General features: G+C 41.2%; 2 protein-coding genes across 10 annotated transcripts; both read left to right on the forward strand.

Annotated features, from left to right (window-relative positions):
* Nucleotides 1-14,772: 14,772 nt before the first annotated feature.
* lsr (lipolysis stimulated lipoprotein receptor) lies at nt 14,773-25,024 on the forward strand. Of its 2 annotated transcripts, XM_018726862.2 has the most exons (11): nt 14,773-14,930; nt 16,814-17,143; nt 19,844-19,963; nt 20,384-20,440; nt 21,372-21,518; nt 21,713-21,910; nt 22,269-22,325; nt 22,879-23,007; nt 23,172-23,481; nt 23,628-24,066; nt 24,352-25,024. In XM_018726862.2, the coding sequence occupies exons 1-11, from the start codon at nt 14,882-14,884 to the stop codon at nt 24,385-24,387; spliced, it is 1,872 nt and encodes a 623-aa protein (XP_018582378.2). In that variant the 5' UTR covers nt 14,773-14,881; the 3' UTR covers nt 24,388-25,024. The 2 variants fall into 2 exon arrangements, with proteins under 2 accessions (XP_018582378.2, XP_018582379.2); XM_018726863.2 differs by lacking the exon at nt 20,384-20,440.
* Nucleotides 25,025-26,330: 1,306 nt separating this feature from the next.
* Nucleotides 26,331-48,740, forward strand: mag (myelin associated glycoprotein). Of its 8 annotated transcripts, none has more exons than XM_018727005.2 (12): nt 26,331-26,422; nt 36,355-36,453; nt 38,013-38,081; nt 38,507-38,875; nt 40,480-40,776; nt 41,519-41,776; nt 42,377-42,637; nt 43,494-43,802; nt 44,231-44,330; nt 46,475-46,577; nt 46,947-47,003; nt 47,371-48,740. In XM_018727005.2, exons 3-12 carry the CDS (start codon nt 38,036-38,038, stop codon nt 47,527-47,529), a joined length of 1,959 nt encoding a protein of 652 aa, XP_018582521.1. In that variant the 5' UTR covers nt 26,331-26,422; nt 36,355-36,453; nt 38,013-38,035; the 3' UTR covers nt 47,530-48,740. The 8 variants fall into 8 exon arrangements, with proteins under 8 accessions (XP_018582521.1, XP_018582524.1, XP_018582528.1 ...); XM_018727008.2 differs by having other exon boundaries at nt 36,355-36,446; XM_018727007.2 differs by lacking the exon at nt 26,331-26,422 and adding an exon at nt 29,845-30,237.
* The last annotated feature ends 12,208 nt before the right edge of the window (nt 48,741-60,948 follow it).

The raw sequence follows: 60,948 nt of genomic DNA on the forward strand, positions 1-60,948 counted from the left end.
CAGAGTAGGGGGCTGGCCTGGGGATCTCTCCAGTATTTAGGGACTGCATTGTACCGACTGTGGCGTCTTTGTCAAGATTGTTATCGAAAGACATGTATGAAGTCAGTAAAGAGCATTTTCCTGAAACCCTGACTCCTGAGCCTGTCTCTAGTAGCTCCATGGGGGGTGCTACAATATATACGCACATCTCTAATGCTACACCTGCCTTCCTTTATGTGAGTGCTTCAGGAACAGTAATACCTGGCTTAAGAAGGTCTGTGCCAGATGTTTGGGGACCAGGACACCGGTGAAAAGTGGGCTACTGGAACAAACCACTCATGGATGAGAGCCTAGAATCTGGAACTAATGGAGTGCTACTACAACAGCAGGCCCAATGAGAGAGGCTACATGAAGGGCATGTGGGAATTGTGGATGGCTAAAAGAGTTGAATTGGCACTAACCTCAAAACAACTGGTAACGGCTTTTTCAAGAGGAAGTTACTATCACAACTGGAGGTGAATAGGTTGTAAGAAACATACCACAATGAAAAGAGCCCGACATGACCTACATTTACATTGAGTCATTTAGCAGATGCTTTTCTCCAAAGCGATGTACATCTTAGAGAAATACAATTTGTGCATTACCTTAGGAGAAAGAGAGACATAGTTGCCAACATGATTTAAGTAAACTTAGTGCACAACTAGGTGCATGAAACTCAGAATAGACGATTCCTGATCACCTTTCTAGAATTTATTTTTTTTTAAAGGTACACAAACACACATTTTCTGAAGCGCTTGTATAATACAGGGGTACTAAATGTATAAAGGCTTATCTGGACATGATCATAAAGTGCATGAAAATTTACACCATACATGAGCTTGAGAGATCCCAGGCGAAGGGAGTCTGGAAGAGGTGAGTTTTCAGACCCTTCTTAAATGTGGACAGTTTCAGCAGTTCTGAGTAAAACAGTGAGGTCATTCTACCACAACGAAGCCAGAACTGAGAATCTCCGTACTCTACCTTTAATGCACAGGACCAACAAGCGGACAGAAGTAGATGAACAAAGCAGTCTGGTTGGGGTGTAGCAGTTGATCAAGTCTTATAAATAGCTAGGAGCAGTTCCGTTAATGCCTTTGTAGGCAAGTTGGGGGCGCAGTAGTGCAGCAGGCTTGGCCGGGTCCTACTCTCTGGTGGGTCTGGGGTTGGAGTCCCACTTGGGGTGCCTTGTGACGGACTGGCATCCTGTCCTGGGTGCGTCCCCTCCCTTCCAGCCTTGTGCCCTGTGTTGCCGGGTTAGGCTCCGGCTTGCCGCAACTCCACTTGGGACAAGCGGCTTCAGCAAATTTGTGTTTGTGTGTGTGTGTGTGTGTGTGTGTGTGTGTGTGTGTGTGCATTTGTAGGCAATAACCAGGGTCTTAAATTTCATCTGGTTAGCTATAGGAAGCCAGTGCAGAGAAACAAGTAGAGGAGATACATAGGAACGCTTTGGCAAGTCAAACTCAACTCGAGCAGCAGCATTCTGTATCAGCTGTAGAGGTTTGATGGCAGTAGCAGGAATGCTACACAAGACAGAGTTGCAGTTGTCCAGATGGGATGTCATCATGGCTTGGACAAGTAGTTGGGCAGAGTCAGTTGGGAGATAAGAATGGATCCTGCGGATATTATGCAGAATGTGTCTGCAGGTCCGAGTAGGAGGTAGGCAAAATGAGTGAGTTGTCCAGTTTGATCGACAGATCATGACAGGAGACAGGCCAGCTGGGAAGTGAAGAATCTCTGTTTTGGAGAGATTGAGTTGGAGGTGGTGATCATACATCCATGAAGAGATGTCCAACAGGCAGGCAGCAATGCGTGCGGAGATGTCTGATGCACCAGGTGGAAAGGAGAGGAAGAGCTGGATATCATCAGCGTAGCAGTGGTATTTGAATCCATGGGAGGATATGACCAGACCGAGGGAGGAGGTGTAGATGGATAAAAGAAGGGGACCCAATACCGAGCCCTGCGGAACACCGGTTGAGAGAGGCAGAGGAGAAAAACAAGAGCTCTGCCAGACCACTTGATAGGATCTGTCGGAGAGGTAGGACTCAAACCATCTTAGTGCTGCACCTTTGATCCCAAGCTGGTTAAGAAAGGAGAGGAGATTCCGGTGGTTGACTGTGTCGAATGCTGCAGACAGATCGAGGAGGATGAGGACCGAGGAGACAGAGGCAGCTCTAGCAGTTTGAGGAGCGTCAGATACCGCCAGCAGGGCAGTCTCAGTGGAGTGACCAACTTTGAAACCAGAGTAATAACCAACAAGGAGATGTTCCGGGTGAGGAAATCGTACAGTTAATCACAAGCTGCCCGCTCAAGGGTTTTGGACAGGAAGGAGAGGAGAGAGACCGGTCTGTAATTTTCAACCAGATAGGGGTCCAGGGAGGATTTTTTTAACAGAAGTGAAATTAGAGCAGTTTTGAAGTCAGCTGGGAAGCAGCCAGAGGAGAGTGAGGAGTTGATGATAGAAGAGATGAAGGAGGAAATTTGCGGGTAAATGTTTTGAAGGAGTGATAATGAGATCGGGTCAAGCGAGCAGGTGGTGGCTCTGCGCAATATCATATTACACATCTTCTTTTTCCTCCTCTCATTCTTGTTCTTATTCTTTGTCTTTTTTCTTTTCCCCTTTTATAATTGTAGGAATTGTGTTAACTGTGTAATCAATTAGAGGGGGGTGCGGTGGCGCAGTGGGTTGGACCGGGTCCTGCTCTCCAGTGGGTCTGGGGTTCGAGTCCCGCTTGGGGTGCCTTGCAACGGACCGGCGTCCCGTCCTGGGTGTGTCCCCTCCCCCTCCGGCCTTACGCCCCGTGTTGCCGGGTAGGCTCCGGTTCCCCGCGACCCCGTATGGGAGAAGTGGTTCCGAAAATGTGTGTGTGTGTAATCAATTAGGAAATTTGCATTTCCTGTGTTGTGTGTATTACTAAATCAGCAGATATCAATTTGGGGCTCATTGAGAACATACCATGTGTAACTGAGCATTGAACAAATGACAGAGTTTTGCTTTTTGTGTTTAGCAAAATGGTACATAAATGTTTGTGATAAACCAATGAAAGACATGCAATAGCTTTTTTCCTAATACATTACAGTTCTGGTTGGCTGTATGAACTATTGTGCAAACATTGCAGAATTTTGTGCACAGTTTTTTGTATGCACGTCATTTGTAAGTACTGTGAGATAGACAAGAACTTTTTATTCTATTACAAAGTGTTCAGATGGCTGTGTTCATAGTTTTGAGAGCAGTGACCTGAGTTTGAAGAAATGTGTCAAATCGATCCAAAAAACTGTAACACAAATCAGAAACATTTATGTACCAGTTTGCTAAACACAAAAAGCAAAACTCTATTGTTTGTTCAGTGTGATTGGACCATCGTGCCACAGGCAATGTCCCTGGACAACGGGGAGGCAACATCACCATGTCTGCTGCAATTTCAACTACTGGTGTTGTGGGACACATTGCTGTCTTAGGGCCATACAACAGTGAAAGGATGCAAAATTTTTTAAACTCCCTCAATGAAATCCTCTTTCTGCAGGTTGACCAGAAGCAAATGGAGCGAAATTTTGTAGTTGTTTGGGACAATGTGCCATTCCACCATTTGGCGCTGGTGCGGGAATGGTTTGAGCATCACCCACGTTTCAGGATGGTGTTCCTTCCACCATATTCTCTTTTCCTAAATCCAGTTGAGGAGTTCTTCTCCTGTTGGAGATGGAAGGTGTATGATCGCAACACTTACAGCCAAGTAAGTCTTCTTCAAGCAATGGAAGAGACCTGTAGAGATGCTGAGGCAATAGCTTGTCAAGCATGGATTCAATATTCACAGCGTTTTTTCCCGTGATGCATGACTCGCGAGAATATATGCTGTGATGCAGATGAAATTTCTGGCCAGATGTGAATGAGAGGCATGATCAATAAGGTTCAGTGATTGCAGTGCATATCTTTTTTTTCTTTCAGACAACTCGTTGTTATACAACAGAAGTCCTCAGTAGAGAACTTCATGATAAATGTGTATTTGCATTCATGTATTTGTGTGCGTACATCAGACTGCGTTATACAATCAACAGAGCACACACTTGTACTTAGTATGTTAGTATTTATTTTTAGTAAATGCATTAGTAGAAGGGGGGTGCGGTGGCGCAGTGGGTTGGACCACAGTCCTGCTTTCCAGTGGGTCTGGGGTTCAAATCCCACTTGGGGTGCCTTGCGGTGGACTGGCGTCCCGTCCTGGGTGTGTCCCCTTCCCCCTCTGGCCTTATGCCCTGTGTTGCCGGGTAGGCTCTGGTTCCCCGTGACCCCGTCTGGGACAAGCGGTTCTGAAAATGTGTGTGTGTGTGTGCATTAGTAGAATAAAAGGCAATATTTCATTATGCAGTGGAATTAACTGTTTGGTCAAGGTAAGAGTGTGTTTATATGGCTGTTAATTGTTTTGAGAGCAGTTACATTCATTTGGAGAAATGTGTCAAAACGATTGAGAAAAGCTGTATTCTTTGCTGAATTTCTTTGAGGGAGATCGTGTTGTTCTGGACCACCATATCAACAATGGCGTGCTCTTGTTCAATTGAAAAGAGTCTTGTTTGTCCTCCTGGATGTTTTTGTACTTCCACTCTGAAAAATGTTTGAACAAGTAAGAACATTTACAGTAGAGAACTAGAATAAACCTGTCTATACCCTATCCTGCTGCCTCCCCCCACCTCCTCTTTCACCCTGCTGTCCCCTTCCTCTCTGCTCATGTCTTGTTACATTTTCTTCTCTTGCTCTTTCTACCACACCATTGCCCCCCACTCCACCCACTCTTCTCCCTCTACTCCTCCCCATTCTCCTCTTCCTACACCCTCTCCTCCTCTCCCCTCATCTCTTTCTACCATTCCACTCCTCCTCTCATTAATACCCTTCCTCTTTGCTCTCCACCACCTCTCACTCTTACACCTCTTCCTTTTCCCCTTCTCATTCTTATTCTTAGTCTTTTTTTTCTTTTCCCCTTTGATAGTTGTAATTATGATAGCTGTGTAAATGATTAGGAACTTTGCATTTCCTGTGTTGTGTGTATTACTAACTCAGCAGATACCAGTTTGGGGCTCATTGAGAACATACCATCTGTAACTGAGAATTTAACAAATGACAGAATTTTGTTTGTGTTTGGAAAAATGGTACATAAATGTTTGATTTGTGTTATACCAGTAAAAAAAGCTGCAGTTACGTTTTTCCTGATATATTAAAATTCTGGTTGCCTATTTACATTTACATTACATTTACATTTATTCATTTAGCAGACGCTTTTGTCCAAAGCGACGTACATCTCAGCAAAAGTACAATTTATGCATTACATTAAGAGAAGGAGACATCGCTGCAGACATGAAAGTCTCAGGCAAACCTAGCTCGTTACCTACCACTTGCTGCACCGAGGTTCCTCGATCGAGTAGGTGCATAAAACACAGGATAGACAAATCCCGATACCCTCCCACCAATTTCTTTTATTTATTTATTTTTAATATTATATGATACACAAATAAGCAAATACAATGCCAGAGTAGTGGCTGAATAAAGGTTGTATCTGGGGATACTTATGGAATTACAATGCGTGAACAGTTACACCGTAAATGAGCTGGAGAGTTGGGTGAAGTGGATCTGGAAAAGGTGAGTTTTCAGACCCTTCTGAAAGTAGGCAGAGTTTCCGCAGTTCTGAGTGACGGGGGGGGGGGAGGTCATTCCACCACAATGGACCCAGAACCGAGAACCTTCAAGCTTTACCTTTCGTGCGCGGGACCAACAAGCGAGCAGAAGTAGACGAGCAAAGGGGCCTGGGTGGGGTGTAGTGGTTGATTAAGTCTTGTAAATAGCTGGGAGCAGTTCTACTGATGCATTTTTACACAGTAACCAGGGTTTTGAATTTGATTGGGGCAGCTATAGGAAGCTAGTGCAGAGAAATGAGTAGAAGAGATATATGCGAGTGCTTTGGCAAATCAAACAGAACTCATGCAGCAGCATTCTGAAGCTGCAGAGGTTTGATGGCATTAGCAGGAAGGCCACACAGGAGAGAGTTGCAGTAGTCCAGACGGGAAGTCACCATGGCCTGGACAAGTAGTTGGGTGGAGTCAGCAGTGAGGTAGGGATGGATCCTTCGAATGTTATGCAGGATGTATCTGCAGAACCGGGTTGTGGCTTCAATATGTTGAGAGAATGACAGACTCGCATCAATCGTTACTCCCAGACTCTTAGCAAAGGAACTAGGTGAAATGAATGAGTTGTCCAGTTTGAGCAACAGGTCGTGACAGTTTGGAGTAATGTGTCAAATCAAGAAAGATAAATGGTAAGCAGGCACTGTCGATTGTCAGATCAAGAAAGTAAAAAGGTAACTACTTATATGGCATGAGCAAGATGGACCTTGCTGAAATTGAACTGTATAGCATTAAGTTTTCAAAGTATTGTATTTATTTTATTTTTTCTTATTTTCATTCTATAGCTAACTCCAGAAAAAGCCTGTCACACATGTTTACTGCCAGTAAATTTCCTTATGATAAATTTCTAATGATGGAAGAAAGTAAGGGATATGGTGAACAATTTGACTAGTCTAAATTTCTGTATGGCCTTAAAGCCAAGATCTGATCAGTGTCAAGATGCCTTTCGAAAAGGACAGTTTTTCTTGTGTGTTTTCAGTGTCTATCCAGGAGAAGTTGTTCTATTAAAGAATAATCAGCACAAAACATTTTGATGTTTTTTAATCTTTTAATTATGTATTTTCTACTAGATTTTTCACCAGTGCACTTATGTGTAAATTAAACAAGAAGGCATCAAGAGGGGAGAAAGTATCCTTGGAGAAGACACCTCTGCAATAACTAATAAGTAATTGGTAGAGAGTACATACAACTGAATGTACATACCATTCTGAACAACCTCACATTCTGAACAAAAAACATATTTTTTCACCATTCAATTGAGAGTGTTTTAAAGAGCCATGTACATGCCATAGAAACCTTGGTTCATGGCCTCATCGTCAGCAGACTGAGAAATGCGCCACAGCGAAAAGAAAGGTGGGGCACCATATAAATTATTTGAAATTTATAGAAATCTTTTTTTCTGTAATGAAATACATATCACACGCGATTCAGACTTTGCGTAATATTATATGTGGAATTACCACACGACAATCCCACCTCCTATACCCACGCGATTTCGAACTGGCTTTTACTGCAAATACTGTATATAATTCCACTTTTTTATAACCAGTTTTTTTTTCCACGTGTATTCCACGTGCTGTGCCCACTTGGGGTTGTTATATATTTATAGCAAAGTGCTCTGGAAATACTAAGGCGTTTTACATACATGTTTCATCGCATCCCACGGTGTCTCTGGTTCCGCACACTCAGTGTCCAACCTGACGGGTAAAAAAAATCTCCATTTCATAATTTCCGATGATCAAAATCTTTATTCAATACATAAAAGCTAAAAACTGTCAAGCCAATAATAAAACCTAAAATAAAACAATAAAAATCAATAAGACCAACAACTAATATAAAGACTGACGGGGGCGCGGTGGCGCAGTGGGTTAGACCGGACTCCCTGGTGGGTCTGGGGTTCGAGTCCCGCTTGGGGTGCCTTGCGGCGGACTGGCGTCCCGTCCTGGGTGTGTCCCCCTCCCCCTCTGGCCTTACGCCCTGTGCTGCCGCGTAGGCTCCGGTTCCCCGCGACCCCGTATGGGACAAGCGGTTCAGAAAATGTGTGTGTGTGCGTGTGTTGTAATGATGACGTATTATGGTGGAGACTAAGGGGTTGCTCCTCCCCTCGGTCCTCTCTCCCGTGCGCGCGCAGGCTGATATACTTGGCCGTGTACACATTTTGTGCCTCGCACGTTTTGGAGTTTACTTTAATGTTGTTTATTTTATCGTAAAGACAGCTGTGTGAAATATGTCATCCATAGTTGCCTACAAGATATTAAAAAGAAGAGCTTCCTTTTTTCCGTGTCCGTCTGGGTTTATATAATTATACGCCTTTCTGGAATCCACGTGAGGATCTGGGCTAACTCATAGCCAGATCGTTACAGTGTGTAATATAAAGACTGCATGACAGGAGCTTAATAAAGAATTTAAAGGAATTTACTCGGTAACTCCAGTAGCGCTCAGGAGGGGCGGTCCCCTGGCCTGTTCCATACACACACGTCTCCTGTATTGACATTTTTAGTAAAACGCGTGAATTGTACAAATACATATACACAATAAGAAAATTGATAAACACCCACACAATAAACTAACCTACACTACACTACTAAACAATAAATAAAGTAAATAAATAAGTAACAATGACAATAAATAAATGAATACAAACACACCACACGAAGCCACGTAAAAGTGGTGCAGGAAATTATAAAAATGTGCAATTAAATAAAGTGTGCTAAAGGGATATAAGAACCGTACACCTAACGTAAAACACATAACAAACCACAAGCACAACACTTACACTCACCAGGGGTTGCGGTATTTTGTAAGTGGGAAAAGACGTGTTATTCACCCCAAGGATGGAGGATCTGCCACAAGCCTGTGGGGTTGCAGCCAAAACAGGACCTCCACCCTTTATGTTTATGTATATCTCAGAAAAAATACTAGGAAGGTGATCAGGAATAATAACAAATAAATGTTTATACAGCCACCCGTTTTATGAACATTGCTTCATTATGGTGAAAAGTAACAAATTAACTGTGTTTTAGAGTCTAAGTGTCTCTTCTTGCTAATCGTAAAATGTACACGTTGTATTTTCTATGAGATGTATGTCGCTTTTTGAGAAAAGCCTCTCTGCTAAATGAATAAATGAATAAATGTAAAGTTTAAATTCGGGAAAATATTTTCGAAATCGTAGAAAAATTATTACATTACTTACTTCATTGGTAAGCCAGGGCCAAATTTACACCATTTTAATTTAAAACAGTATTATATACATTTATTTACTTAGCTAACGTTCTACATAGCAACTAACAACGTTAAGATGATTTATTATTTACTTTTTTTTTCACAGCTGGAAGGGTTGCTTAGGTTCCTTTAATCATATTCCTCTTGACTTTCTTATTTGACCGTTAAAATGATCTCACCAAAAATGCAATACATTTAAAAAAATGCAATTCTGGCAACTTGGGATCTTTTTTAAGCATCAAGTTTATCAAAAAATGTGAGAAACAGAAACTTCCCACGAAATGAAAATACGATTTGTCGCAGTTAATGACAGCGAGTGAAGCCTATTCAGCTCTACCGACATAACTGAAGTAAATCCAAATATATTATATATATATATATATATATATATATATATATATATATATATACACATATAGATTATATAAACAGCCTGACATCGATAGCATGTAAAACCGAAAGTCGCGTGAAGGGCAAACTTTAAGTAATTTCCTCCAGTTAAAAATATAAATAATATATAGGCTATCAATCCCTGCAATATCAGCAGAAATCAGTGATGTAGATCAGAAGGTTAAATACAAATTATTGACAATAATAAATCTCACTTTAAGTCTCTTCATATCACGTAGACCTTAGAAAATTTTATTTTTTTTGACATGACGTGGTTAAATTCAGATTATGAAAACATGAATAAAATTTCACACACACACACACACACACACACACACACTTTCTGAACCGCTTGTCTCATACGGGGTCGCGGGGAACCAGAGCCTAACCCGGCAACTCAGGGCGTAAGGCCGGAGGGGACACACCCCGGACGGGACGCCGTCGCAAGGCACCCCAAGTGGGACTTGAACCCCAGACCCACTAGAGAGCAGGACCCAGTCCAACCCACTGCGCCCTCTGAATAAAATTTCAATTTAAGTTATGGTGTTATAATTATACACTGAATTATGCGTGAAGTAAAACGGATAATGACGTTATCAACTTATTCTTTTATGCGAATCTGCTTTTATCGGCAGGATTAGACACAGCCTAATTCTGACAGTACACAAAACATCCTCACACAAAATCCATTAATTTGCAGAATCTTTTTAATAGTTTTGTTATGTTATGTTATTAATATTCTACTTGAAGGTAAATTCGGTACAGAGAGTCGCAATGGAACCGCACCTCCAACGTAACACAGTGTCGACTGATGCGCTACAGTTATTACCGCGAACGGCCTGTTCCTGTCAGGGTCGCGGCAGTCCAGCGCCTATCCCGGAATCACCGAGCCTTTGGCTAAGAAGTGCACAGCCTGGACTGGACCCCAGCCCGTCCTAGAGTTACCGATCCCCCTGAAACACAGCTTTGTACTGTGGGAGGAAACCCACACAGAGGGGAGAACCCCACACATACTGAATCAGTTTGTAATCCACGACCAGAACAGCCCAGGAGTTGTGAGACAGCAGCACTACGGGCTGCACTTCCATGTCCTCGTGGATCACTCTGGCTTTATAGGTAAAACGTTTTCATAGGTAAAACGAAGAAACAATGCCATGCAGAAAGTTTGCTCCTCAAAAGTGACCTGCTACACATTGGTTCCCAGACAGATCGCAAGTTGTTTCTGACCATGTCCCCCTAAAACACATCCTTACTCTGCAGATACATGATATTAATGAACCACACAAATCACAGCCACAATCCAAAATTCTTCTTTTCATGATGCTGTAGTGTATAGGCTAACTACTCTTACACAGCTCAAAGGCTGCTGGTAGTGGTAGTCTAGTGCATGTGTGGAAAATGTGTGGTGATCACACCTGTGAAATTTTACATTTTGACCTTGAGCCCTGGCTCTATGTGGACAATTACTCTGTGTATTGTCTCTACCTGTATGTTGTTGTGACCCTGTGCTGCTGAAAAATAAAAAAAGCTTTTTAGCTTTTAAAAAAAATTGTAAATGGAGATGGATGTACAGTATCAGTAAATATATGATAGTTTCATACTGTATATATTTTCTACAAGAGCTAGTGATTGAAAAGATTAGTTTGTCTCTTTCTACGACAGTATTTCACTCTGTCTTTGGTTTGTGTTGAACACATGTGTTGCTAGTGTCTTACCTTGTAGTATTTTTTTTTTTTTACACAGCACGACCCAGCCTTTTTCTGTTTCCTTTCTTTACTCATCTAAAAGATCCTATGAAAGATGTAACAAAATCTAAAGTGCCTCCTGACAAAGAACAGGAAAAGGTGAAATGGTCTTAAATTGTCACATTGGATTATATTACCAAAATTTTCATTTATTTCTTACGGTGAAAATTATTTACATTTTGTTCTAAGACATACTTTTTAGCCCATCTCAGAGCAACTGTTGTTATAGTATGAGCAAGACTGATTATTGTTGCCAGAGAAGTACAGAAATTACTTTCATCCAGTGGCTTAGCGTGTCAGCAGAATGAAAATATGCACACACTTAGACCACAAAGAGGACAGAAAAGGATTAGAATTTAATGTACAAGAACACTGGTTTAAGGGGGGTGTGGTGGCGCAGCAGGTTTGACTGGGTCCTGCTCTCCAGTGGGTCTGGGGTTCAAGTCCTGCTTGGGGTGCCTTGTGATGGACTGGTGTCCCCTTCTGGGTGTGTCCCCTCCCCCTCCAGCCTTGTGCCCTGTATTGCTGGATTAGGCTCTGGCTCGCCACGACCCTGCTTGAACAAGCAGTTTCAGACAAGGTGTGTATGAACAGCGGTTTAATTAAAACATGGAAACATATGTATACTTCTAACAATCATTTATATTTAACATCAGTATATAGGATGCTTGATTCTCAGACAAAAAGATTTTATATGCACCAGTTCCTTTCTGCACTTGCAGACATCCTCTGATTGGAAGATGGGAAAAATTTAGACCATTGTTTATTGATTTAGTGGACATGTTTCTCCAGGGTCTTTTAAATTTATTCATTTAGCAGACACTTTTCTCCAAAGCGACATAGATCTCAGAGAAAATACAATTTGGGCATTACATTAGGAGAAAGAGAGACATAGTTGCAGACATGTAATTCTTAAGTAAACATAGTTTGTTTCTTTCCACTTTATGTGCTGATGTTCATCGCATGAGTAGTTGCACAAAACTTAGGACAGACTAATCCTGATCACCTTCCTATACTTTTAAAGTTTTAAAGTACATGTGAGGGTATGAACAACGGATGGAAGCAACAGTGGAGAACCAAAGTAGCTGGACCAAAAATATTTATTTTTCTTTACTTAAAAAGATGATTTTCAAAAATAATAAAACCCTTTAACCCAAGCCAGATACAAAAACGAACACTGAGTTACAAAAGAATAAGCCCTATGAGCCATGGACTTAAACCCCTTGCACCAACAGCAATACCCACCTCTCCCATTCTGTGTGTGAGAGCCTCTCCTCCCAACTAGTGCTCTAATACAAGCTTTACAGCAGTGACTCCGCCCTTCTGGCTACACCATAACAGCCTCAACAACTAATTCAAAAATACATATTCCCCGAAAATAACACCAAACAACCTAAAAACATACAAACCATGCAAAGCATTTGTCTGTTATAAATATCCCTATCTTACAATGTATAAAAACATTTATCTCATTACACAGTAAAACACCCTTGTCAAGTTGGTTGTGCCCAAGGACTCCCACCTAGAAATACCCCGAGTAGTCCACTCCTCCTAGTTTGCAATACAAGCTCCCCAGCACAACAAAATGCCAAATAGCTGAATGGTAAGCAAAAAAGATTACAGCAATGATTTTTGAAAACTGCAATAAATGTTTACTTTTAACAACCAACTGCATGTACTTGTCATACTTCAGTAAAGGAAATGTTAATAGTTCATGACAAACGGATACCGGTAGGCCTTTCCTAGCACCCAACCTGGTTCAAACAGAAAATGTTAAGTGAAATACACACACACATTTTCTGAACCACTTGTCCCATATAGGGTCGCGGGGAACCGGAGCCTACCTGGCAACACATGGGGCGTAAGGCCGGAGGGGGAAGGGACACACCCAGGACGGGACGCCAGTCCGCCGCAAGGCACCCCAAGCGGGACTCGAACCCCAGACTCACTGGAGAGCAGGACCCGGTCCAACCCACTGCGCCACCGCGCCCCCCTGTTAAGTGAAATAATGGATCAAAATGAACAGTGTAACAGTACAAAGTGAAATGCATGTGGACAGAGAGTAGCAGCAACAAGATTCAGTATTTTGATGGTATTTTTGCCGGCATCTTGTTGAGTCTTTGCTACTAGCATGCCTGTCACACTCAGTATGCGACAGTACACAAACATTTACATAAATACAGGAGTAGCAGCTGTGTAAAGGCTTATCTGGGGATGATCATATTTTTTTTTCATTCTTTTTCATTTTCACTTTTTTCATTCTGTTACAACATATCTTTCTTTAGCTTCATGTGACTGAATTATACAGCTACAGTTTCAATACAGAGTCTGTTAGAGGAATTAAGATTTTTCACCCATACTTAAAAACCAAACTCGAGTCACATCACTTAAAAAGGAAGACCTGGGTTAAAGACGTTGCAATGAGGCTCAACGTTTGTTACCATGTTTTAGGTACCATGCGCATACTGTATTCACTGACTGCTTCATGGCCAGAGGTACATAAAGAAAAATTCATCAGTGTAAGGCAGAAGGGAGTAAGGATATATGAATCTGTCACAGAACCAGTCATTTCACCGAGAATTTTGAGCCAGAAAGTTGGAAATGAAACCTCAGTCATAAAAATCCCCGGAAAAGTAAGAGTTCTGTTAGAGCTGTTGCTGTCACAGTACTAAAAATTTACATTACATGTATAACTTAGCAGATAGTTCTCTCCAGACGTACATCTCATAGAGTACAGTGTGTGCATATCAGCTGAAAGAGAGGTTTAGATTCAGAATCGTGATTCTAAAGTCAAGGTCTGTCACGAAGACAATACTGATGATTACATTTTCAAGGTCTAAAGTTTATAACAATGAATGAATCAATGAGTATCTATTGACTCCGGGGCGAAGACAGTTTTCATTCATCGCGAACGTTTTAAACAGAAACTCCAGCACACAGCGAGAGGTATCGGCGCAAAAAATCAACAGTGAAATGTATGATTCATAGCTTTCTACGTCAGACGAAGCTGAACAGGTGAAATATATGATTTTATCACTAGTTTCCGGACTAATATCGAACAGTACCATTCGGACCTTTCTGTACACACGCCCCGCGTGACGCCACTACCACGCCCACGCACACTCTTCTTACAGAAACCAAAACATTTTCAACAAGCAACTCCTGTGTGAACGGCAAAAATAAACCAGTAGCCTTTACATGTAAAGCTTATTGTCAGGTAAAGTGTGTATGGAAATATGATAGGGACGATACAGATTATGAGCCACCAGTTCCATCTATGTATGAAGGAGGGTATCGACTACGGTAACCGATACCAAGTGTTACCTGACGAGAGCAGTTTCAGGCCGTCTCCTTTTCCTGGTTGAATATTTAAGATCTATTAATGTCTCCTGCAGGGGGGTCTACAGGTGTGTTCCCTTCAAAACGTAATGGAGAAACGTGGTTTGAAAAACACAGTGATATTTTATGAAGTAGTTGAGAGAGACTGTAAGGTTTTCTCCGGACGAACAGCAATAGTCACGGTCCCTTCAGGCAGCACTTTGCTTTGCGGAGGTCTCTTTCCCCCCGCCGGGAGCAGTGGGCTCTCCCAGGTGCTCCATCAGCTCACCTTTCGCTCTCCCTCCGCATACCTGCGCTGAGTGGCGCAACATGGCGGAGTTATTTGCGTGACCGCGGAACGGAACGGAACTGTAAATGCTTCTGTCTGTGCATTCGTTTCCCTCGTGTTGTATTTTTTTTTAATTAAAATATTAAAAATCTGTTACGTACCATTCCACTGTGAACTAGGAGCGGTGACATTTCTGATTTCACGCGACTTGCTTGAGCGCACTTGACTTGTAAAAATCATGATCATGTCTACAACAACTTTTACTTTCGCCGCCTTCTTGTTAATAGGTAAGCGACTTAATTTTTCTATTACGGCGCGATGCACTTTGTCGGAAACGTGGCTTTCTGAAGCTAATGGGAGGTGTTTTACTCATGTACTTTGTATTTTGACAGACGTACTAGGCCTCAGCTCACGAGCGCGGTCGGCCCGACACAGGCGGTGGTGGTGTGTGGTGCACAACGCGGTAGTACAGGAAATACTTGGGGCCTAGTACATAAATGGTCCAATAAGCATTTCCTTTCTTTTATACAAGCTCTGTTTCTGTGTAACATGCTTTCAATAGGTAGAGCAGGGCAGTGTGCCCCCAGGTTTCAGTCAGGACGTGCACCCCCCACAGCTGTTTGTGTACAACAACTCCAGTGAGTGAGCTGAGCTCACTGTTCTATCGCATTTGCTCCCCGCATGTCTGAGAGGTTGTTGCTACCCCGCTGTTACTGTACGTTTCATTTTCATTCCAACGTTGTGAAGTCGCTGCAGCTGCGCAGGCCTTGTTTTGAAGAGGAACACTTTGCATGCGTTCAGATAATAAAACTCTTGGTCTTCCTACTGCATGTATGAACAGGTCCTCTGCATGAGTCACGTGTGTTCTCATACTTATGTTTTTTTTCCTTTAGCTGATGCTTCTCTCCAGAACAACTTTGAATGTTGAGTTTGAAACTGTTTTTTCCCCTTTATATTTATAGCCTCAGCTTTACAGCTAGGTGATTTTTACTTGAGCAGTTTAGCACAACTACCTTGCTTTAGGGTATTTCAGCTGGGGTGGGATTCAACCCTGTGACCTTTTGGGTCCAAAGGCAGAGTAGCTCTTATGACAACGCTACCACCTGACCCTGCTTTCCTTCATCCGTCCTGCGTTTGCAAAACACCATAGAGAAAAATTGCTAGGATGTTACATGAGGATTTACTACTGTGTGAAGCGATCAAGTTAGTGAAGCACCCAGGACATGTATGCATTTTTTGCTAGTAAATTTGGAAGTAACTTTTCTGCTACCTGTAATGTTACCAGGTTGATAACCAAGCTTTAATGAAAGTAAAAGGCAGTGGAGCTTTTTAAAATACTTCTTTACCATTCCTGCCGTATTTATGCTTTACACACACACACTGGCTGAAGCCACTTATCCCAGATGGGGTTGCGGCAAATTGGAGCCACACGGGGACGGGACACACCTAGGATGGGACACCAGTCCATTGCAAGGCATCCCAAGCAGGACTCAAACCCCAGCCTTGCCGGAGAGCTGGACCTGGCCAAACCCACCGTGCCGCCTCCCTTTACTTTTCTGACTGTTAAATTGCTGATAGGTATGAAGAGTAGAAACTAAACATCTAAAGTCTTAACATTTGATCATGTTGCTTCACGAAAGTGATTACAAACTTGTAGTAATTTGAATTTTAGGAATGTTTTAGAATTCCAGTATCGAACAGGCTGTGAATACACTGAAAGTATCAGAAGTGTGGCATTTCTTTAAAATAATAAATTATGGGGTGCAATTTAGGCAGGTGAACTGGAGTAAAACCCAGCATGCAAAAACTAGCACTCCTGTTTGAGATTTAACTATTTAAATACTAAGTATTTCACAGGCTTTTTACAGCATTTGTAATGATTTTTATATTTTTCCTGTGTTTCTGGAAAGGCTTGGAGTTTTTCACATATTGAATGTAACAGTTTTGTTTTTGATTTGATGCGGTGGACTGTAGCAAGATGATTGATTGAGGTTTGGTAACTAATGGAGGTATGCAGTGGGGGGAATAAAATTGGCTAAACTTTACCATTTTCATTTTTTCCTTCTCAGTTCCTTCTTTCTTTAGGAAAGTCCCAGAAAATTGTGTTTTATCAAACATGAAAATAAAATTAAGAATAACTCAAGAACATTATATGCTTCCTCTTCCTCAGGGTCCACAATGGCAATTTCGGTCCAGTGCCCCTCAAAGAGATACGTTGTCATACTATTCCAACCAGTCACCCTGACTTGCAACTACCAGACATCCTCTACCCAGCCACCAGTGGTGACCTGGAAGTACAAGTCTTTCTGTCGGGACCCTATCCAGGCAGCCCTCAACCCGAGCAGTGCTGAAAATGCCATATCACAGGTTAACCCAAACTATAACCCCAATATTGAGTGCTCAGACAGCGCGCGGACCATTCGCATTGTGGCTTCCAAGCAGGGAAGTAGTGTCACCCTTGGGAACGAGTACCAGGCTCGCAAGATCAGCATCATCAATGGTAAGTACGGAGACTATGCCATATGGATTGGGGAGAGGGTGGTGGCTTTAGTCCAGGTATGTCTGACATTTTTGCTCAACGGTGACAGTGATTATCGTGAACTGGTTTGAGGGCCCTATGTTTAAAAATCACACCAACTGATGTACTGAATTTAAAATGTCTAATTTGAAAACTTTTATTGTATAATGCGGAAGTATTATTTTGAGATGTATCGTTATACAAAAATCAGTTATGATGTATAGGAGTATAGGCAAGAAAAGTCCAATATGTAGATATTAGAACAATAACAGAAATTTCTTTGTTTCTAGCTTTCATTTTAAGGTGTTCTCAGTACTGGTGGTGAGCTATATTCTGTGGTATTTAGCTTGTTTAAGCAAGATGCATTTTTCCCTCTAGACAGTTTTTGAATAACTTGCTGAAAACAGAATTTTAACAAATTTACCATAGAGAAAAAGTTTCTATTTCTTTGTAATTTCATCTGTTGCACAGCTTGCTTTTACTAGTCATTCTGACTATGAGAACATACTCTTAAAATGCGATTGTTGTCCCTAAAGTTTACTTTTTAGTTTTGGGTCCCTACTTGAAATTTGTGAAATGTATATCCATTTTTGAGTGATAGTCTTCAAGCAGTTTTATTCCTTAACAACTAAGCTAGCATCACTGCATGTCAAACAAATGGGTTCATTCTTCACTTTACTAAAGTGTGGGTTTTTCCATCTTGTTTGACATTTCAAACTTTTCCTTCTTGATTCGGAAGCCGAATGAACACTCATTGATCAGTATTTGGATTCAAGTCTTAAAACAATGTATGAAAATCAAGTGTACAAGACAGAAGTAAAGTACTGTCACTGAGGATGGTTGAGCTTCAGCTGGGGACAGCAGGTCTTCTGCATGTTGTTCTCTCCCTTGCTGTTACTGGCCAAGGGGTGCTGTATGTCTCCAACTGTGTTGTCGTGAGATTCTATGGAATTTATAGTAGGCATGGTAAAGTACGTATACGTTGATAACTTAGAAATGTTTTCATAGGCCAAATTATGTAGAATAGATACACAGCCATGAAATTATGTGTTGGACACCCCCGTTTGAGTCCTCCTTAAGTGTGCCACAATTCACTATTAGCTCATTTTTTCAGACAATTATGTGGAAAAATTCTAGTTTTCCCCTGCAGGCACAGGTCAGGCAATAATTTAAACACTTATAGAAACCTTCTGATTTTGGCTTTAAAGACTGTTTGCTATTCCCTGGTTTTTGGGGTACATTTACTTTGTCTTTACATTTTCTGAATGCAATAGCTTGTCAAGTCACAAGCAGTGAAGTTGCGTGTTTCTGAAGAATCAGATTTGGTTCTGTGTATTTTTCAATTTGTGCAATTTTGCATAGTTTAAAGTTTAATGAAGCTATAACGGTCAAAGTATGGGGGGGAAAAAATGAAAAGGTATTTATCGTATCTAGGGTTTATGTGGAATCTCCAGAGAGTAAAGGGACGTTACTGTTAAACTTTTTTTTGTGGGTTAGGTGCAGAAGTGACTTTGATGTTACAAGCAGACTGTCGGTCCCATGTTATTTGTTTTTCTTGCCTTATGCCTGTGTTAAAGCGCTCTGTGTCACTGTGTGAGAAGAGCGCTCTATAAATTGAATTGAATAATTTAACAAGCCAGTGTGTTACATTTGTTCCTAGTTATCCTCCAATTCCATAGTTTCTGACAATGTCTTCAGATGGTTGGTCATTTTAAGACAGTCTTTTTATGTCTTTTGCATACCAGGATTGAACTTTTTTTAAACATAGTGGTTTGATTTACTTCTTGTGGGAAGTTTAAGTGCTAATTGTGAAATAGGCACAACTCTCAACACTAATGTGCACGAGTTTGGCCAGTCACAGAAACTGTTTTTTGAACAGTAAATGCTAAATTTTTCTCTCCCCTTTGATTAAACCATGTTTCTTCACCTGAGAAGGTTCTATAGATGACTGAACCCTGTGAGAATTCATATCTTTGCTCCTTGTTACGGGTACCTCAGACCATTTTTCTGTCACTTTTAATTATGTAGCAAATTTTACAAACAATGGTAATTTAAAAAATTAAGAAATGCACTAAATTTACTGGAATTACCATACCATTAATCGGGAATCCTTCCGTATATGTCCTCATTAGTTGTTTCATACTTGATGGAAGCCGGACGAAATATTGACTTCTACTAGTGACCTTAAAGACAGAATGTAAAGAACTGGTTCAGGTATTCAGGTAGCTGGCAGGGTATGCGATAACTGAACAATTTAGCTTCTCTCTCTCAAATTAGGTGCACTGTATGTGGCTCTAACAAATACCACAGTGAGATCAGTTTGTGGGTATTTTATGTATTTATTCTTGGTAAGGAAGTAGGTATAAAAATGGTCTGATTCTTGTCAGTGCAAGTTTTGAAAAGCTCATTTGTTTAAAAAAAAAGAGGGTGTGTTCAACTTCCCTTTTAAATCTGATAATGTGCTGATAAGTACCTATGTGGTCTCTGATAAAAGCAGTTGCACAAAAGTAAATTGCATAAAGTGTTTTAGGTTGTAATGAATCCAGCTGGAATGACATCTGACAGCTGTTCAGAATTTAAAATTATTTGCCTCTGCTGAATATTGCAACCCCCCATTAAAAAAAGTTTTTTAAAATAAAAATTTAACAGCTCATTGATCTCATTTCTTCCTCCTCCCCTTAGATGCTGACCTAAACATAGCGCAGACGGCCTGGGGTGATAGTGGAGTCTATGTCTGCTCTGTAATTTCTTCCCTGGACCTCACGGGAAACAGTGAGGACTATACCGAGCTCATAGTTTTGGGTGAGTTGTACTTCAAACCTATTTGATCCAAACTGGTGTGTGTGTTTTGGGGGGGGGGCATGCAGGCACGTGTACCTTTTGAAGCTGTTGACTCACTATGGCTATGACTGTTTGCTCACTATGACTGAAAGATATGCCCCTCCTTTACCATGAAGGGACACTTTGCAGCTTCTTCTGACATCTCTTGTTTATGATTTTTTCTGAAATTAATGCAGTAGTCTTGTCACTGTCTGCTTTCTTTTCAGAAATTGTCTGGTTGCTTGTCAGTTTCTCTGTGAAGGATTCCAAGTTATAGGAGCTTTCTCTCAAATGGTTGGTCAGCTGGAGAACAAATAGTTGATATGAAAAGTATTTGTCTAAGAACAATGTCAAAAAGCACACAAGAGGTCTATTAAGTAATTGTATGTCTGTCTTTCGCAGAGAGAAAGTCTAATACTACAGACCTCCTGCCTGGCATTGACTTACTGGTCATGGAAGGTACTTTATTTGTCCCTTCTAAGAATTGTACTATTATCAGTTCTCATAATAGCCCCCTTGTAACAGAGTGCGGTTAGGAATTTTTTTCTCCCACTTTACTCTGTGGAATCCTTCACAAGAGAAACATCATTATCCCTCCCCCACCTTTTTGTGTTGTGGTAAAGGAGACATGTGTCATAAGATGTAATTATTCTGATTTGCTGCACTTTGATACCAGCAGGGGTTTATATATAGAACCAAAGAGTACTATTTTCATTCTCCACTGTCATTTTGTGGGATAGATTTTCATTGCAATAAATCTATGATTACTGTGGTTAAAGAAAATTGTGTGACAAAATAAGTGTCAGTAAAACATGTTCCAGGTATCCTTCCACTTAAGAATATTTTTTGCTTTCAAGCTTTTCTGGGTCACTAACAAAAAAAAAAATGCACGCTCAGTTTAGTACTCGGTTCAACATCTTAATTTTGACAGTTGAAAAGTAACTGTAGTACTGTTTTGTGAGGCAGCATTTCTCTGAATTTTATGCTCATCAATCTAGTCTTTCAGTCATTTTCTTAAACCTTTCAGCCAACACTTTCTGTGGATGGTTTGCAAAATTTAAGTCTTGTTGGGGGGTTCCAAAAATTAGAAATACAGCTAATTATTTGAAGGCTATCTCCCAGTTGTATTGTTAATCTCCCACTGCATTTTGAGATTTGTTAATCTGCTGTCTTTGATTTATTGACCATAGTGCATGATCATGTCTTGCATGAGGCCTTTCTTCAGTTTTTACTTGGTCGGGTTCTGCGATAAAGTAAAATCAATCTGCATGCTCTTTGCATGTTGTATTCCAGAAAAGCTTCTGCTAAATATAATTTAGCTGTGCTTCACTGATCTGAAGAAAAGTTAGAGAAGTCTTACAGATTTACACTTCCTCTGTACATTCCTCAGATTGGTTGCTGGTGGTGTTAGTGGTGCTTGGCTTTCTACTCCTCCTGCTCTTCATCGCCATTTGCTGGTGCCAGTGCTGCCCACACACGTGCTGCTGCTACGTGAGCTGCCCCTGCTGCCCTGAGCGGTGTTGCTGTCCTAGGGCATGTGAGTATTGACACTGGTATTTCGTCAACTGCACACAGGATAGTTACTGTTGTTATGGTACATCTCTGAGGATGTGTCACTTTTAGTCCGCTTTGTGGCCTAAATGCACTGAGCTCCTAACTAGCGGATGCAAAATTAAATCTGCTCACTTAAAGCAACGAAGGTCAGTTACACTTCCCCATTTATTCCAACAGTGTATGAAGCTGGAAAGGCCGTAAAATCTGGTGTGCCGAGCCACTACGCCCCGACCCTCTATGCACCCAGCATGTATGCCCAACCACCCTATGGTGGTGCTGTGCAGAACCCCATAGCCATTCCCTTGCTGCCCCAGCCCATCAACCCCGTTTCCCAACCCAATGGCTATGGTCGTGACTATGATGGTGCCAGCTCCGGTAAGAAACAAGCTTTTGAACTGAAAACAAGAAGAGCAGACAGATAACACTGAAATTATAATTATCAATAACATTTTTTATAGATTGTATATTACTTAGTTCAAACTTTTACATCTTATCTGTTTTTCCTCCTTATGTGATTGAGTTCTTTTTCAACTTAATTTTCTGTAATTATCCTTTTTATTTACTTTTAAGCTTCAAAATGACACATTTTCTTTTCTCTGCTTCAGTTATGTGCTTCTGATCTGTCATTAAAATGACCAACTTTTTCAGTTTTGTCTCTTAAACAGGAAGTTCTTCCCTTGGTTGCCTTTTTAGCCTGAACCTTTGTTTGCTTAGCACATTTTTGTTTCCACAGTTGGGCAGGGCTCCCAGGTTCCATTGCTCAATGATCAGGACAGTGGGGGCAACACAAGTGAGTGCTAAAAACACAGAACTTCTTGACAATGGTGTGTTTTACCTCACTTTCTTAGTGTTCAGTTTTAGAATTGAATGTTGCCGTTAGTTTATTACCTTGGTGATAGCACATCGGGATGGAGAAACTTCTGTTCTTTTTGTGAGGTTTTCAGGGTTTGTAAGGCTAGTCAATTTCACAGTGAATGAGTCACTGTTATTTCCTGTCTTCCAGCTTCCCTTTTTTTCCTTTTTGTATGCCAGAAAGAAGCTGTGATGTTGGCAAGCTGTAAAGAGCAGTTTTCTTCCTTGCAGAAAGCACAAAGAAAATATTAAGACTGCAGTTTACTAGTTCAGTTGTGTTTTAGTTTTCACCTACAGTCTGCATCACCAAGTATCTGAAATAGAGGCGTTCTTCAGGAGGCTGAGACGCACAATAAAGATGTCTTGTAAAACCAGTTCTCAGTGAAAACTGCTTACTTTGCTGCATATCATCAGTGGTTTATAACTTTTTTTAATGAATTTTGCACTGTCAAACTCCTGTTCTTTGACATGTTCCGCGGCCTGCACACTAGCACGCAGTGGCTATCGCATCCAGGCTAACCCAGATGGAAATGCCACACGAGTACTCTACTACATGGAGAGGGAGCTGGCTAACCTCGATCCCACCAGGCCTGTCAACAGCTCCGGCAATTACCACCGCTGTCAGTCTTCTACTTGTGTTTATTCTATTGTTTATTTGCTTTTTGTATTTATTGTACTATTTGTATTTTATTTCCGATAACTTGTTAATTTACGTTGCTATTATATTCTTGACAACTTTACTGAGACATTTTGTGTTCCCTTTCCTGTCATCTGTGTTTTTTAGTGGATGGGATGAGCGAGGTCAGCTCTTTACATGAGGATCTGGATCCCCGCACTCGAGGGCGGTCACAGCCTCCTCCTCTGGCTACAGTTTTTGATCAGGATGAGAACATGAGCACCATCAGCAGTGTTTCTCAGCAGGGTCGGCGTGATGACTATGCCAGACGAGGAGGTGTGCCTTCAAGGGGCTATATGGCTACCCGAGGACGTGCACGCTCAGTGGACAACCTGGATGATGTTGGCCGTGGTTACCGCGACCGTGATGACTACCCTCTCAATCGGCGTGAGGGAGGAGCCAGAGGAGGCCGGAGAGGGTATGTACTTCATTTTGTAGATTGAATGTACTGTTGCCTTACATGAAAACTGAGTGTTGTAACTAGAACCAAAAAAAATATGGCAAGCTGTCAATAGTTTGCATATTGCTACCAGTTTACCTTAGAGACTTCTTTCTGTTTCACAGTTCTGATGACGAATGGAGCAGCAGTGGCCGTAGCGACTATAACCGCTATGATCGCAATAGACGTGACTATTTACCTGATGACCGCTGTCCTGGTGGGGGTTACCAGGGCAGACGTAGCCGCAGCCGTGATGATCTGATGGAGCTGGAACGGGATCATGGGAGAGGAGGGCATCAGCCCTATGATGACAGCTTCCTGAAGGAGGCACTGCAGAGGAAGAAGATGGGCGAGCAGCATCGGACCCGCAGTCGGGATAGGCTGGACAGCGAGAGCGATCGCTCAGAGCGCAGCCGGGGAGGACGAGGCCCACCGCCTCTGCCTCTCACCCCGCCCTCCTCCTACCCTGATCGTAGGCCTCACAACGACATGTTCCCACCCCCTCCTCCACCCTACAGTGAAGATGAGAGTGTGGCGTCCTCCAAGAAGAGCAACTTGCGCAAGGTGAGAGATGTCCTGCTGCAGTGTGTCACTTGAGTGTCTCAATACAAATGCTGGAGGGCATTGTGGTTTGGTGTTGCGCTTGGAAAGATTTGTTTCTGAGAGAGAATGTTAAATCATTTTCAATATACAGAGACTGTGTGTCAAAAATGTCTCATACTTAATTTCCAAGTAGCATCTTTCTAATTATGCTTTTTAATTAAGGTAGATAAAGGCAACATGACATGGTTATTCACTAATAGCATGGATCTTTACTAATACTGTTTATCCACACTTTTTTCTTTTCAGAATGGAGCGGTGAGTCGGGAGAGTTTGGTCGTGTAATGGAAAGTTTGACTGCGCATCTTTTTTCGATATGACAAACCGACCTTTTTGCTTTAGTTCTGTTTTTGTCCATGATTACTACTTCTGTTGTGTAAATTGCATAGTATGACATTTTCTATATTTTTTTTTTTATTTTATTAAAAACACCAATTAGGGGTATAGCTTGCTTTTGACAGTGATGGCCCTATATGCGTAGACTGTATTGACAGAAAAATAAATCAGTCCTTTGATAGCATGCCTTTTTTTATGAATGGTACATTTTTACAGCCTTTTTTTTAACAATTACTGGTTCATTTTGTAGATTAATCATAAATACTTTTAACAGAATTCATCTGTGAAAATCTAAAAGCTTTAAAATACATGCTCAGTTGTTTGTATACTTGTACATTATATTTACAATGCTTCATATGTTTTAGCAGTGAGTTGTTAAAGCTGTTGTCTTTCTAGGTGGACATGACTGTTCACTTTAGCTACCAATCATTTAAATTTTTTAAAATATGGTAATTTTTCAACAAAATTCTTTGTAATACTTTTTGGTTTCCTTCTCTGAGTGTTGGAAGGTAATTTATGTTTCAGGAATGTTGTTGCTTATTATATGTTTAATTTTGTACAGATGAATGAGAAATTGGGGAGATTATATACTGCTTCTGGAAATAACAATAAACAAGTTTTAATATTACAAGCCTCATTTTTTTTTAGAGGAACTGATGGAATATTTCAGTGTATTCATGGGATTTAGCAATGCTAGAAGTGAATGTTGCATGAGAAATCCACAGTGCTGTTCCCTTTTTTAACCACTCGATGTCATAGCTTGTCTGACTCCAGAAGGCCACTGAGGATCTGCTCACACAGAGGCCACTATATTGGGCAGTGTCACTGTGGCCTTTAATCTTCCCTCCGTCCAAACTGGGGCAGCACTGAAGACTTTACCACATTAGCAGACTATTAACAGTCTGGTTTTGTACATATCTTAGTGAGATGCTTGGAATTCCCTGTTTTATCCCTTACTAACAATGCCCTATTTGTATGTGTAGTTTTCTCTGTATTGTTTTTCATAGCTCTGCAATTCTTGTTGTTTCCTAATGCCCACAGGAGGTCTTAACGAACTCCTACACACATACAAGAATCAAATATAGAAATGAACCTGCAGGATCCCTATTTACTTTTTTGTTTTTTCATCATTCAAAACTGTCTCCTCAGCCCTTTTAACGGTGCTTTTTAGTTGTCAAATTCAAGTGATTTACATACAAATGTAACCATGTTGGCATTATATGACTGACCTTGAATCAGGATTCACTGGTTTAGGGAAAGATGCAAAGACCTGACTTTTCTTTTCAAATGGAGTAGAACTTGCACACAATCCAAGCATGGCAGCACATGGAGGGAGTCTGGTAATGTAACAATTTACATTCCTTGGCATTTTTGCCTACTGAGAAGTGCTGCATATGAAAACATGTTGCTACTGAATTCTGTACTTCAGAACAAGCAGTCGCCCCCTCCGTTGAAATTGTTTTCAGACTAATTCTTTCGTTTCTCTGTATGAGAAATGGTATTCACATTATTGCTGACATTACATTCGGAATGCACCCAAGATGCCCTTTGCACAAGCCAAAATGCCAAAATGTCTGAATCACCGAAAACAAAAGTGCAATAATGCTTTCTCTACCTAGTTATAGCATTTCATATTTGCAAATATTTAGTTTATGAAAATTTGAAGATCCATATAATACACATCTACATATTTTATAAGACATCTCAGTTCTTGATCTCCTCAACCCTTTATTTTTTCCATGACTGCCAATGTTATATTTCCTATATTATGGGTAGAAAAATTAAATGGTGGTTTTGGAGTTCCCTTGCTGTAAGGGAAGGAATGAGAAAAGGGAGAGTGAGAGGGATAGAATGCGAAGGAGGGAGGGAGAGAGGGAAGCATGGATGGCAGGGTGGTAGATGCCAAGGGAGATGGGGACAGCTGGGCTCCTCTGTGGTGGGTATTAGAGCTTGGCTGTTGACTTTGCACAGACCAACCGACAAGGTAAGAACTGGACTATAGTTGTCTCCGACTGTTTTTAAAACTAGAGAAGGAATATTTAGCTTTCTTCTAAAATGTGATTTTTTTCCTTTTAATGTTATGATTTGCAAACATCAATGTTTTATGATTTTTTTCTGTTCAAAGTATCTGGTCTTAATCTCTCTGATTGCAGTGCAGCAATTACCAAAAACATAAAAATGACTTATGTTGCAGTTCATTAAGTATTAAGGATCTAACTGAGCACAGTGCTATAGGTAATATTTTTGGCCAGTTGCATGACCCTGATGATACCTATAAGAATTGTGTTTGATACCAGATAACCATATCCTTATAGAGGGTAGGTTCACTTTTGCTGGCAGCTTCAGCTGTGTCTTGTATAATCCTTCATTTCTCCAACGTGTTTTTGTCTAAAGAGTGCTTGAACATTTATCTCCATTCGGCTGAAAATGCCTCGTACATTACGGTACCATTCAAACTATCATTCCACTTATGGGAATGCTTTAATATACGAGTGCTCAGCGTTTCTCTTTTCCAGTTTTAGTATGAATCAGATTGTATTTTGTTTCATTCTTCACTTTGGTTTCTTTCTTTTTTGGACCTGACAATGAGTTTCCTGAATCAGCCTCTGGTTTTCATTATAGGATGTGGTTGGGCTGTGTGGTCTGTGATATATGGCATTGTGATGGTTGTGAAGTAGAACCCAGGCCTGTCACACATTACACATGTATTGTTCAATGAGGACCCAAGCAGTATTTGTCTGGGTGGGCTATGGTGGTCAGGTGACAATTAGCTCAGTTATGTAGTTGTCTTGGCTGAGCTTTGTGACAGCCCAAAGTCATCATCATCTTCTGTGTCTCTAGTCTTTACTACTCTAGTCTAGTCTTTATTTTCAGAAAACGTATATTTTGCTACACTTGCACTCAATTATCTACTTTTCACTTTTCAGGACAAATGTAAGTGTGACAATTGACCTCATGAATGCAACAAGTACAACCATCATATTACTTCTTGACTACAAACATTTGATTTCATTAGAAGATCGTACATTAACAAAACCTGTACCACCTTCATGAGATGAAAAACAGTTTGGGAGTAAGACTTCTGGGTAGTGTAACAAGGAGAAAGCCACACATCCTGCATGTCAGTTGCATATACAATGTACCATTGCCAGAAATTAACAGCTGGAAACCATGGTAGGAGGAACAAAGCTATTTTTTTAAATATTTTCCATAATGGCACAAAACAAAAACTTTTCATAATGGCAACTGATCACCTAATGATAAACTTGGAAAGGGTGTTTTATTTTCCATTAGCTTTGATGTGGTGATGGCAACATACATTATACCGTAACCTTACAATTCTGGCTTATATACTGCTGATACAAAGATTGATTGCTCATGCTATCCAGCTAAACCTTCAGTCCAGAATGCATAAACTTATACACTGAAACTGCAAAGAGCATCATAGAGCATTGTATTGTCCACTGACAAGTAGTGTGGCTGCAGTGATCCTTCCCTCTTCTGGTCTATTTGTCCATTTGGTGGTTGAAGTAGAGCAGAAACAATGAAATTGTGTTTATAGATGCACAACCATTGTGGAACAACTGTAAAAAGGTCTGAATTGTGCAATGTACAGCAGTTCAAAGATGACATTGAAATTACATTTGTTTCATTATGTCATTATCTTGTCATTCACTGTCTCTTCCAGTTTCAGAATTTTTCTCCACCCTGTGGTTAGCACAGTAATAGCATAATTCAGATGCACTATTAAGAAAATGTGAAAAACTTGAGTGTCAGTGAAAACCAAATCTGATCTAGATTTGTATAAAAAATAAATTCAATGTACAATGATGTGTCTTTAACAAAATGACACACCTTTTCAAATGAGGTGAACACTTTGTAATGAGAACAAGGATTTATTTGACCTTCGTAGGGATACAACTGTTTGTGAAAACCATGGCTTGAAAACATGGAAAAAATGCAACAAACAACAAACTTTGATTTTTATGCATGTGTCTCTTGGCCAGGCCACTTATAATTCCACCTTTGTACTGTTCCATCCTTGCCGGGTTGGTCTATGCGCTCCTTTCTCAAGGTCGACCCATCTAACCATCTGAAAACAAAAGACACTTCTTTCGGTTTCTCACCATTTTCCTCTCTCAAGCACACAAACTCAAGACACACTTACATCACACAATGTGCAGAAAAACCTGATTCATTCGTACATGGCCGTGATAAAACAATGGCAGGGGAGTACAGGCAAGGCGAGAGATTGAGGAGTGTGGAATTAGCTAATCCTTCTAGGGCCAGGGAGCCCACTGATAGAGCCTGAGAAGAAAGGCGGAGAGAACGAGAAAGCGAGAAGTTGAGGAAAAAGGGGATTGTTGTGATTAAAAGACAATTATCTGTTCGCATCAACTTCCCAGTGTCAGTGAGTGCCAGGCTCGGACCGTCCTGTTCTTCTCCCCAGGCAGGACAACGGACAATGGCTGCAGTGTGGGAAAGCTGAGGCTGTGGGGTGGGGGGGTTATCTCATAGAGGGTCGTGGTAATGCTGTTTGCTCCAACAGTAAGCGTCATTAACTTCCCCTTTCACATGTTTTTGGAACTCAAAGACTAGAGAAGCACAAAAAAATTACATTTATATCTCTCCTCAAGCCTATAGTACTTGTGCAACACCAGTCTGTTTTTGGCTCAAATAAGCTTGGAAATGTGGTGCTGAAAGATGGAGCAGGGGATTAAAGGAAAATTTGTGTCATAATAATCATATTATTAAGAGAAAGAAACCAGGGAACTGACTCATATGGCTAGATTTTACTGAAACCTTTATACTAGGATATACTAGGACTTGAACCTGGTTGTTGGGAATGGCTCAAGTAGTTGTCTAATCATACAACTTTCAGATTGTCATGAATATTGCACACACCTCAGCTCCAGTCAGGATTAAACATGCTTCTGAATGATTTGAAGACCCAGTTTCTCAGTGATGTCTAAGATATTCCTTGGTGGTGTTTCCTGCTAAGTGTGGGTGTGAACCACATGCTCCTGGAAACTTGGTTTTACCCACCTGCGTATAACCATACAGACTGAAAACAAAAGTTTTCAGTATTAAGATATGATTGCGGGAAACATTTTAAATGATACATTCTGAAAAAAAAGATCAGTAGGTTCTGAATAAATGTAACTCTCAGAAGTGTCAGTAGAGTATAGCACTGTTACAACAGGTTGAGTGTGAAAAAGTACCGTGATCTCCGACCTCTGACAGTGATGCAATTTTTAGTTGAAGGGATTGATCCCAGAAGAATGAAGTTATTTCTCAGAAAAGATTTCCCCACATGCTGACAGCCAGGACCCACAGTTATCATTTTGATGGCTTGAACCCATCAAAATCCAAGAGATACTTGTAAAAACTCCTTCCTTTGACATTCAAGCATCTTGTGTAGAACAGAAATAAAACGCTGCTCCTGCGTGTCTCCAAAGATCACAAGTCACGGGAAGTTTGCAAAACACTGCAGGCTTTTGTGGGACTGACAGTGTAGGCTCTGGATTTATGAATGGCCAGACATGGGGATGGAACAATACTGGTACCCTGAAGAAGTGATTTCCATATGGGGGGGGAATTGAGTATTACAGGGGCAGCTCGATTAAGGAGGAGGAGATTTTTTCTTCCCCTCCCAATGGGGCTTGGTACAGAGAGAAGCTAGTGAGCCCCATTACAGAGGGGGGAACAAACCAAGTTTGCTTGTTCTGTGTTTATGTGGGATAGGGAAGTTGAAGTTGTTAAGAAGAGAAAAGGCCCATCATCTATCTGGTCCATCTGGTGAGTCTAACTGGAATCATATTCCAAAGTATTTTGTTTTCTATTATGAACATGCCACCTTTTGCAACTAGAATTTCATTGACCCATCCAAGCATACCAGCACATCACTTGCATTGTCATTTTTAAGTATTCTCACTTTTGTACTCTGGCTATCTCTTGTTCTTTAATTGTTATTTATTGTTATTGTTACTGGCATTATTTATTGCTTTGTTTTTTTGTGCAGTGCTATTTATTGTTTTTGTCCATAGTCTGTGGAGAAGCACTCAAACAAGAATTTCATAGTACTTTGTGCACAGTACTTATAGCAATAAACCTTGAATTTGAACTTGAATCATTTATCATGATGTAATGATGTTTAGTGCTCATGGTTCCTTTGGGAGATTTCATGTGTACTTTGATCTATTTATGTGTCCATGAGCCATTTGCACAGCTGAAATAGAAAGTATGCTGTCATGCTTTTCTTATTTTAGATAGTGATATTGCATAAGTGCAGTTCTTTCAGGATAAACTTAATGGGTTTAATGGTTAACAAGGTTTTCCTTAATCAGTTCTCTAATTGTCACTGTAATTCTTCTGCTCATATGTGGCACTGTAACACTGAATACTCTTACGGTTAGTATGCACTACTTAAGTCTGTTTTTGGTTTTTCAAAAAAATATTTGTTCAACCCAACAATGATACCCTTATAATCTGTGATGAGAACAAGCGGAGGTGGTCATCTGTTTAAACTTTTAGATCTGCAATACGGATATAGTCCAGTCACTTAATTCCGTTCTGCCAGTCCTTTCATATAAAGAGCAGTGAAAATATTAAATAGGTCTCTTGAAAAGGTATATTTTCAACATATTTGCACACAGGGATTTTTGATCTTTTTTCAAGCATATTGAGAAATGAAGGTGATCTAAATAAACAATTTCAGTTGTTTACTGTAGACAATCAAATCCACTTCTGTCCAAAAATGTTAAAAAAACCCCAAACTTCTCATTGGGTGAACTTCCTTTTTCACACCACTGTACAGCCTCCTTAGGAGGACATTAAGAAAAATATGAACTCCAGATGGGTCAATGCGAAACATTTGGATCCTGACTTTCATTTAATGACAACTGGTGTTCTACGTTTCATCGTACTTAACTAAAGTCTTGGTAAAATTGAAAAGGCCTTGAACTCGTGTGGGTGGCGCAGTGGAGCAGTGGAAAGCAAAGGTGCCTCACAGTGCCTGGGCTGTGCAATCGAGGGTCCATGTGATTATCATTTAGTCTACACAGAGTCTGCATGTTTTCTCTGTGTTTGTGTGGGTTTCCTCCAGGTGTTCTGGTTTCCTCCAATAGTCCAAAAATGTGTTTCAGGTGACTTGTAATTGCCTGTAGAGTATCATCACACACACACACCATCTGAAATTGCTTGTCCCATGCAAGGTTGCAGCCTAACCCAGCAACACAGGGTGTAAGGCTGGAGGGGACACACCCAGGATGGGACACCAGACCATCACAAAGCACCCCACAGGGGACTCGAACCCCAGACCTCCCAGAAAGTAGGACCTGGTCAAACCCATTGCACTACCACACCACCAAGTCCTAGAGAGAGAGAGAGAGTGTGTGTGTGTGTGTGTGTGTGTGTGTGTGTGTGTGTGTGTGTGTGTGTGTGTGTGTGTGTGTGTGTGTGTGTGTGTGTGTGTGTGTGTGTGTGTGTGTGTGTGTGTGTGTGTGTGTGTGTGTGTGTGTGTGTGTGTGTGTGTGTGTGTGTAAGTAAGTAAGTAAGTAAGTAAGTAAGTAAGTAAGTAAGTAAGTAAGTAAGTAATAGACAAGTGTCCCATGCAGGGCTTACTCTGCCTCGCCTGGTACCCTATGCTTCAGGGATCAACTCAAGGCTGCAGTGACCCTGCTGTAGCACTCTTCCATTACTGATAGTGAGTGAGTTGAATGCAAGGGGTGTACTGGTGCAGCAGGTTTGACTGGGTCCTGCACTGTGGGGTTTGAGTACTGCTTGGGGTGCCTTGTAACAGACTGGCATCCTGTCCTGGGCATGTCCCCTACCCCTCCAGCCTTGCATCCTGTGCTACTGGGTTAGGCTCTGGTTTGCTGTGATCCCACCTGGGACAAGTGGTTTCAGACAGTGTGTGTGAGAGTAGAATTCAGTGCATCAAATGAGTAAAACCAATACAAGGTTCCCCTGTGGAGTTGTGGGAAGCTTCATAGATGATGGTGTATATGTTACGACGCTGTTAACTGCATAGTCTCTGTGCTTTGGCTATTTAAAAAAAGTCTAAATGATTATACTTTGCAGCTATTTAAGTGCATAAATTGTACTTTTGCTGAGATGTACATCACTTTGGACAAAAGCGTCTGCTAAATGAATAAATGTAAATTTAAAGGGTAAATGTATTCAGTGTATAAGATCTATTGAGTACAGTACTTTCTATATACGTTATATCCAGACCACTCCTTTGTACAGTGTCATTGCTAGAAACCTGTTTAATCACAAGGAGAAGCTTGGCCTACTTCTCGCACAATGTGTATTTTACATTTCATGCTAAAATATGACGTATGGACTTGTTGCATTCACACACCACACAAATCATTTGTCCTTTACATCAGAGATCTGACAGCAGGCCATCCTCCACTTACGAAAGAGCTCAGCTCTGATGACCTTTTCGTAAGTCACAAATCCCCTTGTACTGTATTATAAAAAGCATGATAACATAAAAATTAAGATGCATGGATGCTACATTGTGTACTGAGAAAATGGTTACTTTTTTTTTCACTATTTCCAACATTATTCATGTTCAAATAATATTAATATATAATACTAATATGCAATAATAATGGAAATACAGCACAACATTAAAATGATATATTCATGCTCTTATTTTCTCTTTCTAAATATATTTTATCTTGCTTTTTCTTTTCTGTACCTGCAGTATACTCACACTAACCAATGTAAAAACCCTGAATGAAATCACAAGTAAAATAAAACAATGTTTTCATGAATAAAACTCAGTTGCTGATCTATACACTGACTGAACTGAAAAGAAATATGGGTTCCTTACAGCAGTGTGGTCAGCCGATGTTATCATACAGCAGATGGAGTGGTCATCTTTAGACGTCATAACAAAATGTCGGGAATTGAAAATGATACAATAAGGTTGATGGGATGGCCATCGTAAGTCAGTATGATCGTAAGTTACATGTGTCATAAATCGAGGATTACCTCTACATAAAAGTCCTAGGGGTTCTGAGCCAACTGAATGTAAAATGTCAACTTTAGCATTTGTATGCCTCCGTGGATTTCTGAGTGTTTTTATAAGCTAAGCTGCCTAGGCTGGCAACCGTTGATCACCCCTCCCTTGACTGACACTCCCCTGCTGGGCAGAGGAAGAGACAACTCCTGTAATGAGAGAAGTCCTGCAGCTCGCCATCTGCCCACAGGGCCTTTGCTGAGCCATGTGGAGCTGAGCTTGTGTGAACTGGCCAGAGAGAGACTAAACTCATTCAAACACTCACAAATGCATAGAGTGTCTCAGTCTCAGAGGTATACACACATGCACACACGGAGCACAAGGAGCTTGTTGACAAGTTCAACAGGAAACCACCTTCAATCTTCACAGCACAGAGAGAGACTGAAAAATACAGATGAAGATCTCCCTGCTGTGCACACTTCCTTTCCTTTTAATTTTCTTCCTTTTCTCTTAATAGGTGATATTTTTTCTTTTCATTCACGTATTTGCCATCACCAACCAGAAAGTGTACATTCATGTATGTATCCTTTGTGTACATTCACTTCCTACTTATTTGTAAAACATATTAACGCTGTTGATGTGAAATAACACACCAGTCAGTTCAAAAACCACCCCAGCTGTTGTAGTGTAAGTGATAACCCAAGGTACAGCGGGAATCCACCGTATCTGAAGGTGCCGTCATCTTGATCGGCTTGGCTTTGGTTCACAGGATGCGAAAAGTGAGTAGTTGTGTTGAAAGACCATCTGTCCTGGAGATAATTTTAGCTGGTGAAAAGCTAGTGGATGCAATGGATTGGTACTGTGTGGCAAGCTGCGAGGAGGCACGTTCTGGAAAATTCTCCTTAATACCTGACTGAAGAGGCAAGTGTTCTGTATGTGCACATACTGTATATGAGTGCAACGCCTGGACACTGAAGCTTTTAATAAATGTAAATGTAATGCTTCTGATTTTACTGCTGATTCACCCCGAAAGACCGTAGAACGATGAGCGCACATGACACACTTTGTTGTAGATGTGGTGCTACAGATGTATGGATGACTTTGAGTTCCTCCTTTTCTGTTTTGAGAAACTGAAAACTGTAGATAAAACTTGTCTACATCTGACTTTCCAGCCAAAGGTGCAGATGGTAGTTTGACAAGAATATTTTCATGTTAGCATAGAGGGTTTTTTAACTGTGTCTGGCAGCAGCAGTTCTGACACTGTTATGCTTTTCTTGGAACTGGAGGACTTGGGACTTCTCCCTACCGTCATCACCACAGTTTACCCCAGTAGCGAGTGCTGTGGAGGTGTGCAACATGCGACCATGTATTCACTGTGGTTGATGATGTAACACTGCTGAGGTATCTCATTATCAAAGCAGAGTTTGTAATGGAAATACTGTATGAATATTACAGTAATGAGTGATTGTTAGGAACTCCAGCCGCAGAGAGACTTTCCCTGGGGGTGAAGCCTGAGGTCTGACTGTGGAAAGTGTGTTTCTCGCTGATGCAGAGCAGAGGAGGGAGCGCCGGGGAGGAAGGGTCACAGGCTGCTTTGTTAGCACAGGCGCGGAGTGTGTCGGCATGCGTTGCGCTTGTGTGTGGGTCTGGCATGTTTTGCATTCATTTGCAGAAGCTCCGCCTCATGAATGCCGCATTCAGGGGGACACAAATTTGCCACCTACTTCGAAACATTTACTAGCAGTGCTTGTTTTGGTATACGCTTCAAATTTTTTATTTGAGTTCAATTTGAATTTTTCTGTGATGTTTTGGCCTGAAAGAAACATACAATGAAAGGGTTAATATGACAGCAGATGATTCAGGGGAACAAGTTTTGTGCATTTTGCTCTTTTTATTTGTGCGCCACGACGTATAGCACAAACACAAACTTTTACTCCTCAATCGCAACAGAACATACACAAACCCGGGGACAACTTGAACTGCAACATATGACACATTGGAGATGAGCAACTAAATATTACAGGTATGGTGGAAAGAAACAAATTAACTGTACTTCAGAATCACACGTCTACAGCTATGTCTCTCTTTCTGTTAATGTAATGAACACATTGCATTTTCTGAGATGTATGTCACTTTGAAGAAAAGCGTCTACCAAACGAATAAATGTAAAATGTAAATGTATTTACACAGTAATCTTCCAAAGTAACTAAACCATCCTTAACACAAAATACATTAACATGCTACACTGGACTACACACAATTAAAAGACGACATACACACTACACAGCCAGGGATGATGAGAAGGGTTTCACCGCTGCACTGCTACAATATTACCTCCGATCACATCATTTACACTTTTGAAGCCAAAGCCTTTGTGTTGGGTACTTCAACACACTGATGTACAATATATTTAAACACAGGATGCAAATTACTGCTGTCATTTCCTGACCCCTTCTCACACACCGCAACTGTGTATGTCATACCTTAACCATAACCAGTGTAAAGAAGCAATCTTTTCCGTATGATCTTCATCTCTGCCCTTTACCTGAGAAACTTTCTTACACATACAGAAATAAAGATTTTTTTAAAAAAAAAAAAAAAATTTTTTTTAATTGCAAGTGTGTGGGGCATCACAACACTATTGATATTAAGGTCCTCAGCCTGTTTGTGTCCAGTTGTTGGTGAGTCCTCAGCCCTGTGCTTGCAAGTTTGTGTCCACTGAGAACATAGGATCACAAACTTTATTCTAAAGTGGTACTGAAATGTCCAAAGTGTTGGACTTTCAGCTGAGACATATGTCAGTTTTGCAAGGTATGCGTGGTGTGGGCCCCGGGCAGAGAGAGAAATGCCTGGATGCATATTCAAATCTGCCCACGACATACATCGATGCAGCTTGAAGCTCAAAGTATCTCTTTCTCTCCTTCCGACCCTCTGCCCTCCAGCAAGAGTCGAGCAGGGAGGAATCCACATTACATTGCGCAGCGCTTTCCACTCAGGGAAGACCACAAGGAAGCCTGTGGAGCACAAAAAGCTGGTATGAGGCAAGTCATTTCCATCCTCGTGGGAATTACTCGGGTTTCGATGTGGTTCACTTTTTCCCCTTGACTTCAGTAATGACACACCCTCTGCAACTCATTCCTGGATGATAATACTGCCTTAGTTCCATGTTAACAGAGGTACACTTCTGCTGTCTACACAATACATTCACAGCGTTGTGCTCCATTGAATTTACAAATGTGTACAAAACGTAAATATTACTATCTAAAATTTAATTAGAGAAATAGTACCTGCTCCCTGTAACTACTGAAAAAACATTGCTGCAATGGGTGCCGGATCCTCTGCAGATGACAGAAATAAAATCTACATAGAACAGCACTCATAGCTGTGACCATATTTGTTACTTTTGGAATTTAAACAAATTAAATGCTGACACTGACATGTTTCAGCCTCAGGCCTTTTTTAGTGTATATCTTTTGACGAAATTTGCCTTGAAGTCGTAACAGGTTGTTTGTTATAAATTTCACGTTTAAATCCCTTAGTTAATAAATACGGTCACAAAATGTGAGCGCTTTTCTATGTACACTTCATTTCTATTATCTAATATTTGAAAGAAACCTAAACCAATCCGTATTTCCTGTATCTCTAATTAAAAACAGAGAAATGGTGATTATGTGCATCCCATGCTTCCTGTCTCACGTTAGACTAGGAATTGTTCTGCCTTCTAATTTCTAAGGGCAAAGTGCCCTTTTTTGGGTTTTGGATGAGCAGTGGTCCTTATTTTATTATTAGCGTTGGAAAGGATCCACCCCTCTTTTGATGACTGCTGTACTTTCATGTCTTCCTGACAAGGACTGTGCAGTATATTGATTTTAGTGGAATGCCTATTGCCAGAGATGAGCAGAATTTCAATACCAGACAAAAAACCCCAAAATATCCGTGGTCTTGCTTTCTAAATGAATGCTTTGTACTCCATAACTGTTTGTAATTCCACTGATGCATCTTCTCACCCACGTAGTGTGATGAATCATGCTGTCATATCATCGAAACACGTGTTCATAACCCAGAAACATAAAGTCACCTGCTGATTATGTATATTTTTTGTAATGGGCTACAGAGCAGGATTAATGGTAGGTATGGTGATTGGTGATGGTGGTTTACAGATTGGGATTATAATGAGACATTATAATGGTCATGACACGCTGGTCTTCTGCACGAGCGCATAAACAGGTGCTGTGTGTCTCGGCCCTGTGCCTTTGTGCCTGTGTATCAGTGGGAGCGCTGAGGTCATTGCCTGGTGCTGATGTCACTTGTTTGCTGCAGAGGGTGAGGGCAGCCAGGGTGTCTTGGTGTGAGCAGTCTCTGGTGCTCAAACGGGGTAACTGCAGTTTAGAATACAGTGAGGGTCTGAAGGAAAGGAGAACTTTCCTGAAATGCTGTTGTTTAAAGTGCAGAGGAGCAATGGTTACCCCTTACTACAATCAACAGTAAGAGCATTTTCTATTTTGTTTTTACATTTTTGGCTGGTATCACCCAAAACATGACACCTTGATAAATGGATGTTTTCCTGATTTAGTGCTGACAATGCCTCCATCTCTTTCAGAAACACAGTGGTAGTCTGAAGATATGTGGTACTTAGAACTGCTGTTGCCTCTTTTGCTGCTTTTCAAAGGTAATACAGGAGTGTCATTCGTACCCATATGGCTTCATCTCACACTGAAAACAGGAGTGGTATTGAAATTAACTGTTAATGAAATTAACTGTTCTGTTATATTTTCTCAGGTTAAACAACTGCGTCCTTCGTGGAAGTCTAGTATTTTTGTCGAAAATTTAAAAAAAAAAAAATTTAAAGATTAAGAATTAAGTTGGATCTTTCCATTCTCATTACCTGCACATACTCAGTGAATGATTTATGCCTTCATTAGATGAGACAAATCAAGAACATCAAAATACATTACTTTCCAAAGATTATGAGCTAAAATACATGTGATATATGAGATGGAAATAATATGTGGCTTTCACATGATAGGAGATATGACTTGACCCACGCTCACCTCTTCCTTTTTGCTCCCATCTGCCAACCATCCTGTCCACCAGATGTCAGCGCACAGTGGAATGTGTGGATGCCGAGGGACATCTCAGCCATGACTAACTCATGCGTGGTCATTCCCTGCACCTTCATGTACCCGTCGAGCATACGGCCCTACCGGGGAGTGCATGGGATCTGGTACTTTGGCCAGCCTTACCCACAATTCTTCCCCCCGGTGGTCTACAAATCACGCACAGATATTGTGAATGAGAGCTACAAAGGACGCACTAAGCTGCTGGGCGACCTCAACCAGAGAAACTGCACCCTGCGCATCAGCAATCTTGGAGCTGAGCATTCTGGGAGGTACTACTTCCGCGCAGACCTCGGGGGCGCCAACATCTTCACCTACCCTGACTTCTCCGAGCTCAAGGTGTTGGGTATGTTGTGTGGGATCAGGATTTATCCTATTAATATAATATTTTTAGATCACATGGGAGTTAATTTCAAGAGCGTGATGACACCATACACTTCTGTAATTAGTAATCAGGAGCTGTTGGAATTTTCTGATAATGTACTGTCAGATTTTTATCACTGGGCTTAGTGTACTAAGTTCAGTTTACCTTCTGCATTCTGTGTATATATTGGGTATCACCTGACCAGTGACAACTGGGTACTAACAGTGTAAAAACACTATTCTGAAACAGCGTCATTTTAACAATCCTATTCATTTCTGTTTGATTCCCCTAGTATAACAGTATCACAGTAACAGTAAAACATAACAAATTACATTTAAGAGGAACTTGAAAAGGTGACTATAAAACAAATATAGAAAGTAATCTAAAGTGCTTGATAGTTTCATGTGCCATTTTTCACTGTAACTCAGTGTTTGGATTTCTGCAAGACATTAGTGTTTTAAGATTATAAGGTGGCAATTGTAATTATGATCTTACATGAATTACAGTGTTTTAGTGAATACAAGGTGAGCCTATCAGGCCTGAGGACACTCCCTCTCCTTCGTTAACCATTTGTCCTGGTCAAGGCAGTGGTGTTCTGGAGCCTGTCCCAGAATGGGGGTGTGACATGCCAGTCAATCGTAGCACAATCAAAACATTTCAATTTAAAATGTATAAATTACAACAAAAATTAGATTTGTTAGATTAGATACATTTCTTGCTCTTTTTGATTCTTTTAACTGTATATCATAGCCAGTTCCTCACAGCAGTCACAGCACACCCTTAGTTGGACTTAGCCCAGTCAGACAGCATGTGTGTATAGCACAATCCAGATTCCAACTGGTGTTCAGGGAGGCTGGCTTTACTAACTACTAACGAAGCCACACAGGATGATGTGATAATGACACCACCTTTTTCATGACACTACTCTTTTTGTCATTGTTCAGTGTCACTTGGGGTTTTAGTTCTCCCCATTTCCTGTTCTACTTGTATACTGGTGCTTCATATTTGCTCAGCAATTGATATGAATCAAAAGAAACCGTTTAACCTATTTATGAGTCCTCTCTATAAATTATTTAAAGGAAATTAAAGGACAGAGCCTTTACAAAACTAATATTCAACTTAAAATGTGCTGACTTCTTTAAAATAAAATGAAAGGCAATATTTTTTTCATGGGGGCGCGGTGGCGCAATGGGTTGGACCACAGTCCTGCTCTTCGGTGGGTCTGGGGTTTGAGTCCCGCTTGGGGTGCCTTGCGACGGACTGGCGTCCCGTCCTGGGTGTGTCCCTTCGGCCTTACGCCCTGTGTTGCCGGGTAGGCTCCGGTTCCCCGTGACCCCGTATGGGACAAGCGGTTCTGAAAGTGTGTGTGTGTATTTTTTTCATTGCATAAAAACAAGGATAGCCAGGAAACAACAGACAGAAAATACCAAGGAAATCTGAGGCTCCTTTTAATTAGTACCTCCACAGAGATCAACATGCACACACCAGAGGATGAAACTGCTGATGAAATATGGAAAAATGGCTGATGGAACAGGTTATTTACGGCTTTTGAGTGGGATAATTCCTCTGCCCCCTTTGCCCCGCAGACCAGCCAAACGTTGACATCCCTGAAGAGATAGTTAGTGACACAAGCTTGGATGTGACTTGCTACGCACCAGACAACTGTCCAGACATGAGCCCTGAAATTAGCTGGCTCTATGCTGACTACCTGCCAGACCCCCAGTACAGCTCGGAATATGTGGAGGAGGGAAACACGGCGGTGTTGTCCAGCACACTCACCTTCACACCCAAGCCCATGCACAATGGCCAGCTGCTGGGCTGCCGTGTCCACTTTCCCAACACTAGCTTCGTCTATGAGCGACTCATTTACCTGGACATCAAGTGTGAGTACAAGTTCTGCAGCTCATTCCACATTCAAACCACCTTCTTGTGTTAAAAGTCATGCCATTTATTTTCACCCGATGTTTACTCTTGGGAGCATTAGTGTCATGTGACATGAACATTGTAAACCTCCTATTCAGCTAGTTTGGCATGTTCTTCATACACTCACATGTCTAAATGCACACTATTTCTCTAACCTGATTGTCTTAACAACGTGAAATTGTGAGTCACGTGAAATGGTATATTCTCTACATATTTACATGTTCTGTTAATGTTTATACACACTGAAGAAGGCGTGAGGCCAAAACGCATTTGTATTTAAGTTTCATATTTAATAAATGCGGTCACAACTGTGAGTGCTGTCCTATCTATAATTTACTTAATTAAGTTATGAATTACTGTTAATGCTCAGTCTAACATGGGAGGTGATAAACTTTTAAATATGGTAGAAAAAAATAAATTCTTTCCCATGTTCACCTGGGCTTCCTTCAGGTGCACCAGTTTCCTCCCACCATCCAAAGACATGTTTGAGTGAATGCAAGTATGTGTCATTGCCCTGCACTTGAGGATTCCCCATCTCCCACCAAATGCTTCAGAAATAGGCTCTGAACCACGGTGGCCCTTCTTTGGAGATGTGGCTATTGATAATAAATAGGCTGATGTATAGAATGATAAATTTAAGAGGTGAAGTAAAGACCTTTTCTTTCTTTTTAAAATTGTATGGGACATAACCCTTTATGGCAGACCATCCTCGCTCAGTGTGGGTGAATGCATCACGAGAGGTGATGGAGGGAAGCTCAGTGACACTGTACTGTGAGGTGGACAGCAACCCCCCACCCAGAATCTCCTGGATGTTTGGAGATCAGGAGCTGATCTGGGACACAGCTTCAAACATATCCCTGCACCTGGAAGCAGTGGATTCTCCTAAGGAGGGTGTCTACACTTGTGTGGCTGACAATGGATACGGCACCATGAACAGTTCCATGTACCTTGCAGTCATGTGTGAGTGTCCATATTACTGCCATGTATTCTTTAATTCTCTGAAAAGCAAGCATTTATACAAAGAAAAGGCAAGGCAATACACAAAGCATTATCTAAAAACTGTACACCCATCTCAAACAAATCTCTGTGTTGTTACTGCGTTTCAGTGTGCTTGTTTTTGAAAGCAAGATAATTTTTACTTCCCCTTTCTGAGACAGTTGAAATAAGAGCCCCACACCTACAGGAACTTACATATTGCATTGCATGATAAATTTCCACTCATTATTGGGGCTGATCATCTTTGTAGAGGTTGGGTAGCTCTTGGTGAACAATAGCTTGATTCATAGAGGAAATTCAAGGGATTGAAAAGAGAAAAAGCACTATAAAGAGCATTTAAGAGGGACTGCAAGAAGAAGAGTGAAGTCAGAGGCAGAGGCAGAGAAAGGCATCTAAACTTGAGTTAGGGTTACGATTAATGTTAAAATTTAGAGAGCCAGTATTTATAGCGGAAGAGGATTTACAGTATTTTTTCCATGCCTCCCGTTTTTGCCTTATGCTCTGTCCATGTATACTTGTCAAATTTTTTACTTTTCTCTCTTCTATGACATTTCTTTCTTGCAGACCCCCCAAGAGAACCCTGGGTGAATGCCTCTGTCACGGTGCAGGAGGGCTCCACCGTGTTTTTACATTGCAGCACCCAGGGCAACCCCCCTCCCACGCTCACCTGGCTGAAGGACGGCCTACTGGTGGGCACCATCACAGCAGAGGAGATGTCTGTACTGGAGATTATGGAAGTGACCCCGCAGGGTGACGGCACTTACCGCTGCCTGGCTGAGAATGAGCATGGGCGCTCCAGCAGCTCACTCAATGTCACCGTCGAGTGTGAGTCCAGCAGCACCTATTCTCGCATCTTTCAACTGAAACAAATTTAATTTAGAGGATGCTTTACTCCAAAGCGACATACATCTCGGAGAACAATACAAAGAATACCTTACATTAACAGAATGAGAGATTTGGATGCAGACATGTGAATCTAGAGTACAGTCAGTTGGTCATATTCCACAGTATAAACCAGTATACATCACAAGAGTAGCTGCATAAAAGATTTTCCACTACTGAATTATTAAAATATAAAACGTAACAAACATGTACAGGCTTATCAAACACATGAGATCAGGGGAGAAGCAAGTCTGAAAGAGTAAAACAGTTACTAACAATTTATTGTGGATAGTTAATGTAATTGTTCTTGACATATTACTAAAAACAAAAAACAGTAGATTTATCTTTTAAATTAAATTATCGAAAACAAAACCATTTTTTAACCTAAAAGCCAGTAATTAAAAAAAGCTCATAGTTTTACTATACATAATTTTACTGTTAAATATTAAGCATTAATCCCATCTTGTTGATTCTTACAATACATCTTTTTACACAACCTCTACATTTCTGCAACAAACACATAAGGCACTCCTTTTTAGTTTAATCTTAATTTTTGAACATTAGATACATTAGCTAATCACTCCTTATTTTATGCATATGTATGTGACAACCTATGTGCCTAAGTTCAGTTGCAAGCCTATGATAAAGATGAATACTACTGTACCTACACAAGAAGATGTTTTTAGACAGTTTCAAAGCATTAGAAGATAAACAAGCCCGAACATGTTAGTGAAGTGAATTTGTAATTGCTGTGTCACTTGGACATAGCTTGGGCTGAGTTGCTCACTTCCTTTCCCAGTTGCACCAATACTTCTGGAGGAGTCCAAGTGCACAGTTGTGCGAGAGGGGGTCCAGTGTGTGTGTGTGGCCTCTGGCAACCCTGAGCCTATCATCGAATTCCAGCTTCCCGACCTCAACATCACCATCAATGACACAGAGAGCCGCTTCAACTACTACACACACACAGATGGCTACACAGCCACAGGCATGATAAAGCTAAGGGAAAAGACCAACAATGGGGGCAATGGGGCAGCAGCAGTCAACGTGCACTGCCATATCAGCAACATGTACGGCTCAGAGACTGTGCGGCTGGAACTCCAGCAAGAGAGTGAGTTTCCTCTTCTTTCCTCCAGATGGACAGCATCCATTTCTCTTCTGTATATGACCTCTTCATAATTTACCACATAATTCTTTAATTCTCACTGTAAAGTGCACAGCTTGTTTGATGTAGTGCAAATTATAATATCAGGTGTCTAATATCACTTAAATGTCTTAAAATTTCTGTTTTGTCCACTTTCCGATTCTTAATTTCACAAAAGCTGTAGTCCACATGCAAGACTTTAATTCTCAATGATGAAATTATACCGAAGTGTTATGATTTTGGTATTTTCCATTTTCCTAATATGCTTGGTAGAGGTTTTATCTGCATTAGTAATACTGTAATGAGCACAAACACAAGGGTAAGAATTTTGACAAGTATTTGCATCATTGACAGAGACGTATGACTAACTGAAATAATTTTTCTCTCATCTTCAGAGAAATACATGATGGCGGTTGTCATTGGGACCATTGGTGGAGTGGCTGTCATTGCCTTCATCATCGCTGCAGTGAGATACGTGGGACGTAATAACAAAAAGTGAGTCAGAAGAGAGACAAAGAATGGTGCTAGTGCTACTAACTTACAAAAAAGCAGGAGAGATTGATGATGGTCACAGTGGCAAAAAATAAGTGAGCATCCATAGTAAAAAAGTAGGTAGTGTAGAAAAGGCAAGCACAGCAAAATGAAAGGTATAAAAGCATTTCAGGAATTAAGTAAAACAATTCTTCCCAAATGATGGATACATTTTACATACCAAGACTAGATAAAAGAGATTCTTCTTGGCTTGTTTAATTAGAATTTTGCTTACCTTGGCATTAGGAAATTTGAACATTTGCTCTGCAACTGGGAAGAACAGTCTAATGTCCACGTCAAGATTTCAAAGGATATTTGACCAAATGAGATATGCTAAACATATTTATTTGTCACTATTCATCTGAAATATAAAGTAAAAGTGACAGCTTGTTTAAGGCACATGTGCACATATTCCTCCATTAATATGGCTCTGTCTGTCAGGCAAACTGGAGAGGTGTGGTGGTGCAGTGGCGCAGTGGGTTGGACCAGGTCCTGCTCTCTGGTGGGTCTGGGGTTCAAATCCTGCTTGGGGTGCCTTGCGACGGACTGGTGTCCCGTCCGGGGTGTGTCCCCTCCCCCTCCGGCCTTATGCCCTGTGTTGCCGGGTAGGCTCCGGTTCCCTGTGATCCTGTATGGGACAAGTGGTTCAGAAAGTGTGTGTGTGTATATTCATCTGAAATATAAAGTAAAAGTGACAGCTTGTTAAGGCACATGTGCACATATTCCTCCTTTAATAGGGCTCTGTCTGTCAGGCAAACTGGGGGGTGCAGTGGTGCAGTGGGTTGGACCGGGTCCTGCTCTCTGGTGGGTCTGGGGTTCGAGTCCTGCATGGGGTGCCTTGTGGTGGACTGGCATCCTGTCCTGGGTGTGTCCCCTCCCCCTCCGGCCTTATGCCCTGTGTTGCCGGATAGGCTCTGTGACCCTGTAAAGGACAAGCGGTTTGGAAAATGTGTGTGTGTCTGTCAGGCAGAAGTAAATGATTGACATTTCTTAATTTTGATGACAAATATAGTAACTAATGATGGAAAAACAAAAAACACACCTGCTTTTATTTATTTTAGCTGTCTGAAATGTAGGCTCACCCCCTGAAAGTTGAAAACATGATTGTAGTACAAAACCCTCAATATGTTCAGGACCAAATTATAAATGCTGACAGTTATTTTTCTTGTTATTCTGCAAATTTTTATTTACAATGCAATACCAGGACATATTTTCTGATGAAAAAGAAACAACTCATGCTAGGTCGAAAAGCTGTGTTTGACAGCTGGCCTCAATTTCTTTGTCAGTTTTAACTGTATTGCTGAGACTGCAGACAACATGTCATCCTACACAACTAGGGTGTCAGCTTGTTGTGCAAGATAGTTAACTAAGAAGGGTAAGAACAGGCTAAATATTTGGAAGAGGTGAGTGAGAAATGTTTCAATCAGTGTTGCATTTGTGTAACTGACTCATATCATCCAATCATGCCCAGAATATCAGCTATTTAGCTAATAAGCTGGGCAGCTTTCTAAAACTTCTATTATAAATCACAACCATTTCCTTAACTCTTCCCAATGATACCCTATTTGAACAAAAACCTTACTGACCTGAAAATAAACCAAAGGGAGAGAGCATAACCCCTTCAATTGCTTTCTTGTGTTTATTGTGAAGCCCAAAGCACAGATGCACTACCCCACTCTATTATTATTATTACTATTAATAGCCTATAATGTTGCTAGTTCCAGTTTACACAAATATAACTCTAATATTGACTCATATATATTATGTTGAAAAATGGTTCCTTCAGTCAAAAATAAATATGTATGGTAGCCCTGGTTCAACAACCAAACCAGTTATATAAATTTTATATCCTGTTACTTATGAGAGACATGTGTTATAAATTATGAGTATCGATGGGAAAAGAAGTTTTAGGTATCTAGGTTTTCCGGAATTACATCTGATGGAAGTGTAAAGACTTCCTGTATACGTTTAGGAAATATAAAAGGGAAATATGATTTTAGATGTTCAAATGACAAGTTATTATTGTTGATTGCCGGCAGCGGATACCTAAAGTGCTACCCTGAGTTAGTGACAGTAAGCAAGCCTGATCATGTGACTCCGTCCCCCAGAGAGAATGGCAACCCTGGGCAGGACCTGGTATCTAAGCTGGAGAACCCCTCAATGTTCTACAGCGCAGTCAAGAAGGACAAACAAAATCTGAGGAAGAAAGTGGTGAGAAATCCTAATGCTGAAACTGAACAGCTGTGGCACTTCCGTAATGTTATAGCATTGAGGGCATTTACATTTTGAAGGGAAGTTCTTATTCACACTTAACTGCTAAAGTTGAATTTGTTGACATGAAAGTGATCATTCTTTCTCAAGTGGGGGTGTCTGACTTCCGCTGGAGATATTTAGGTGTCAGATAGGTGATGGCATGCCCTACCCCAGACTCCCACCCCTCCCTCTTACTCTCCCTAGTGATCCTTGGCTCTAACCCTGCTTGAATAGTGGAGCACATTCCAGCCTGTTATTCTTCAGGAGTCATGCTTCATCGCCCTTGTGCATTTGTGTCTCTGTTTCTCTTCCCTAACTTCTGCACAGCTAAAGACTGAGCTATTGGGCTCAAAGTTTAGCTCGATCCTTGAAGAAACCTCCACGGTAAGGTTCAGATGCAAGCGTACATGCATTTTTTTCACCTGACTCATCCACAAGACGTAAATAAATAAATGGATACAGTAAATACTGACATGACCAAACATCATTTCGGTTTTGTCCGAGCTGAAAGAAAAATAAAAGCTCCTCTATATATGTCTGTGTGCATGGAATACCTAAGACTGTCTGTGTTGTCGAACAGTTAAGCTTTGCCCTTACATGGCTCTCCTTTGCTGCACCACCGCTGACCCTGCATGTCTTTGACTCTAATTTTTTCACCCATTCATTCATTAGAAGTTGCGTTTCTTCCCAATGACATTTTCCCCATTATTTGTGTCTCCATCTCTGATAACCATTCCTCTCATTGCTGCAGGGAGACGACGGAGAGTACCAGCCGGTGGGCTCCATGGCTGACCTGGAGAAACAAGAGCTAAACTATGCTGCCCTGGAATTCATTAGGGGTCGACCCCGAGATGGGGCATCTGTGCAGGGAGACGACGGCAGCGACTACACCGAGATCAAGGCCAAATGAATCACACTGCTTCCCTGATGCCCCAGCTGTGGGTGATGCATTGTGGGGGGTCCTTCTGCATCTCTATCTGATTCCCATACCTTCCACCATCCCTTGCTCCCTAAAACATCCTTTTCTCATTTTGTTTTGCCCAATACACTAACCTAGCAACTTCTCTGCACCCTCCAGACCCTTCCCAGCTGCACTGCTGTGGTCCTCTCTCCTACAGCCCCCTTTGGGATGGCCGTTGCACGCTGTGTTGGAGTACGACACACTGAATGACACTAAAACTCCATTCATTGTCATGCCCATATGTTCACCCCACCAAGTACTTTATCTTTTTTTGTCTCTGTAAGGTTTTGCAGTCACTCTGTGCTCTTTACTGAAATGTCTGCTGCTGCTTTTCTTTTTAATCTTTCCTCTTATTATTCCTCATTGTCTCTTACTCCTCATCTGTCACATGGCTGCCCCACATCTTTCTTGTTCTTTTGACTTCCTGTTGTGCTCATGGCTGCTCTCACCCTACCTGTGTCCTCTAAAAGCTGTAGTGTCAGGGAACAGGGTTTGTAAACATCTCTTCCCAAGTCCAGTTCTAGTTCTGAACAAACAACCTTCTCCACAGCATGTTTTTCACACATCATGTGTGAAAAAAAGTATATTTTTCATTGTGTTGTGTCTCTGCTTTGATTTGCAGGGGTGTAAGTGTAGGTACATAGATGAGGTAGTGGTAGAAATACAAGAACTTAGTTCTAAAGATATAAGGATTGGGGTGTTGGGGGCATATGTTTGTGATGGTTGATAATGCTCCCATGACCCTTTAAGAAATATAATGGATGAATTATACATTTCCGATTTTCTATTTTGAGCCTTCCAGGCTGAACAAGGCAAATTTTGAATTTTTATTTGTGAGTTCTCCTCCTGTTTTCTTGTTTATTTCTCTTAGTTCCCCTGTTATTTTTGTGAGCTTTCTTGGTGACTTTTTCAAGGCAGAATCCAAATTATTCGCATTCGGGGGAACCAATGAAAACGGGATCAGTGTTTTTTCAACAGATCTGAAAAGTATATTCCATGGAATTATTGCGTGTGCCTCAAAAACCTAGTCACCAGTCGTATACAGCATGGGTATTTCTTTACCTAAAAGTGCTTATAATGCATTCTGAAATTATATACTTGGCAAGCATGTAACTGATTCCTGATGATAATACTCCGAGGAGTCTTAAATCTGTAAAAATGGCACAACATACACTTGGAATCTAAATCTGTCATTTTAAAATACTTTACAAAAATCCCACAAGGATTCTTTTAGCCCTATATATTATTAATATTGTATCTGACTAATAGCTTAACTGACTTTAAACCACTCAGCATTGCTGCTGTGATAATAAAGAGCATGTAATAACAGTAAAGGGATATAGAGTATATGTAAATACTTTGCACGGTGTTGCCCATTTCATCGTAAACGTACAGAGCTAAAAACACACTGTATAAAGTTGTTTATTTCCGCAATGATTTGCACGCATAACAATTCCAATACATTACGTGGGTACTCTATACATACTGTTTATCATTTACTCCTCTGATTTGGAAGGAAAATGTTAAAAGATTCTGTTTTATTTATTTGTACACTTGAAAAAAACACTGAGAATAGTATGTCTATCATATTTTTTCCTTTTTTACCTTTATGTGTTGTAAAGCAAAGATGTATGTATGTGACTGATAATTATAATTATTATATCTGTGATGTTTTTCTCTTCATTAATGCAAGACCAGAATCCTAGAGTATCTGAGAAATTGCCATAGTTTCAACAGTATCATTTAGTTTTTTGCTTGCTATGTTTCATTTGGCAAAATTTTCTGTCCTGGCACAACACCTTAATTTTATACAAGGCAAAACAAATAAACGTAAAATGTCACTTCTTCATTTTTCCTTTCTATGCTTCATTTAACTCTAGGATTTTATTGTACTCAAACAAGCTGCAACTGTAGTACTTTGTGTGAACTACTATACATGTATATAGGACTTGAATAATGTATTAACCTGGAAGTATTATTGAGTGACAGTGCTGGTAAATAACATTCTTTTTCACAGCTCATTGTTCCCTTGTTTTTATTTGACTTCCACTTATATTTGCATGTACTTCAGTGTTTGTAGCTGCTAAGAATCCGGTGGTCACATCCATGAACATCAGATAAACTATGTAAACAACGATTTGGAACAAAGTCAAGAAGATGTGTGTAGGTCAGGGCGGACAAGGACACACACAGAACAAATATATTTCACAGATTATTCTGAGTATGAATTTGTCCTCTTATATTAGGGCACAGTCAAGCAATTCTTAATTATGGTTATTCTTTCATGGGAACATATTTCTTTCACATAAACACATACAGTATATACATTATGGTATTTACAGAATTACAGTACAGGACTTTTCAATATTTATGTTTATGCTTCATGCTGTCACATCAATTCTCTCTCTCTCACACACACATACATACAGACATACATACATAGATACAGAGAGGAAACATACTTTAAATGATTGCATTAATAGCATCCTTTCAGGACTAAGATGGGTTGGTGCCCTGTCCAGGGTATACCTTGCCTCATGCACTGCACTTTGGAATGGGCCCCAGACTACTATGACCCTGCACTGATCAGGTGGTGATTAATAATAAATGAGTGTTTGACTAAGTGAGTGGATGAATGAATGAATATTTCCAGGATGGGGGATGGTCATTGTGCTACACTTGCTAGATGAGAATGCTCACTTACATTTACATTTATTCACTTAGCAGATGCTTTTCTCCAAAGCAACTTACAATGGATACTATGTAGTGTTTGTTACTAGCCCACACACCTTATTCACCAAGGTGACTTACACTGCTAGATACACTACTTACAATGGGTCAGTCATCCATACATCAGCGGAACACACACATTCTCTGTGTCACTCTCAGGCTATTGGGGAATCTGAACAGCATGTCTTTGGACAGTGGGAGGAAAACACTTCTATCACTTATATTAAAAGGAATCAAAATAAAATTTGGCTGTGTCCTTGAGAATTATGATAATAGCTTGTATGAAGTTCTGGAAACATAACTGAAAATTTTGAAATAGTACAGTGAAACATTACAGGCTTTCTTTTCCAACACTTCTTCAGGTGTTATGTTTATACAGGCAACTCATCAGTCTAGTTTAATGTTAAAGGGTATAAAGCTGGAAGATGGGTTATGCTTAGGGATAACAAACCAAAAGCCATGAAAAAAATTAAAACTATACATAGGTACATCTATTAATTTAAATAATCTATTAATTCTGTCCAACAATGATTTACCCATTTATACAACTGGGTAATTTTGCTTAAGCTATTTAGGGTAAATGCCTTCCTCAAGGGCATTGCAGCAGTAGGTGGTATTCAAACCAGCAACATCTGGATCCAGAGGAAGCAGCTTTAACCACCATGATACTTGCTGCCCCCAACAACTAGAATCTCATATATAACCTAGATTTGATTCTACAGATTGTAACCTTTGATTTGAATTATTAAAAGTACGGTTTCAAGAAGTTTTGGGCTTAGAGTAAAAGATTCTGTGTGTACCACTATCTGAAGCTGAGTTCTGAGGGTTATAAGATGATCTTTCATAAATCTTTCTCACAGTTTAAGTCAAAATTGCTTTTGACTGTACAGGTTACAGCCGTCATTTTGAGATATAATCTGGGGTTTTATGCGGTTGCAGATTTAAAGAAAGATTTAATTCTTTGCAACTCTGTAGCTAACAGCTGGGCCCTAACCATGAGGCTTTTCTCTTCAAAATTTCACAAATGTTATTTACCACCATCTTCTTTATTTTTTGAGTGCTAACGTAAGAAGGACATTAAAGGCCTACGACCAGTGAGCTGGGTTAGAACAGAAGCTAGCTAGCTAGCTAGATAGATAGTCAACACATTAAATTTAAGCAGAAGACAGCTACAGCTAGACTGGCACCAATTAGGAAAAAATTAACTTTTGTTTTTGAGACTCAAAGTGTGTGTCTTTGTCCAAAAGCATCTTATACAAGCATCTGATAGAATCCCACTATGGAAGTAAAATGACAGTGTAACAAAAAATATTTGAACTGAATAATATTCCCTCTGTATGAAAAAGGGTCTATATTTTTATAAGCTATTGATGAGGAATGCCATCAAAGAGAATGCTATTATATAAGGGAAAAATACACATGCAGCAAGGTACCTTTCTCAAGGATATTGCAGCCAGAAACAGGAATCAAACCTGCAATCTTCAGATCCAGCTGTCCTAGTTCAAAACCTATCTGAAGCATTTATGCACATAATTTTTTTTCCAGATTTCCATATGAGATTGTGGTCATGTGTTTTTGGACAATTTCCTGGTGTGCTTTCCACTGTGGTAGAGAAGAGCTCAGACCTACTGTCAAGTGAGGTTGTCGTGGCCCCACTGGGAATCTTGTCTACAAACGAGAGAGATGGTGATGGGGTGGGACTGGATTTGTGGAGAACACTGCATGTGGGAGTGTGAAGATCTGTGAGGGTTTCTATATGCTGTATGCAATTGATGGTTGGGCATGGCCAAGGGTTTGGTCTAGTACGTACACACACACACACACACACACACATCATCTGAAACCGCTTGTCCCATATGGGGTTGCAGGAAGCCAGAGCCTAACCTGGCAACACAGGGCAAAAGGCTGGAGGGGGAGGGGACACACCCAGGATGGGACGCCAGTCCGTCACAAGGCACCGCAAGCAGGACTCAAACCCCAGATCCACCAGAAAGCAGGACCCGGGCCAACCCACTGCACCACCGTGCCCCCCTTGGTCTAGTATTTCTCTCCCAAAATTTTTAAGCCTTGCACGTTCTTCTCATGTATGGCATTTCTCCAGATTTTATGGTTTCATCCTACATTCCAGTGGCATATGTTTTCAGATGAACTGGTCCCTCTGAAATGCCCTCAGTGTGTCTATGTGACTGTCCTGCAGTGAACTAGCTTCTCATCCAGATTGCCTTCTGGCCTATGCCTTTGGGATAGGCTGCAGACCGCTGTAGCCCTGTATTGGGCAAGCAGTTATTGATACTGGATAGATAATAAATATTTTAGACTTTTCAGGCTAAACAAGGTAACCACAATGGAGACAAGACTAAAATAGTATCACAAAGCTGCCAAGAGTTCAGCCATATTTTAAACTTGATTTTAATATTTTAAACACACTTTCAGTTCCTCTTTTTAAGATGGGTTCTTATACCAGCCAAATATACACAGATGCTGCTGTCTAGATTAGGATTTTTTTCTCACTCAGCAGATGATAAAAAGAATTACTCAGGAAGAGCACTGCATATTCAGTCATCACTGTTTAAGCTACATAAAGCATACAGTTTGTATGCAACATGCTGCTGCTGCAGCACAAACAAATTCAACAGGCTTTACCCTCAATAACCTCTTTTCAAAAATAATACAATGAACATCTCCCAAATGTACTTGTTTAGCCATGCATATTTAACAATTTATTCAATTATATTTCTCTGAACATCGTCCATATTTTAAACTTGATTTTAATGTTTTAAACATATTTTAAACTGATTTTGCCTGCCTCCTCGGCTAAGAGTCTGGAAGTAATGATTCACACAAGTCTGTCTTCCTCTCAGCACATCGAAGCCACAACTCAGACCTCCAGGGAAAGCAAAGTAAAAGGGAAACAAAAAACAAGATTTATATGTCTGAAGTCCTGTTGCTTCCTTGGGAAGAGTTATACCAATTATTCTCTGAAACAAGGTCCACAGAACCAAGTCAGGCTGTTGAGCTGGGCCACCAAAACACAAATTAAACATATTTCTTCCTCACAATCGTAGTAAGTTAAAAGTTACTGTGTGATTTCCCTGTGATTGACTGTGGTTCTGTACAAGTGATACCATGCCTTATGCCCTGTGCTCCCAAGATAAGCTTCACACCACAGTGACCCTACATTGGACCAGCAGTTATCGATAATGACTGATTAATAGTAATGGTGCTTTACCGGTATCTGTTTTGTCAAGAAAAATTTTCTGATCAAATATAAATGAAAGCTTTGCCTATTTTACAAAAGGGTAACTCACACTTATCTAATGCTTTTTTCCTCAAAGTCACTTACCCAGAATCAATCCCACAAAGGCAGCACTTCAAACAACTGCTCTACCATCTGTCCTTTGCTGCAGAAATTCCTGTTAAAGGTTGTTGGTGCTTGTAGGACCCCTAGTGACAGCTTGAACCAAGTTTATATTTCACTGCAATTCTGGAAACAACCAACCAACCAACGTCAACTCCTAAGCGGGGCCACGGCGAGCCAGCGCCTTACCCAGCAACACAGGGCGCAAGGCCGAAGAGGGAGGAGACACACCCTGTGGGGGACGCCAGCCTGCTGCAAGGCACCCTAAGCAGGGCTTGAACCCCAGACCCATTCTGGAAACATTGTCGTGAAGCTTCAAGGCATCATCCTGTTTAATTGTATTCTTTAAAAAATTGAATTGTTTTAGAATCTTAAGTAAAGTTTCAGGAAAAGCACAACACACTGTACAGGTAACCACACAAAAGAAATCTGACAATAGCAAAATTCTTTGATACAGTGTTCAATAAAATTAAGTGTTTAAAAATTGTATCTAAAAGTTATCCAGGAATTTGACAAATATTGGCTAATTTGTGTTTTGTATTATTTTAATGGGAGTTAATTGATGAATATTAATTTCCAACAATTACTTCATGTGCAAAATAAAATTGCTTTGTGCAATATGCAAAACAATATGCAAATTAAATCATTGATGCATGTGCAACCCAATTTAAATAACTGCCTTGATGCAAAATAAAGTCTTTGTTTTTAACATTCAGCATGAATTCAAGACTGACAACATAAAATGATATAAAATGATAAAATTCTGTATGTGTGAGCTCATCTGAGGGACCGCAGGGAGCAAAGCGGTTATGGCTGCAGGGCACTATTTAGCAACATGAATAACCTACAAAAATTTACACTTACATGTATTCATTTAGCAGACACTTTTCTCCAAAGCAATGGACATTTCAGAGAATAACACAATGAGTGGAATAAATCAACAGAGACTTAGATGCAGGCATATGATTCTAAAGCAAAGTTAATTTCTCACATTCCAGCATTACATTTGTTCATTTAATTGACGCTTTCCTCCAAAGCGACAAACATGTTAACGTTACAATTCTTCACCCATTTATAAAGCTGGGTTAGTGTACTGTAGCAATTATGGGCAAGTACTTTGCTCAAGGGTACTATAGCCAGAGATGGGGACCAAACCTGCAACTTTTTGGATCCAACAGCAGTAACTCTAACCACTATGCTACCAGCTGTCCCTGCAACCATATGAACAAGTACACATCAAAGGAGCAGCTACATAAAGGTTTAACAATTATTCAAGAATTTATAATCACATAATTATTCATTATTAAACATTACACCTTTATAATGCTCTAAGAGATCAGCAAAGAAGACTGTCTAAAAAAAGGTGAGTTTTGAGACTCTTCTTGAATGCAGAGAGAAATTCAGCAGTTCTGAGTAAGGGGGAAGGTCATTCCACCACATCGAAGCCAGAACCAAAAACCTTCGTGCTTTTGGTCTTGGCTTTTGATTGAGGATACGCGCACCAGGCCCTAAGACCACGGGATCGCCTGATGCCGCGGGCCAGGTTAGGGGGCGCCGGAAACGGTGTGCGAGGCAGCGGAAGCGTGGTACAACGAGCCGCATTCGTGCTAGGCTAAAAGCTAACCCTAGCCGCCCGGCTCTACCATCCATTCTTCTCTCCAATGTTTGCTCTCTCGATAATAAAGTAGACCTCCTCAGACTACAGCTAACTACCCAGCGCAAAGTGAGAGACTGCTGTGTTCTCATTTTCACGGGAACATGGATCAACGACAGCACAGAGCACCCCGGACGCAGCCATTAGCTAGCTGGGCTAACTGTGCATCGCGCCAACAGATAGCATCACTGTCTGGTAAGACTCGCTTTGGTGGTCTGTGTGTTTACACAAACAACCAATGGTGCGGAAATAGTATACTGTTGTAGTCTTTAGCAAGTGTTCGCCGCTGGTGGAGTTCATGATCGTTAAGTACCAGCCTACTTCTGCCCAGTGTTTACCGCCGTGCTCGCGGTATGCGTTCCACCTGGCGCTAACACAAACAAGGAAGCGCTAAGCTAACTCTACGGATCAGCAATTTATAGGCAGCACATCCCGACGGATTTTTCATTGTCGCCGGGGACTTAACCACGCCGATCTGAAGTCAGTTTTGCCAAAATTCCACCAGCACGTCGATCTCGCAACCCGTGGTACAAACACTTTAGATCTCGTTTACACAAACAATCCGGGTGCTTACAGGCTGCACCCCGCCCCCACCTCGGCTACTCGGACTACATCACTGTTATGCTAACCCCTGCAAACAAACCACTCCTGAAACAGGTGAGAACCTGGTCTGAGGGTGCCATCTCAGCACTTCAGGTCTGCTTTGAACACACAGACTGTAAGATGTTCAGAGATGCTGCTATATACCGTAACATCACAGACTTGGAGGAATATGCAGAATCAGTGACTGGCTACATCAGCAAGTGCATAGATGATGTGACTTCCTTCAAGACCATCACCACACGTGCAAACCAGAAACCGTGGATGACTGCCGAGGTGCGCTCACTGCTGAAGACCTGGGACACTGCCTTCGGGTATGGTGACAAGGCAGCGTACTGCAGAGCAAGGGCCAATCTATCCCAGGCTATCAGCGAGGCGAAGCACAACTATGCAGGAAGAATCCACCGTCATTTTCTAAACTCCAAGGACACAAAGCGCATGTGGCAAGGCATTCAGGCTGTCACAGACTACAAAGCTACATCACTTGTCTGTGATGGCGACGCCTCGCTTCCAGACGCATTGACTGATTTCTATGCACGGTTCGAAGCACAGAGCAACATGCCAGCAGGTAAGGCCACCCCAACTCCCACCGACCCGGTACTTTGTCTGTCTGCTCCAGACGTCAGGAAGACTCTTTCCAGAGTCAACCCACAGAAAGCTGCAGGCCCTGACAACATTCCTACTGGGTACTCAGGGAATGTGCTGCTCAGCTTGCGGATGTATTCATGGACATCTTCAACATCTCCCTGAGCCAGGCTGTTTCCCTGTGTGCTTCAAGACAACCACAATCATCCCTGTGCCAAAGAAATCATCAGTGTCCTGTCTGAATGACTACCGACTGGTTGCACTCATGCCTATCATCGTGAAGTGCTTCAAGCGGCTAGTCATGAAACACATAAAGAGCAGTCTTCCAACCACACTGGACCCATTCCAGTATGCCTATCGTCCCCACTGTTCAACAGAAGATGCCATATCTGCTGCCATCCACCTTTCCCTGACCCATCTGGACAAAAAGGACAACTATGTAAGGATGCTGTTCATTGACTTCAGTTCAGCATTCAACACAATCATCTCTCAGAAACTGATTACAAAGCTGAGCCTGCTGGGTCTGAGTACCTCCCTCTGCAACTGGATCCTGGACTTCTTGACTGGGAGACCTCAGTCTGTCAGGATCGGCAACACCACCTCCAGCACCACCACACTGAACACTGGTGCTCCCCAGGGCTGTGTGCTCAGTCCACTGTGACTCATGACTGTGCTGCAAAGCTCAGTTCAAATCATATCATCAAGTTTGCTGACGACACTACAGTTGTGGGCCTCATCAGCAACAATGACGAGTCAGCATACAGAGAGGAGGTGACCCAGCTTGCAGAATGGTGTAAAGACAACAATCTCTCTCTAAATGTTGACAAGACTAAAGAGATAATTATTGATTTCAGGAGGACCCAGGTAGACCACTCACCTCTGCACATCAGTGGAACAGCTGTGGAGAGCCAAAAGCTCCAAGTTTTGAACCTCTCCTGGACCCTGAACACCACCTGCCTAACCAAGAAGGCCCAGCAGCGCCCCCATTTCTTACGGAGGCTGAAGAGAGCGAAACTCCCCCCTCCCATCCTCACTACGTTCTACAGGGGGACGATAGAGAGCGTCTTGACCGGCTGTCTCACCGTGTGGTATGGGAACTGCGCAGTCTCTGACCGCAAGACCCTACAGCGAGTGGTAAGAACAGCTGAAAAGATCATCAGAGCTCCTCCTCTTCTCTCCATCGACTCCATATACAACAACCGTTGCATCCGCAAGGCCAACAGCACTGTGGACGACCCCTCTCACCCCTCTCGTGGACTCTGCGACCTGTTGCCATCTGGCAGGAGGTACAGGAGCATCTGCGCAACCACCAGCAGACTCCGCAACAGTTTCTTCCCTGAGGCAATTAGACCTCAACACCCAGCTACCTTCCAGCACTCAGCTGGCTCCGTTGAGCAATTAACTCAGCACTACGCTACTCCACAACTGCCTACAGCTCACAGCCATACCCGCGTCCTATCCTGTATATTTATTTATTTATTTATCTATTTACCTATTCATTGTCTTATGCTATGTTCTGTCTTCTACCATGGTCTCTGAAGAAACATTTCGTTCCGCTGTATGGAGGAATGACAATAAAAACTACTTGTGAAGATTAATTTCTTAAAGGCAATTTCAAAGTTTAATAAATTTTCTGACCTTTCACTTCTCAAGGTGGGCTCATATTCAACAGCCATGGGCTCTTCTAAGCAACCTACTTAGGATGTGAAAATAGAGAGAGCTGACCCTTACAAAGCATGTGAAAGCTATAAAAAGATACTTAAGCCCTTCCTAGTTGCACTTTCCATTACTGAAATGTCAGTAAGAAATGAAAGTTAAGAGGAACTGCTGAAGTCAAGACACGTTATGGAAGACCAATGCTGTGTGTAGAGGGAAGAATGTGTTCTACTAAGAATCAACACATCTTGGAAGCCAATGTCTCACAGTCAGTGAAGAACCCAAAGCTGGAAAGAGGCTGGAAATTTCAACAAGACAATGATCAAAAGCATACGTGAAAATCAACTGAAAAAAACCCACAATTTCAGTAGAATCACAAGTGTAGTAGCGAAAAACTGAGATATACCCAGAAAGATGGATATAAGTGTATGTGCTAAGCTGTAAATACTGAAGGGTCTAAATCATCTAAGGGAGAAATGGAAGTGGTTTACCAGTGCCCTCTTCCATGCATATCTGAAAGGGTGCAAACACATGAAGGCTTGTTTGGTCTAAACTGATATATATATACCTCTGTGCTGACGGCTACAGCCTTGCTCTCACCTGTACAATAGAAATAGAACTGTTCTTATTCTTCCTTTCTTTTCTTTCTCTGAAAACATTCTATAGGAATAAACAAAACAAAGAATCTGCACCCATACTCAGGTTATTCTGTTAATATTAATAACAAATGTATTTTTCTCCTTCTTATTTGAACACTAGGGGCTGTGGAGGCACAGCGGATTTGGCCAGGTCCCACTCTCTGGCAGGTCTGGGGTTCAAGTCCCTCTTGGGGTGCCTTGTAATGGATTTGTGTCCTGTCCTGGGTGTCCCCCCTCCTCTAGCCTTGCACCCTGTGTTGCCAAGTTAGTCCCTGAGTGGGGATCAAACCCACGTTCTCTCGCACCACCCAGGCGCTATGAGATAGCAGTGCTCCTCACTGTGCCACTGTTGGAATATGTCACATTTCAACATATGAACCAGTTCATATCACACAAGAGGCTGCATAAATGCTTATCCATTATTCAACAATTTCTTTTCAAAAAGCTATAAATATTTACATGTTTATTATGCACTTACAAGACCAGAATAAAAGTGGGTGGTCATTTGGGGGGGGTATGAAAGCAATGAGTTTTGAGACCCTTCTTGAATGTAGAGAGGGATTCAGCAGTTCTGAGTGAGAGGGAGAGGTCACTCCACCACATTGTAGCCAGAATCGAAAACCTTTGCTTTTGATCTTGGAACTTTTGTGCGTGGGACCACCAAGTGGACAGAGGTGGAGGAACATAACAATCTGACAGAGGTGTAGGGAGTGATCAGATACTGCAGATATCTGTGAGTAAATCCATTGATGGTTTTGTAGTCTATAACCAGAGTCAGGAATTTGATCTGGGCAGCTATAGGTAGCCAATGGAGAGAAATGATGAGGGGTAATACTTGGGAACACTTCTACAAATGAAACACGACTTGTGCAGCAGCGTTATGTAGGGGTTTGATGGCAGAGGCTGGAAGGCGAGACAGGAGAGAGTTCCTAGTACTCCAGATGGGATGTCACCATTTGCCTGGACTAGAGTTAATTTGATTTGTTTTTTTTTGGGGGGGGTTTGGTGGTGCAGCGGATTTATCTAGTTTTTGCTCTTTGGTGGGCCTTGGGTTCGAGTCCTGCATGGTATGTTGTGATGGACTGGTGTCCTATCCAGAGTGTCCCCCCAACCCCTTTAGTCTTGTGTCCAGTGTTGGCAGGAAGGCCCTGACTTGCCGTGACCCTGCTTGGGAGAAGCGGTTATTGACGATGGATGGATCAACAACTGCATCACAACAGAATATTTCGATCTATATGCAAAATGCCACGATGAGAATGCATGCTGGGATATTGGTAGTGGGGAAGTTAAAAGCCATCTCACCACAGCATTTACATTATGAAAGTTGTGTATTTTGGTTTATTTCTTGAACTGGTAATCAGGGATTTCCATCAAGAACATGAAGCGAGCGGATGGAGGTGTGTTCTGTCACAGGATACCAGGCCCCACTGACTTGCAAGGCAACTGTGGTAGCAAACAAATACATGAAAAATGATAAACTGCAGCAGTGATCCTCCAACTTTTTTTAGTGGTAGTGTTTCCACCGTACTCTGTGAGGTGGGAAGAATACCTAATCTGAGGAATGGTAATTAGAATGAGTTTTATTGCCCAAGTGTGCTGATGCACACAAGGAATTTGCTGTGGTTCTAGCTTCCTCCGGTATTTACAGACAACAAACAGCTGACAAAGAATTGCAGAATACATAAATAAATAGATAAATTACATATTTACATTTATTTGCATACAGTATAAATAATAGTATAAATGGAAAAATGTAAATAAATAGGAAGTAAATTACAAAAAGTGTCAATCTGCTACCAGAGAATGACCTACTTCATTTAAGGCCATGCTGTTCAATTATCCTCTCCTCTGTCCTGATCACTACTTCAGCATTTGAGGGTGAAACCTTGCAGGTCAGTGGGCCTGGTGTCCTGTGACAGAACACACCTCCATCCGCTCACTTTATATTTTTGATGGAAATCCCTGATTACCAGTTCAAGAAGTAAACCAAAATACACAACTTTCATAATGTAAATGCTGTGGTGAGAGGGCTTTTAACTTCCCCACAAACAATGGAAAAAATTAAACTCGAGGAGAAGGTGACCAAACAGATCTGCCAGTTATTAAAAAGACTGCATATTTCAACAGAATTGCTTCATGCACATTTA

This window comes from Scleropages formosus, chromosome 18 (assembly GCF_900964775.1).
Source record: "Scleropages formosus chromosome 18, fSclFor1.1, whole genome shotgun sequence".
NCBI classification, from domain to species: Eukaryota; Metazoa; Chordata; class Actinopteri; order Osteoglossiformes; family Osteoglossidae; genus Scleropages; species Scleropages formosus.

What these genes read in the sequence shown, in the direction of transcription:
- mag (XM_018727005.2), top strand. Translation starts at nt 38,036, where the DNA reads ATGTGGTACTTAGAACTGCTGTTGCCTCTTTTGCTGCTTTTCAAAG. An exon ending in ACTCAATGTCACCGTCGAGT is followed by an intron (nt 42,638 to 43,493) that starts GTGAGTCCAGCA and finishes TTCCTTTCCCAG; the next exon opens with TTGCACCAATACTTCTGGAG. An exon ending in GTGGGACGTAATAACAAAAA is followed by an intron (nt 44,331 to 46,474) that starts GTGAGTCAGAAG and finishes TCCGTCCCCCAG; the next exon opens with AGAGAATGGCAACCCTGGGC.
- lsr (XM_018726862.2), top strand. Translation starts at nt 14,882, where the DNA reads ATGATCATGTCTACAACAACTTTTACTTTCGCCGCCTTCTTGTTAATA. An exon ending in CTCCGGCAATTACCACCGCT is followed by an intron (nt 23,008 to 23,171) that starts GTCAGTCTTCTA and finishes TGTGTTTTTTAG; the next exon opens with TGGATGGGATGAGCGAGGTC. An exon ending in GCCAGAGGAGGCCGGAGAGG is followed by an intron (nt 23,482 to 23,627) that starts GTATGTACTTCA and finishes TCTGTTTCACAG; the next exon opens with TTCTGATGACGAATGGAGCA.